Source organism: Empidonax traillii, unplaced genomic scaffold (assembly GCF_003031625.1).
Source record: "Empidonax traillii isolate 1590-97213 ecotype Southwest subspecies unplaced genomic scaffold, ASM303162v1 scaffold11:size2795301, whole genome shotgun sequence".
Classification (NCBI taxonomy): domain Eukaryota; kingdom Metazoa; phylum Chordata; class Aves; order Passeriformes; family Tyrannidae; genus Empidonax; species Empidonax traillii.
In genome coordinates, this window is record NW_020955204.1 from 2215256 (window position 1) to 2286400 (window position 71145).

The 71145-nt window shown below is 45.8% G+C and overlaps 2 protein-coding genes and 1 long non-coding RNA gene across 4 annotated transcripts; all 3 read left to right on the plus strand.

Annotated features, from left to right (window-relative positions):
- The first annotated feature begins 29611 nt into the window (after positions 1 to 29611).
- On the plus strand, positions 29612 to 40212 carry DLL4 (delta like canonical Notch ligand 4). 2 transcript variants are annotated; one of them, XM_027887623.1, is made up of 11 exons: positions 29615 to 30415; positions 30549 to 30812; positions 31261 to 31318; positions 32005 to 32274; positions 33002 to 33062; positions 33171 to 33301; positions 34756 to 34925; positions 36027 to 36246; positions 36702 to 37410; positions 38147 to 38255; positions 39702 to 40212. In XM_027887623.1, exons 1-11 carry the CDS (start codon positions 30362 to 30364, stop codon positions 39705 to 39707), a joined length of 2052 nt encoding a protein of 683 aa, XP_027743424.1. In that variant the 5' UTR covers positions 29615 to 30361; the 3' UTR covers positions 39708 to 40212. The 2 variants fall into 2 exon arrangements, with proteins under 2 accessions (XP_027743417.1, XP_027743424.1); XM_027887616.1 differs by lacking the exon at positions 39702 to 40212 and having other exon boundaries at positions 29612 to 30415; positions 38147 to 39478.
- Positions 40213 to 54817: 14605 nt separating this feature from the next.
- LOC114059468 lies at positions 54818 to 60308 on the plus strand. The gene is made up of 3 exons (XR_003571668.1): positions 54818 to 54828; positions 56527 to 56529; positions 60138 to 60308. It is a non-coding gene; the product is annotated as an uncharacterized LOC114059468 (long non-coding RNA).
- An 8273-nt stretch (positions 60309 to 68581) lies between these two features.
- Positions 68582 to 71058, plus strand: CHAC1 (ChaC glutathione specific gamma-glutamylcyclotransferase 1). The gene is made up of 3 exons (XM_027887638.1): positions 68582 to 68871; positions 68971 to 69006; positions 69270 to 71058. The coding sequence occupies exons 1-3, from the start codon at positions 68620 to 68622 to the stop codon at positions 69699 to 69701; spliced, it is 720 nt and encodes a 239-aa protein (XP_027743439.1). The 5' UTR covers positions 68582 to 68619; the 3' UTR covers positions 69702 to 71058.
- The last annotated feature ends 87 nt before the right edge of the window (positions 71059 to 71145 follow it).

Consider the following 71145-nt stretch of genomic DNA (forward strand, 5'->3'; position numbering starts at 1 on the left):
AGCATAAGCTCAACTAAGAAGACACTCATGTGGACCTCAGTGAGCCTGAATGATGCAGTCCTTCAAGTATTGGATGACAGTCAGGACAGTCAGAGTTTTTTCTGCACTGGTGCACTGCAACTTTTCCCATAACCTCCCCTCAGGAAAGCAGCACTCTGTGGAGGCAGTGGGAAGCAGGAGAGTCAGTGCTGGCAAGTACAAACATTGACGGGTGGGCAAATCAGGTCCTTCACTTACTTAAAGTAGGCTGGCCCACAGTTCAGTGCCTGACTGGGTAAGTGTCTCTCACAGCCAGTATTAATGGAGGGCAAGTCATGCTGCCTAATGCACTAGCCTAGTTGAGCCAAACTCCACGGTTTCATGAAGCAATCCCATCATTGAATGTGGAGAATTATCACCTTTAGGCAGAGAAAAAGGTTATAAGAATGGATATACAAGTGAAACATGGATACCAAAAATGGTGAAAATTTATGAGATCACCTTGTCCTTCCCCCACACTTAGTCAACACAGGATTGTTCCGTGCTGGACTCCGGAACAATGCCACTTAACCTAGATGCAGTCATGCTGCAGGAACTGCCAAACACAATGCAATGAAGACCAGAGAATGAGCTCATATGAGTTAATCCAATTCCTGCAATAAAAAAATTCGGGGCTCTCGTCTCCATCCTGCAACGTTCTCTTGTACAACCTTTTACATATGTGCTAACAGTCAAACACAAGCTGGAACCACTGGTGGGCTGGTGAAATAACATCAATCTGGGAAAATGCAGCACAACAGTACCCACAGATGTTCTTGCTACTAAAACTGTTGCTTAGTTTAGGTGGAATCCATAAACCTTGTTATTTAGAAACATTCAGAGAGCACAGCTTTATTTCCAAGAATGCTCACGGAAGGGAAATCCATTGTGTAGGCCAACATGAATAGACCCTCAGTGTGCATTTTGTATGGGAAGCATCCAGGTGGCCAGTGAGAAAATAACTTCTTATCAAGTAAAGTAATGCATCGAAGCTACCGATATTCCCAAGCAGTTAGAAGGCATCCCCATCTGTGAGGCATACGTCACCCCAAGAGGGGTCCGAAACAATGCTGCACAGCACACACACAGCAGGAACAGCCAGCCACACTGCGGCAAGTCCTCTCCGCAAAATCTACCACCAACCAGAGTGCTCACACTCTCTATTTGCAAGTCATGTCCAGAGTCACAAAAACACACTTAGAGCGTAGAAAGGAGCATCCCAAATAACTGTCGGACTGGTATCTTACAGTGCCTTATGTATAACAGACCTTGAAACAAAGGGTTAAAATCCATTGTAGAGTCCACTGAAACACTTTCCTGGAACTGGCATGAGCAGCAAGCCCATCTCCTCCTCCTTAAAATCATGCAGCTGATAGAAAGCAGAGTCTTTCATCACTATTTTGTATGCATAATTAGGTTTAATTTGCAGAGCAATGAGTCCTTAGCTTGTAAGTAAGTGCATATACACACAGACGCACACACAGAGTATGTTCATTTTTGTGACTGATAGTCAGAAACACAATTCCTCAGCCAGAGTTTGGGCAGCAAATACAAAAATACATTTTGATAATACAGGTCCTGGAATGCAAGAGCATGCACAAAAAGCTGTGCAGTGAGTGCAACACATTGTAAACAGGAGAATAAGTAAAATAAACAAATACATGTCATTTCATCTGGGTCACAAGTTGACTCAATGTGACATTTCCTTTTGTAGTGAAGAACATTGGAGAAAAGAGAGCCTATTTATACATACTGGAATATATTTGGGTAAGTTTTTTCCTAACTCTCTTGGCTATTTTTGCAGTTAGCCTGTCCAAGAGTTTAGAGGCTTTTCTCCATTTCAAGATCCAGATTTTCTTTCTACTTGAACTCACAGGATCATAATTCATAGTCCTGCATCCTTAAACATTACATTGCTGTATGGCTGTGAGCAATAATCTCACCATGTGATCTTGCCCCAAAATCACGAGAGGTTAGGCTGCAAACAGTAGCTCTAACTTCAATACTACCAGCTTTTTAAAACATATGAGACAACCTCCATGTTTCCCATGTTTGCTTTTTTGTCCTGAGTGATGCTTTGCAGCTGTGTCTCTTCCAGCAGCAAGGCAGCCAGGGTTCCCTGGGGAGCCCATTTACACTGTTGCTCTTGAATGGCTAAAGTGGGAACACGCGTCCTATGTCTCTGGACACACAGCGCTCACACACAGAGCTCTCTGAAGCCATGTGGGTGGTTTTCATGGAAGAGGAAATGTTAGCTAAAGCTCCTCTTGCTCTGTCTGCCTCATACAGAGCGAACATAGTCCTGATCTCAGACATGTCCCTCATAGAATCAACCCGGCTGGAAAAGACCTCTGAGATCATCAAGTCCAATCCTCAATCCAACACTGCCATGATTACTTGACCATGGCACTAAGTGCCACATGCAGTCTCATCTTAAAAACCTCCAGGGATGGTGAATCCACCACTTCTCTGGGAAGCCCATTCCAAAGCCTGATTACTCTCTCTATAAAAAATTTCTTCCTAATTTTCAACCTAAACCTCCCCTGGCACAGCTTAAGATTGTGCCCCTGAGCTGAGCTCCCTGAGCATGGGCATGGTGCTGTGGTCAGGACTGAATATACACATGGGGGGCACTGTGCTGGAGGTTACCTACACCAGAGCAGAAGGGAAACAGCGATAGCTGCTAAACTCCTTGTGCAGGTTTCCATCCAGAGCATTCAAAGTACCTTGCACAGCGAATAGGAATCACAGGGAGGGATAAGAGGGAAGAAAAGAGTCATCCAGCGAGACAGCAGACTGTAGAATACATGTTTGGAGGGCCACATCAGGCTAGAAGCATCACAGGATCTTACACAGAATCACTCATTTACCATGCACAGCAGCAGAGTATGGCAAGAACTAATAACATGTGAAATCCTACAGAGAAAGCCAAGCCTTGTTCTGGACTATGCACCCCTCTGTGGCCCTTTGGGAAGGTGGCAATGCAAAACCGAGACTCACTGTGAAATATAATGTATGTCTGTGTTGAGGGAGTTGGAGAAACCCAGAGATAGGCTTTTCTTCTAACAAGGAGTTGAGTGAACACTGGCCAAAACAAGCAAATGCCCAGAGCTCCCTGTCCAGAGAGTGAGGTCTGCAGTACTGATCAAATGAGATTATAGTCATCAACAGCTCATCAACCCTGTGGCAAGGCAAGAGTAATCACCTCTGCTTAGCACAGGACCTGAGACAGGCCAAGTGCAACTACATCGGTGCTGGGAGCAGCACAGCAAGCCTCTGCCCCGGGTCTCCAGGGTTCACACTAAACAGGGCCCAGTGTGGGCAAGGCCATCCATCTGAGCCGGGCAGGAACAGTCGCCCAGTAGAGAAGGAGACAGGAAGAGGATCTGCGCTTCAAGGCTGTTGGCTGTGCATCACCAACTTTGCTGCCGTCCACACGACTCCCCGCATCACCCTGGTGCTTCCCCTTGGGCCCCTGGCAAGGGGGTCCTTGGGCTCACAACTCACTGCGGCTGCAAGGTTGGCAGGAAAGGCTGACCTAACCCTGCACCAAGCAGGCCCTCAGACCTATTGTCTTGAAATCAGGGTAATGATGGATGCCTAGGATGTTTCATCATTTCCCAGCACTGTTACAAGGCCCACATTTAAACCTCATCAGAAACTTTTTGGTTTCCTTTCTGATTTTTATGTGCTTGGAGTGCTGGCCATACCTCCCCCAATCTTTGTTCTCCTGTTATTAAAAAGCAGTCCAATTTTCAGAGAATGAGTAGTGCTGTAGAACAAAACTGTTAATGAACTTCTTGCATTAGCAGCAAGATCCCAATGAGGTGTTTGCCACTTGGGTTATGTCCTTCACATCCTCTCCATCCCTCTTCCCCAACCACCCAGGCTCCATCGCTCCCATCTCAGCTTTTTCCCACACTTGCCATGAGGTCAAACAAATGAAAGGCTGGATGAGTCAGCAGTAGAAAACAGGGCACTTAGATGAAGAGATTAAGACAAGAAGGTTAAGAGGTGGAGAGGCTAAGGGCCCTAGACTGAGCTTAAATAGCACACTGGGCCCATGGGTGTGGGGAAGCCCCAAGTGAGGCTTGTTAGGGTCGTCACTGTTCTGTGGTGCCCTCGAGGCCTGGCACGGTCACTACATTCATGCAGAAATTAATACCCTAGGGTTCCAGGCTCAAACTGGGCTTTTATTTTATTGCCATAATAAGAGCTTATAGAAATAGTGGTAGCTATACCACTATCATTTGGAAAAGAGATTATGTGCAACAACTTGCGTGTTTCAGTGGCTAACATAATAATGTGGCAGTTGGCAAGCTGTTTCTCCAAGAGGTCTAAAGGTGCAGCTGTTCTCATCACCAGACCCAGATGCTTTCAGTTACTGTTGAAATTGTGCCACAAACCTGCTTATGGGTTTTTTATGATTTTTCTTCCTTGAAAGCACCTGCTTAAGACGCATGGCTGGTTTTGTTATTAGATAGTCAGGAAAGGCAAAAGTGGAATTCTGCTTTCAGGCATTTTGTGGAGTGAGGTGAGTTCTCATGTTGGAAGCACCTCTCTTGTAAGCTCTGCTAATAAATTCACCTATCTCTGCTCCCCAGACTTGCCCTCTACCTCCAGGACACTTGAAATAGGCAGTGTGAATTAACCTGCTTCTTGCAAGTAGGCTGGCTTAGGAAAATGCAGATCACTGTGGCAGTGAATACAATGTACGTATCTACAGAGCTTTAGCAAATAACTCAGATAAACCAGAGAGGGAGAGGATGTTCTCTCAGAAGATGAGATTTTCTCATCTTCTCTGTGATTTTGATCCTTAGTATGAGTTATTTATGAGCTGTTATTTGCACAGGTAGTTGAAAATGTGTGAAGAAGTTAGATATAGGTGACTCCTGCAGGGACAGGACCTATGCAATTTGGGAAGAATAATGCTGTCATTCAACTGAAAAAGACCCACATTCATATGATCCCAATGCCATCATTGGCATACAGGGGCAGCAGGGCCTCCCCTTTGGAGCAGGAGGAAACAATTTGCAGTCACTGGAAGAGGCAGCCTGCTGGAGGCAGGCAGCATGTGCAAGCCTGTTACACTGGAGGTCCCTGTGCTAAGAAAAATAACTTGGCCGTACTTCTTCTGTGCTGTTGGTAGGCAGGACAGCCCCAGTGGTTTCCTCAAACCAGTGAGCAAGTGGACAAACAGGGATGTGTGTTGTGCTTGGAGTCAACTGCCTGCCCATCTACACCCACCTGTTGGTGCAGGGATCTGTCATCTTTTGCTGAGCAGTGCCACTGGTGCCTGGCTTACCTAGGGCTGGCAGACCCCCATGCAAGTCCAGGCTGCTCTCAGCCCTTGCAGTCAGCCTGGCCTGAGGCCAGGGAAGGTGGTGCGTTCATGGCTGAAAAGACATCCTTATGGGGCTCCTCGGGCACCCGCTCACCAAGGGTGCTCAGAACATCCAGGGGTTTTACTCACAATATGTAATTAGGACTTTTCACCCCTTCTCCTATCCCCTTCTTAGTTTTGGCCTTTCTCCTTTAAAGTCTAGCAGCATGATTTCCTCTTGCCTTGCTTACGTCTTTGTCAATGTAAAATAGATCTCCAGCCTGAAGGTACTAAAGTATTACTGCTTTTGCAAAGCATGGAGTTGCAACCTAAGAAGCGAATGAGAAGGGGACAGGGTACCTGGGGTCCTCATTCCCAAAAATGAGCTTGGTTGACTGTAGCTCATCGGCCCTCTTGCAGACGTGCATCTCATTCACACAGCCCGTTTCCTTCTTATTCTTTCTTTAAAATAACTGAGATCACATCTAACAAGCCCCCTGATATTGGGGCTGGATGGACCTACCTTTTTACACTAATTAATTTAGAATAAACAGATTGCTTCCAAACCACCAAAGAAAGTCACCCCTCTTGCAAAGTGGTTGTTGTTGTCGGCGGACATCGATGTGCCGTGAAGAAAATTCTGTCACGTGGCTTGACTTCAGAAAAGCATGAGAAAACAGTAGCAGCCTTCCCTTAGATAAGAAGCCACAAACAAATCAGAAACAAGAAGCTAAAACTCAATTCAAGGTTTACTCCAGGATGGACGTCTTGGTACGATAAATTAAGGTGTTTTTCATTATTAAAAATAAACAAAGCAATGAAAGTGAACCATGTCACCATTCATATGCTTAAAAAACATCTTTAATCTGCTTGGGAAAATCTTTTTTCCCCCTAACAGGAAAAAATATTAGTTGTCCAGATAACAAGCAAAACAAAATCAACCAAAGGGCATCAAGAGACTTCCTGAAATTGAAAAAACAATGTTTTGTGTAACAAGTTTAAAAAAAAAAAAAAAACACAACAAAAACAACCACGCGCAGCAAGCAGAATGATTCCTCCAGCTTCTTCAGGTCGTCAGTGGTTTCAGGAACATGAGGAAGAGCTACACAAGCAGTCAGAGTTTTATTTAACCTTGCAGCATTTTACAACTGTCCTAAGCCTCTTCCCTTCTCCCTTCCCCCCTGTGCTTCCCCCCCCTCCCCCCGGAAACCATTTGTCTTTCTAGTGCCTTATTTTTAACAGCTCAGCTCGGCCCCAAAGGGACATGTGTAAAAACAACGAAAGAACTTAATCCAGCAACTTTGGAGTTCCCAGGACTGAAATAGCAAGCCTGATGCAAATCAGGATTGAGGCTGCTTTGGAAGAGGGAGCAATACCTCCTCCTCTTGCGGGAGAAGGAGGCACAGCTAAACTGACAGGCAGCCCAGACACTCACCTACCCTGAGACTGGGAGATGCCAACAATGTTGGGCTCAGCTTGTAGGGTGGCCAGGGGACCCCATTCATCCTGCAGTAAATAAGCCCCTGGAGATGCACAGGGAAGTTTGCACAATGTCTGCCCAAACTCAGTCTGGATCCTTGCCAGTGCTGGGAAACTTTCATTCTCATGAGTTCACAAATTTCACCTTCAAGAGCCTGATTTAAACAATACAGGAGGTGGTGTGGCATTCCTCCCCACATCCCTCTAGGCCACTGCACTGTGAAACCACAGGAAATATTAGCTGTGCCTGCTAAGAACTTTTAGATCCCAACAAATTACTCACATTTGATGTATTTGGAGATTTTTTTGTTTGTTTAAAGATTTTCACGGGTTCGTTTGTGATGCTGGTTTATGCAGTTTCTATTGTTTGGCCATGTAGTTTAAGCATAGCAATGTGGGGTTCAAAGGCCTCCTGTGTGGCAGTTACGCTGGTTTTAAGTAGCACTGTTGCTTACAATCGGGTAATTAAGCCATGAAATTATATCTGCTCCCTAATAAATACGCACAGTGGCAGGTCCAACCCTCACACATTTATGAGCTGGTTTCAGATATGGTCTCTGAGATGCTGAAAGACCCTTTCTGTGAATATTTACATCAGAAGTTAGTCCACTGAATGTTTGCAAAGACTAATCCCTAGGCAGGTGTAGTAGTAGTCAAAGCAAATTGGTTTAGAAATGTCAACATATATTCATGGATTATTTGCCCAGCTTAAGTACTTACAGTAAATGTCAATAGATCTAGGAATAAGGTTCAACTTGCTAGTAAGGAAACCCCCTAGCCTGGCAGCAAATGCACGCATCACAACAGGAAAGCAACACAAACCTGCTGACCAAAGGAAACCCACCAAGGAGGGTGATGGGAGAGAAAAGCACAGTCAAATCTGCATCCACATTTTCTAGGGCTATTCCACCACGGAAAGGTTGGTAATCTATGGTGCTTTCAGCATATCTGATCTTCCAAGCCAGCACAAGGTCCCTTTGTTCAGCAGCGTGGTTTCCAGCTGCCCAGAGCTGTTCTCCGAGGCAGCCACCGGGCGCCGGGTGAAAGGGGCACATTTCCCATGTGGGTGCACAGCACATAAGCATCTGGGTATGTTCCTAATGCTCACCTGCACCCTTTGGCAAGGTGACACTCGCACACCTTTCCTTTTCCACCAGACAAAGGACTTGCCTGTGTTCCACCAACAGACCGATTCATCACACCCCTCTGCTGGCTAGGAGCAAGAAACCTTTTAATTGATAAATCAAGTGATATATGGCATGTTTGTGCTGCATACAGTACACCAGGGCCTCCACTCGTGCAAATGGGAGGCTTTGCCACCACCACTTTTTACAAGAAGACAGAGCTCTCTCCCACGGCAGAGTATGGACAGCAACATGCAGCCCAGGGCAGCTCTGGGCTGGCTGTGCACCACTCCATCCCTTGCTAACCTTGCCCTTCCTAAGCAGCCTGTCCAGGGTAGGGAGCAGCCAGAATGGAGAGCTTGTGTGTGGGAAAAAGTCCCCATGCTCACTGCTTTAAGGAGTCATCTTTAATAACAATTGATAGAATATCTTTTTATTTTATTTTTATGTGATGGCTTTTGTAGACCTGTGACACTTGTCCTACCCATGGGCACCACTCCTGGAGCATAAAGCTGTCCCTGTGGGCAGTAGGCTGTCAGCTGCTCCCAGGTAAACCTGAACACCCAACAGACACTTCCCTCTTTGTCCACCTGAGTTTTGTTACAGGATAAGAAATGTGCCAGAGACCACAAACCTCTGCAGCAGCCACAGTCCTTCCTGCAGTACCACACTTGGCATAAATCAGCCTAGCGCCGATTGCAGCTCTTCCCTGGCTCTGTGGCTTGGCTGATACAGGAAGGCTGACTCTTAATCTTACTGACACCCTGTTTACACCAGGGAATCTGCTTTGATTGCAGCTGGCTGTCAGCTTCCCTTCACCAGACTTGCCTTGCACATGCCCATCCCTTGCAGGCACTGTGGGAAGCACAGCCCTGTGCCCCAGCCACAGTCCTTGGCTGCCCAAAGGGACAGGTCACCGCAGAGCCATGAAGTACCCATCAAGCAAGGGGAAAAACTGCACAGCTCTGCTGCCTCCATTTGCCCAGCATTCCTGATCAAGGGCTTCATCCTGCAAAGTCACCAGACCCATCTTGAGCCAAAGTGCACTCACTCAGCCACACCATATCCTGACAGGATGTCAGCAGTAAACAGTAGGTAAATACTCATGCTTTATCATTGGTTAGTATTTGTTGTTTTTAGAGACCTGGACTAAAATTCCCACTGAAAAAAAATGTGTACAACAAAAGTAGCTTCTATTTTCTGCCCACAAGAGAACCATGTGAAGAGAGCCATTTCCTTCATCATTATTCCCCACACAAAAAAGTTTGATGACGTTTGGATCACTTTTTTAGATCTGTTGCATCTGTCTACTTAGTTGTTGGGAAAAGACTTGATTTATTAACAAACATATTGTGGATCAATAAGGAGCTATCCCTGTTCCCCGCAAGTGTTTGCCCTTTGCAATATATACCTTCCCCGGGTCAGTAAAATGAGTCAGAAAGCCCTGCAACCATCCGTGAGGGGCAGAGCAAGCACTCCCAAAGGGTGACTGTTGTTCACACCACCCAAATTTGGTTTGGGCAAATTATTTGGGGTGGTATTTGGAAGTGAGCTCTCCGCAAAAAGCACATTCCTTCAAAAAAGAAGGAGTAAGCGAGTGCAGCAAGCAGAGCCTTATTTTGGCATGATTAAAACGTAAATAGATATTTGCTGGAAATCACTGGCAGCATTTGCTCAACAAAGGTTATTGTGAGAAGATATAATTGATATTAATGTCTAGGGTTATCTCATCTGATTGTATCAGCAAAATATGGGACCACTTGGTAATTACTTTTAACATGATTTTCGCAGGAGAACAGTCGATGCTGGAGAACAGAGTTGTCTTTTTAAATGCAGCAAAATACTGCCTAATTATGAATTAAACCCAAGGCTGAGCCAAGTTAGCAGCCTCTGGATTGATTTTGAGCAAGCAGTGCTTTCCCATTAAACTTCGGATGATTCTCATAGTCATTTCTCCATGGAAGTAACACTTTTCTGAAAAAAATAACATTGTTAGCCTGCAGAACACTGAAATTATACAATAGCTGCCTGCTTGGAGCTCACTCGCCACCTGCTTTTCCTTGTTTTGTTTTCTAGCCTCTAATTACTGAGCAGAGTCAATTCCTAATGAGGCAGTTTGATTTCCTGTTTTTCATACTTCTTGAGCTGCTTAAAGAGCCTGTCCAACATAAAAGGAACCCTTTTCTAAACAGATTTTAAATTAATTATAATAACCTTGGTGGTTGTTGTTTTTGTTGCTCTCTGTGTGTGCATGTGTGTATGTGTGTGCGCACATCTGAGTTTTCCATGGCTGCATTTCTCATTTAACATTTCCACACGAAACAACCTTTTTTTTCCCCTCCTGTTTCCCTCCCCCCCCCCCCAACAATGCAAACTGGAAACTCTTGTCCAGGAAATTGTAGCCACAGAAACACTGTGTCTGGGGCTGAGGAGGAAAAGGTGGTGATGTCATGAATAATTGGGCTGTGAGAAAAAAACGGAGCATGAATAAGGAGGGAAATATTCTGACGTCTGTCTTTAAAGCTGGAAGATAAACACTTGCTGTGAATGGTACATTGCTGCCTTCCAAAAGGGCTGGTAGGAAGAAGAGCGGTACTAAGTGACTGCTCAGAAATATATGAATGATGCTAATGAGGTCTCCCAGCCCTCTCCTAGCCCCACCAAACACATGTAACGCCTCTCAGCTTGTGTCTCAGTGCTTCCCCTGTGGATAACAGTGGCACTGGAGAGCTGCTGCATTCTTGGGATTTACGAAGTCTTAGTCCTCCTGCTGCCTTTTCTCCCTGCCCACTCTGTCCCTGCCTGCTCTCTGACCCTGTGGCACAGTAGGAGGCGGCTGCAAGCTCAGACTTCGCCAAGATGTTCCAGCAGATGCTACTTCTTGCTGGCTGGCCACAGGAATATTGCAGATGAGTTGCTTTGGTGCTTGGATGGTACAAAACACTGCCACTCAGAGCCTCCTGGCACAGCAGCAACTCCTGCCATCATATACCTACGTACCCTCAGCACATCAACACCCCTTGCCCCAGTTCCAGGATGGCATTTGCTGAGGCCACTCACAGAAGCACCTAAGAACTTTGCTACAGTGTCAGTTCCCCCGTCACCTTGCTCCTTCCATTCTCCAGCTGGAGGCTGCACAGAGGAATCTCCCGTAGGATCCTTCATCTGCAGCAGAGCCCGCTGTCAGGCACTGCAGCACTGAGAAGGTGGCTGAGGATTGCTGTGGGTTTGAACAACAGCAGCAAGAGTGTTGTGCTGGGCCGCTTGAAAAGCACATAGAAGAAAGGCACTCCCTGTCCCAGAAGGTTTGGAGAAAAAAGCAACAGGCTTGCCCTAGTCAGCCCCTGGACCGGCTACATTTATGAGTGAATGAAGTTTCTCTGTGGAAACTACATATGAAGCCCATTGAAAAAAACACAGTCTGCGGCTAGAAATTTAGGGAAAGGCAATCCATGCTATAGCTCTACAAATTCGAGTGAGCCTTGGCTGGGGAGGGCTGCATTCCAACCCCACCCAAATCATAAAGCTGAGAAAACTTCAATGGGCCCTAGCTTCTGGATTATTATTATTATTATTATGACAGGGTTTTCCTCTCGGGATTCAGACTCTCTGTAAATGGTGGGAAAAAGCATTTTATACAACCTCCAGTCTCCACATGACAAAGTGACTGCCTATTCCTACAGTCATCTGAACAGAATAGACGGAATAAGCTATTGTCTGTGCTCAGAAGTCAGCGACTGCACCAGCACTTGATTGGTCCAGGATGTAGAGGAACAAAAAGGTCATTGAATAAAAGAAGAACAATACTTTTCATGAAACAAATGAGCTTTTGCTAATTTATAACATGTTTGGATTGGGTATCATATACATCAAAATGATGTAATTAGTAAATGTCATTTTCTGCAGAGAGAGAGTTCAGCAAACCCTTAATGATGGGAATTTCCTGCCCTGGACTGGAGTCTCTGGACTACTAGGGCATCATAAAGATGCTGTATTTCACTAATAATTAGAATGGGCACGAAGTGGGACCTAGGTATGTGACAAGGGGAAAAAGGAAAAAGTTCACCCACTGTGAAGGTTAGTTGCACTGAAGGATTAATGATAGAAATACAATGGGCTGAGGGTGATTAAAAACTGTCTTTCACATTTCACACTCAGTGTTTGAAACCTGGAATCTGAATTGTTCCTACCTCCAAATATCAACATTCATCAAACCCGTTGCCACTCAGGTGATGATTTTTCTGCAATGGGCACACTCATGGGCTTAATCCCAAAGCATCTCAGTCAGAAGGGCAGAAGTTTTGCAGTTTGTACAGCACTCTGCTGAACACATTAAGTTGCAAGGGTGATTTTCAATGAGACCTTCATGTGCTCAACACCAGCTTCAGAGTGTGTTGCTCCTCCGCATACTCACAGACACGCACAGTCACAGTGCAAGGCAGGACCACACCAGGGGTTACACTTTCTAAGTCTGAGGGAAAAACTGCTCTCAAGATGCTCTTCACTCAAATGGGAGTCAGGAGTACTGGAGACTTTGTGTGGAAGACATTTCTCAAGTAGTGTCATTCCAGGTTGCGTTAGGCCGTGTCTCAAGACTCACGATGCTAGCAAAGCCAGACCCCCTGCAAGATATGAGGAACCTAGGAACGTACAGAATCTACTTATTAAGAAAAACAGTAAGTATTTTGCTCTTTCTTTGCAAGTTAGACTTGAAACTAAGCTGAGGGTAGACTTGGACAAGCCCATCAGAAAGAGCAGCTGGCTGCAGCAGTGAAAGCCAAAAGATCTAAAACCCCTCTTCAGATATGTGTCTACCATCTTCAGATAAACATATCAGCTACATTAGAATCTCCTTACATCTCTTCCTTCAGGTCCCAAAGCCAGTTTTAAACTGAATATTGCTATAATGACTGCAAAACATTGTTTCTGCTTGCAATATAAAATCACAGAATATCTTGTGTTCGAGGGGACCTTAAGGTCATGTAGTCCAACCACCCTGCAATGAGCAAGGACATCTTCAGCCAGATCAGGTCGCAAGGGATGAAGAGACAGCAAACAGCTAGGGGTCTACCAGACTCAAAGAGGCTATGCCCTGACCTAGCTGCTCAGACTTGGGAGATCATAGAAAACCACCAAGTTTTTGTTTTCATTTCATAAGCTTCTGACCCTTTGCCTCCAGAAATTTTGCATCGGTTTTTGGTTCCCAAAGCTCCTGCTGTAGCATGAAGATCCTCAGGATGCGTCAAGAGCAGAGCGGTGCACTCTGTTCCTCAGGGCTCACGAAGCTCAGCTGCTCTCAAAGTGACACCAATAGGGCAGGGCACTGAACTGAGTTGCCACCTAGAAAATTTCTTCCCTGTGGTGGAAAAATCCAATAGGCAAGTAGGTTTATGAACAGAATCTCCTCTGGCAATGGCCACAGCATTCTCTAAGCTATGCAATAAATACACTATATTTGTTCATGTTTCCTTCTTTGCAGGAATTGCTCAGGCACAAATAAAACAATAACACAATTTGGAAAAACTTCCTTAATCATTGGTACTGTAACTTTATTCTTTTTGGCAAATTAAATGTATGTGGAAACTAAACCAAAGACCCAAAGGGCCAGTAAACACTAATCACAGAACCTCTTCTGCCTGTAATGGGCATGTCTGAGCAGGAAATGTTTAACTGTTAAGGGATTTTCACCTCCCTATTAGCAAAGGAAGGACACCTCTAAATGTGACATTCTTGTCCCCAGGAAATACCCTTACATTCTCTTCTAGCTCAGAAAGGAAAACACTCTACTGCAAATAATTTACTTCACACCCGCTTCTTTCCCTAATTTTAGTTTGTTTTTTCAAAAATTCCTTCTGCTGCCAATTTTTCTATCTTCTATGAAGATTAACCCAGCAACTCCCATATTTGCGAGCATCTCCAGTGGAAATCTGCTAAATGAATAGTCTTCAGTCAACAAAACCATATTCTGATGGGCCCTGGCTTAGCCAGCTGCATTTCTGTGAATCTGAAAAAAAAAAAAAAAAAAAAAAAAAAAAAAAAAAAAAAAAAAAAAAAAAAAAAAAAAAAGCATGAATTTTTGAATTTTCTCCTTGGAGGGAGAGCCAAATGCAGAAAATGTTACCACACATTCACTGATCCCCTGTACACACCTACCACTTCTGTGCTCCCAGCAAAGCAAACATCATCGAGACCCTCTGTGTGTAGCTGATGTGCAATAGCTCATAACCCTCAAAAGCTCCACCATGGGTCTGGACTGCAGATGCATCAGGTAGCAGCACTCAGCCTTTCTGGCTGGGGGAATGCATTATCTGTCACCTGAGACTGGATAAAACTGTACACTTTTCTCTGGCTTTTCTCTGGCATGGGACCATGTTAGAGGGCACACAGTGTACAGTCCTGTTGATGCACTGGGCTATTTCACAAGGTTATTTTTAGGCAAGTGGCTCCAGGTTATCACTCCTGATCTCAGGTGAAACAGGAAAGCCCGAGACAACAAAGCACATGGACTCCAGTGGCCTCCAGACAGCGCCACAGAGAGTGGGGAGCAGCATGACACTCATCTAGCTCCTGCAACCTGTCCACATGCAGTCACATAGGTGAGGACAACAACCAAGTGAGGTACCTATTTCAGTACTACCCTCTCTGCCATTTTAATCATAAGAGGAACAAGATGCAGCCCTTCCTGCACAGTCTGGCAAATACCAGGGTATGACACATCAGGAAAGCAGGTAAAGGTGTTGACTCACAGACAATCCACCTTTCTTCAGCAAAGTTCTTATTTACAATAAATGAGTGCATACAGCCTACTTTCAGTTCTTCTAAGTTGCACTTCAGTTAAACTCTGACTTGCATTCACCCGATGATAAGATCAAGACAATAATCTCAAGGTAATAGCAGCTCTCTGCATTTACAACTATTATTAAAATAGTTGTATCAAGCCACAACTGGCATTCAAAGAAATCACTTTAATGTTAATCAGCTGAGTGACAGGGCTTGTAGGTGAGGAGTGAAAGAGAACTTGCTGTAAAGAGTAATAGCCCATGACTGTGTGTGGGTGGCAATGCACCAAGGAAATGGGTGGCTCTTATTTATTCCAGTGGTTTCCTATAATTTTGATTTCTGGATGGACAGAAGAAATAAAAATATAATGTCAGTTAAACAGTCATTTACTGTCTACTTAGCCACTGAACTAACCAATCAGTCTCTTCTCATTGTATCAGTCCAAGGTCATATATATTGCCACTAACTGCATTGTTCAAGTCTTGTCTTTGGACACTCCCTCACTCCACTGCTGGTAGATGTGGATGGAGCCATCACTCCATGTCCTCAAATGTCCTCCTTTTATGGACATTTCTTGTCCCTTTCCTACCATGGAAAGGCCAGAGCCCTCTGCAGAGCTCCAGTATTACAGATCAGAATTACGGGCGGTTGAGTTTTAACCCCAAGTCCTGTCCTAAGATCTGAGATGCTACCTGCCTGTTGCCAAAGGACGGTGTGAAAATGAAAGCAAGCATGAGACAGTTTGGTCTATTGAGAGCTTCACAGATTCAGTGGGCAGAAGTGATCACTTTCTGCATAACACAGGGCCATCAAATGTCACCTGGATTCAGGCCCTGCCTGTGCACAGAGCAAGAGAAGGGCTTTTATAACCATGCAGTATCCAGTAGTGTCTTGGTGAAGCAGGGAGTTTTCAGCCTGGATATATACATGGTGTTGATGTGGTGAGGTTCTCTGCATTCTTTTGAAGTGAAAGTTCATCAAAACAGACAGATACCCAGTGTTAGGTGTTACCAGCAAGCTCACAACCAAATTTCTCAGAATTCATCACATATCTATAAACCTCTGATAAATTATTTAAGCAACTCCCTAGTTCAGGGAGAGAGAAAGCAAATAGGTCCAGTAAGAAATCTCATTTGAATATTAGTATGCACACTCCCACATTTCCACACATCTGATTTCCAGGGAGATGGCCAGAGCAAAGCAGTCATTGCTCCTGGAGTTTTCATACTTTGGTTTACTCTGATTTGTGAGCTGGCTTAATGATAAAGTGCTGGCACAAATCATTAGCTGTTATCTCATCTCCACAGAAATAGCTTCCTTTGCCAGACTACCTTTCAGCACTTACAGCCACTGGAGACCCGAGTCTTTCAAAGAAAACCCTCTCTGATCAGTGCAAAACATTGGTCCTGATTTGCATGTTTGAATTAGGCTTACAGCTCTATTGGTGCTGCTCTGCTCCCTATTACCCAAATGCTCTCCCTCTGCAGATGTCCCAGCAGCAGGTAGTGGCAATCCAGAGCCACAAACACTGTAAGATCTCCCCCAGAAGGAGGAGAGGAAAGTAATAGTATCTAAATTCTGATGGATGACACTTCCCTGAGCTCAGCTAAAGGAAGTCTTCCCATTACTGTGGCACTACATTAAGACAGGAGAGAGACAACTCTGGAGAGCCAGGTACCTTCTGACCATTCCCACATAACTTTACCAAATATAGATACAAGCCTTGCACTTCAAATTTCAAGGACTTGAAATAGCAAAGGACTCATAGACAGCAATGACGTCTGTTACTTACTAACCTTTCGGTCAAGTGAATATAAATTCACTTCCATCTCTTAGCAACTGAGAGCTCCACATTTCATCCAACCTTGACACTTTTTGGAATACAACACCCAAACATAACCACTAACGAAAATCAGCAACTCAGCAGTCTCTGTCAAAATCACCAGCAGGACCTGCTGGCTCAGGAACTTGTGGCTTCCCTCCAAGTCATCACCCAACATGTTAGTGACCAAAAGACACTGTCACCTCTACACACTACGTGTCTTGCATACGATAAATTGGATGACTTCTGCTTTACTGCCAGTGGGTACCAATCCACATACAACACATACAAGCATCTTTTCTGATGGGTGTAGTACAAACTCTCTAATGCAACTGGCTATCCTTCCATGCTGGCATGAAGGAAAACTAGATGATCTGCTGGTTTGGGCTGGGATAAAGTTAATTTTCTTCATAGTAACCAGTATGGGGATGTTTTTATGGATTTGTGCTGAAAACAGTATTGATAACACAGGAATGTTTTAGCTATGGTTGAGAAGTGCTTATACAGTGTCAAGATCTTCTCTGCCTCTCACCTCACCCCACCCCACGAGCCAGTGGGCTGGGAGTACACAAGATGCTGGGATGAGACACAGCCGGAAGCTGAAGACAACTGCCCAAAGGGATATCCCATACCTTAGGGCATCATGCTCAGCATATAAAGTGGGGGAGGGGGGGAAGAAAGAAGAAAAGAGGACATTTGGAATTATGGCAGATGTCTTCCCAAGTCACTGTTATGAGTGATCGAACCCTGCATTCCTGGAGATGGCTGAACACCTGCCTGTCCATGGAAAGTAGTGGATTAATTCCTTGTTTTCTTTGCTTGCACTCTTGTTTTTTTCTTTGCCTGTTAAACTGTCTTTATCCCAACCCATCAGTTTTCTCTCATTTGCCCTTCTGATTCTCTCCCTCATCCCACTGCCGGGGAGTGAGCGAGTGGCTAGAGTTAAACCACAACAGATGAGCAGCACAGAGTATCTTGCATTTTTGCTGCTTGTGCTGTAGTGGATCCATTAGTAAGAGAGAGTATCAGCCTATAATGCTGCCTGTTCAAAATCTCCTAGAGGCACTGAATTCGAGAAAAATTGGTTTGGGGCAGCACAGGAACCTGGTCTGAACTGTGACCCACTGACACAGAATTTGGTGGCTGCTTTCATTGGTTTAACAGTGTCTGATAGGATTATGGGCAGCACATTTTCAGGCTATCTAAGCTCTACACAAAGCACTTCTACAAATATGGCAGTACTGAGTCTGTTGTTAGTGGTGCTTTGGCATCCACAGCAATACAAGGCTTTGACTCTCCATCAGATTTATGAACAATAATACTTGCCAATCTCTCTTATTTTAGAAGTGAACTGAAACCACTTTCATGTTGATACACCACAAAACTCAACCATACTGTGATCATTGCTGTGTTTTGCTAAGAAAAGTCATATTCCTTAAGTACTGTATTTGTACAGCAGCTTTTATTAGTATTTCCTCATCCAGGCTGTGTGGGGATTTCTGTGAATTTGCTAATCCGTCTTGCTGGGTGCCTCTGAATGACTGTACAGATAAAAGTAACATGAATGAAAGTAAAGTGAATAGCAATTTTAGAGTCAAGCTCGATTTCATCAATTTGCCAGGCTGATTAATAAGAGAATGAGTCCAGACTAAGAACCTGTTCTGAGAACTGATGCCAACCAATGCGCAGTAGAGGCATGCAGTTGTTGATTATTTTTTTCCCAAATGGTTGCCTTCAGAAGAGCAGATACACCCATGTCTAGGATATCATAGTGATATGCGAGCTAAAGCAGACTTCCAAGGTAACTCTTGAAATCCAGTCACCTGCCCTCTGTCCCACCTCCTTCTCCACATCATACGAAGAAGTTACCTCCATATGTTTTCTCCTTTAACTGTTTTCTTATGTCCTTTTTCAGCTTTCCTTCATTCTTTATGCAGAGATCTTTGCAGGCAACATCACCTTACCTATCCAGTGCTTATTCTCTCTTTAAACATTCAGAACATCTCATAATCTCTGGCCTCAGCTGCAAACTCCTAGCAAAACTCTACCAGCAACAGACCAAGGATAAGTGTCTTTCCTGTCACACAGCCTGTCTCTCTCCAATTCACCACTATTATCCTGCTGTAGTACTGGCTAACAACAGAGTTCAGGTCAGTGTGTGTTTTCCACTACATGGAACATCTGCCTCTGGGTTAAGCAAGAGCTTCCTGGCAGGGCTGCCTTGCCTCAGGTAAGAATTGTGAAAGCCCCTTTCATTAAGAGCCTCATGAGAACCACAGAAGTATATTAGCTGGCAAATATATTTCCTATCTTTAACCATTTTTCCACTCTACGAAGGAAGAAGAGATACTTTGAAACAGGTCCATCACAGAGGATATTTTCTGGGATTATATGGCTCCTGTGCCACCCACCCTAAGTGTACAGTGAACTGGCTTCCCCCAGGCAAGAAGAGCAAGCAGGAGGGAACAAGCAGAATTTGGACTAGCAGTCGTATCCCTGCCAGATTTTATCTTCAGCATCTTCTGTCGTTGCTTCCCTGCTAGATCTCCACTGGCGGCAGTCACTGCTGGAGAGCTAACGTAAGGGAAGCTGTTTGTCCCTGGTGACTTTTCTGCCCTGTCATATAGACTTGGTCTGAGAAAAAACAGATATCATGGTGGTTAAAATTCAAGGCAATCGGACATAGACTATCCTCCTGTTCCAGATACCATTTTTGATGGAAGAAGAAGTAGGAAATGACCAGGAAAAAGACTCATAAATAAAAAAGCTACATTTAGGAATACTTTGAGGCTGGAATTAGTCCTTACAAATGAATTCTTGCTGTTGCCATCAATTTGAAGAGTTAGCAGAAATTAATCAGTTGTGAATTGTTTCTAAAATGAGACAAGAAGCAGCACTCATCCACAGGGGGTCTGCAGCAAGAATGAAATGAAGCAAACATGAAAATGTGGCCAAAACTCTTAAATGGGAAAACAAGCAGCCACCAAAATAAGCAATATACTGTGTACAGTGCCTTCACTGCGCAATTCATTATGAAGAGAATAAAATGTTTCCCAATATACAAGCTAAAGAAGTCCAGTTTGGTGATATTATCCAAAGACATGAGCTGACTTTCAGTGATCGAAGACTGAAGGCTAAAGCCTCTGCTAGATACTAGATAATAAACACACTGGAAATCTAAATTGTTATGTATCTTGGCATTTGACCAGGAAAACATCCGTGTAAAACCGTATGCCAGTAAATCTGCCTTCTGCTTTTAAGCTGATTATTCAAGGGTTAACTATGAGATCCCCTAATGAAGTAATAAACCCAGATATATTTTAAAAGCTATTGATTCATTGTGCTATCTGTTTTGGAGCACTCCCAGTGTATAAACAATTAGATGGACATGCTTTGCAACCTACAAAGAGTTAATTAGTTGTAGTCTATGTAATTTTAGTCATTCCTTCCTCCACTTTTACTGCAGTGCTCCAGATTTTGTTAGGAATGGGTCTAAAACAGAATCCTGCATTAGACTCCTCTGATCCCAAACTTGAAAGGGTACTCTAAATCTAATCCACAATGCACAACCTGATTTTACCAATTAATCCATTCAGCATCATGATTGTGGTATAGATCCTTTGCTTAATCCAGATATCCCAGCTTGCGCCCTTTCCAGGTTACAGTGCCTTTTACTCAGGTGTCCTACTGTCACATAAGGCAAGTTTCAATGGAAGTGGTGCCACCATGCAAGCAGTCCATGAAACTTTATTTATCTACACCTTTATTTATCTACACCTGCAAGTTTTATTGTAAGGATTGTGCTCTTGCCAGAGCTTCGACAACTCTGATCCTTATCTCAGCCAGACATTCCAATCACCGGCCAGTGGCTGATTTCAGATGCCACCTGAGCTGTTGTGCATCAGGGCAGATGGCATCTACTCATGCACTAAGGAAGGGATCAATCTCACCTTTCTTTTACTTTCTAAAAACGAGGGGTCTCACCTGATCAAGTCATGCAGGTTCCTCTGGAGTCAGTGGAGTCAGTTTCTGCAGAGGATGATTCATCCTGTCCAGCTCAGAGTCTCCTCCCAGTGAGTGATATGATCCCATCTCTCAGTGTTGAGTCGGGAGGAAATGTGGATAATTACGTAGCCTATATACCTATTAAAAGGCTAAAGTAAGATGAGACAAATTCCATCCTGAGTTCTGAGAAGAAGGGTTTTCCTCACAGCATTTCTGTGTGTACAACAAGAAGAACCACACAGAATGGACCCATGCCTCACCCCAGGCTTTTAAACAAAACAGTGTGTCAGTCTTACCCAACTGTTTAATTGCTCCATCGTGACAGCTTCATTCCCTCAGCACGGGATGGATGCTGCTGTCTGCCTTCTCACAGATGATCTTATCACCTAGAGAGACTTCACTGATTGCCACCCTTAAGCAGCCTCTGACAAAGGGTACCAGGTGACAGAAGACTTCTTGATCCCTCCCAGCTGGCTAAGGGTGGCAGCATAGCCCTATATAAGAGCACTAAATAGCCTCACGGGAAGTCCTCATAGTTGCTCATCTGAAGAAAGGTTCATGTATAGGCTGCAAAGGAGCATCTCTGACCATCCATTACACAGAGCAGGAGGAAGGAGTTGGTACCAGTGCACTCAGTGTGCCACTGGTTTACATCATTTAACACACACAAATGAAGTGTTTATTGCTCGTCCATTTGGGGCTCACTATGTGGTCAAGTACCAGCTTTTTTCAGTTTGCTAAATTACCTGATGAAACTTTTGGTTTAAAGAATACATCTGGGATCCCGAGCAAGCTGGGCTCTTATCAGCCAACTAGACCTGCTGTCAAATATGACTGACAAGATATTTATGCTGATGGGTCAACAGACAAACAGAGAGATTCATTAATTTTCTTCTCCCTTGTCCCATTATCTAAGCCCCTGTGCCATCCACAGCCACTGGAGTGAATGTTCATTTCTATTCCATTGTCATACTAACTACTGCTCTGGCTTAAGTATTCTTTTGAACCCCAAGAACAATGTGCGCAAGGCGCAAATCCATCCCACTCCTCCATGGCTAAGTAGGGCCATTAGACAGGAGAAACAATAGAAACTCAGCGGGTGCTCTGTGTTTGCTCCCTGCATGGCCGCACACAAAGACAAAGAGCGAGGAGGGCTGGATGGTCCAGGGATGGGTATTGGATACCCTGATGCACTCATTTTCCCAGCATCCCCAGATCACAAAGGAATAGAGGTTTTGCATGGGCCTGCAGAGGCTACATCAGTCACTGGGCACAGGACCTCATTGTCTGGTTTGTTTTGTTTCCCTGAACAATATGTCACATATTTACTTTCCTCTTGGAGGGCTGATGCTAACATAAAATCATCACCACCTTATGCCAAAATGTCAGCATGCCACATCGCCACATCTCCACATGAGGCTGCCTCATGGGCTCCCACTAGGATTTCTGCACCCAATCATTTTCCATAAGCAGTGTTTGCAGGATGTGAGATCTTCTTAAAATAGGACAAACCCAGAAATCCTGGAGCCGGTGGCAGCCCTTGTTCATGTCTCTGTCTTGAGTGACTCCATCTGGACAATCTAGGATTGCTTTTGGTTGGCTGTGGAAGCAGCTGGTCCTGTTTAAAATCTTTCTTTACTAGAAATAAATATAAATGCTATGTATAAGAAGTCAGAGTGGTCTTTCTCTCCAGTCATTAGCAAGTTTTACCTTCAGTGAAGGGATTTTAAAGCAGATTTTCTGATGTAAGTGGCCAGCTGCATTTTAAATACCTTTAACCTTTACCAGTGTGCAGCTCTGAGAAGCTTACTGCTGCTGCTGCCGCCTTGCTGCAGCTTATCCTGGTGCATAAGCAGGTGCAATTCCACTGAGTCCCACAGACCCTCACCTGCCAGTGCTGGCCTCCACATCTCTCCAGAAATTCAGTACAGGTTATTTAACAGATTCTGCCCAATGCCAGACTACCAAAAGAGTGAGGAAAGCAGAAGAGCTCAGCAAGAACCCGGTGCAGCCACCATGCCTGATGGCAGGACAAGCCTGCTAGGACGGACCAGCCCCAGTCAGGTAGATACCACTGGGGTGATGGCATGCTATCAACCTCTGTTGGGTGCAGGGTTGGATGCCATGCACCTCTGGCCACTCCAGAAGTGCCTCCCAACTCCGCTCCACTCTCCTCTCTGTCCTCTGGTACAAGATGCACAGTGACTGCACTGAGACTGTACTCTGGGATTTGCTCTGCCAACTCTCACATGCCAGAGGTCTGAGGCTTTTTCCTCTGCCTGTCTAAAGCTTGTGCCACAATGCTGGGCCCCGACCAAACATCCCGTGGGCTCAGTATGGGGGACGGGAGAGGAGGGACTGCTAACACAGGCGGAGTGTGAATCCACTCCCCAGGGGAAGGGTTAAAACTGCCTTTTATGGTTTTTCTGTGACAGATCTCTTTACTCAGTGCTACATAATATAGACCCAAACATATTCTAAGTAGCCAAGAGCTGCCTAGCCATCTGTTAGAAGACACAGACCTTCTGATGCAGGAGTTCCCAAAGCCTGGCCCATGGGACACTTACTACGAAGCCTGCAAAGGGAATTTTTCCCCTTTAAGAAGCCAGCCTGTACTTGTATTGTTATGTTGCTTCAGGACAGTGTCCCATTCGTGAATGTTGATCCATACGTGACTTGTATATGAAACAAAATGTGGGAACCTCTACTCCAAGTGAGAAATCTCCATCCCCTCCAACTCTCCTCTGCCAATCACACCGACAACTCTCAGACTTAAAGATTCAGTTATCTCCCAGGTAACTACTCTCAGTTCCAACCATAGCTTCCAGGGGTGCTTTTTATGTGAAATCCCATTTTTATCCAGCTATCTCAGGTAAAAGTGCCAAATGACTACATGACTTTCTCTCTGACTTTCAAAGCAAATTAAGCTTTTACAGTCCAGTGCATTTACAAATGGTTTCCATGGCCTGCACTGAACAAACTAAGAGAGAAACAGACCCAGGTAGCTAAAATATGTGCATCCCTATAACTATTTTTGTATTACATATCATTTTATGTATTTATTCAAATTTAAAGCAAAGGCACCTTTCAAAGGCTCTAGGCAAAATAAATTATACAACAAATGCAGTCAAACAAAATCCCAGCAGTACTGAAATTGCCCCTTCTGGAGGAACTCAGCCAGCCCAGAGCTGCTCCATGAGGAGACAGCCCCATAACTTCCCCGTGCATTATATCACTTTCTCGTATCCCCAGTGATGCTGTTCTCCCTTCCCTGAGAACTGAGGTGACATCTAGAGAGATCTACCTTTGCTCAGCTTAGCACAGAGCATGTTTTGGGGCAGCCAAAGGGAAAACCAATATTTGCCATGGCATGGGGCAGAGCAGCACACAAGTGAGCACTCAACTCCCCTTGCGCTCCCTGCAGGGGACTGCAGCATTGCTGCAGCTCAGAGACCGGGGGGGCTCAGCCCGTCGAAGTGGCCTCTCAAAGATGGTTGCCACGCTGAAACAAGTGGAATGTTGGGGCCTCCCATCCCACAAGTCCCTGTAAGGTAGCTCACCCCATTCCATGGGGTGATAAACTGCAGGCAAAATGTCTTTGCGTCCTTAAAACACGAAATCCCCTAACACATGTGAAGTGTCTGTTGGTGAGTAAAATAAAAGGGAGCCAAAAATGTCACAAACCGCCCCAATGCCTGTGAACCACATGAGTTGTAGCACCACCTGTACACCTGCCACTGGCAGCCGGAGCCAGACACCACTTCCCAGGCGTACAGAAGCCAGAACATTAAAAAAGAAGGTGAAATCGGTGGAGTTAGTGTTAAAAATATTTCTCTTAAAACAAGGCACTTTTTAATGTTTTCTTTACTTTTCAGCTCTACTCCACACCCCGGCAGCAGGTTTCTGCCAAGGCGCAGCCCCGGGCTGGGCGGCTGTGCTGGTGGGGCGCTGGGCTAGGGTAGAGGTTTGGAGCTGCTGTGGCATCTGGCATGAAAAAATGTCCCGGGAAGCTGTTACATTAAATGGCCAAATCGATTTATTGAATGGCAGGTGTTAGCTACAAACAGATGGAGAACATAAAGGCATAAGCAGGCATTTGTATGGAAAAGAAGCCATCGATTTGTAGCGAGAGACTCAATAGTGATCGTTACAGCCTTTAACAGAAATGTGTGCTTTTTTTTTTTTTTTTTTTTTTTTTTTTTTTTTCCCACGCGCTGAGCTCGGGGCGGCTCGGGGTGAGCGGGCCGAGGGGAGCGCAGCCCGGCCCGGGTCCGGCCGCGGCGGCTGCCCCGGCCCCCCCGGCCCCGGCCCCGGTCCCGGCCCCGGCCCCGGCCCCGCGCGGTGCGGGCGCTGCGTGGCGGTGCCGCCCGCCCCAGTGGCGGCGCGGCGTGTCCGGGCGGCCCGTGGCAGCGCCCCGCGGCAGATGAGGCACGCGCCGGCCTCATTACAATGAGAATGGGCAGGCTGGAGGGGCCATGTGGCAGCAACAGTTTGCAAATCCCCCCTCCTTCTGTGCGAATCGGGAAACATTTCCAAACATTTGTACCCCAAATCGACCACATTAACACCCCTCGGAGCGGCGCTCCCTGGAGGGATGCTCCACGCTACGGGCATTTAGGCAGAAACAAAACAAGCAAGGGAGATTTTTTTTTTTCCTCTTCTTTTCTCTCTTTTTTTCTCTTTCTCTTTTTTCTTAGAGGCTCTCGGTGTGTGCCAGCGCTGAATCGATGCGCAACTTTCTAGCTAAGGGGTTTTAAAGCCATCGGGGAATGCGACTTAAAAAGTGGGGCTGTGCACATGGAAGGGCGAGTCTCTGACTGAGGGATCAAAAAGGCGAGCAGCGAGGCCAGCCCCGAAACAAACGGCAGACCCAGAAAACAGGAACGCTCCCAGGAAAGGTGCACGAGCTGCATAATAAAATACCGCACTCTTACAGGCGCTGAGGATGCTGCACTGACCGACAAAAGCGCTACGATAAATCTGACCAAGCGCGGGGCAGCCCGCAGGGCTCTAGAATTTCGACGGGTTTCTGGGTGCCCTGCAGCCTACGGCCCTGGGGGGAAAAGGATTCGGCTCCTGGGGAAAGGCGACTGCAGGGCTCGAAGGCGCTAGTGCGCTGCTCCCCCCTCTCCGAGCCCCGCGATCCGCTTCCAAATCAGTGCGAAGAAGGGGAGGCAGGTGAACAGCGGCTGGGGGAGGGGCGTGAGCAGCCGTGCACCCCGGGCATCTGCATCGCTCCTGGGCACAGGGAATGTCCAGGGGTTCGTCCCCCAGATTAGGGGGAAGGGGAAGATGCAGGGTGCCCCCAGCCAAGCTTGGCCCGGCCGAGAATCCCGGCCAGCCTGGTTGAGGCTTCATGCTGTCTTAAGGGACAGCCTGGGACACCTGGGACACAGGAAAGGCTGTGCCCAGCTTGTAGCGCTGCAGGGGGTTGTTGTGGCCAAAGTGCAGGACCCGGCACTTGGCCTTGTTGAACTTCATCCCATTGGAGTCAGCCCATCTCTCCAGTCTATCCAGATCCCTCTGCAGAGCCCTCCTGCCTTCCGGCAGGTCGACACTCCCTCCCAACTTGGTGTCATCTGCAAATTTGCTGATGATGGACTCAATCCCCTCATCTAAATCATCGATAAAGATGTTAAACAGGACTGGTCCCAGCACTGATCCCTGGGGAACACCACTGGTGACCGGCCGCCAGCTGGATGCAGCCCCGTTCACCAGCACTCTCTGGGCCTGGCCCTCCAGCCAGTTCCTGACCCAGCACAGAGTGCCCCTTCCAAAAACCCCGGGCGGCATGACGGTGCAGCCGTAGCATCAGACAGGTCCTGCCCCAGCGGCAGGTACCGGTGCTCCATAACTGCAGGACCTCAAAAGCAGCCCAGCAGAAGCCATGTAGAAAGCTCACGGTGGCTGCGACATTACCGGGAGCTGCTTAAGGCCGCGGGTCGGGCGGGCAGATTCTTAAAAGGACAGAGCCTTCAGAAAGAGGAAAAAGTGGGACTGATGGCGGGAGGCGCGATGCAGTCGCTCCTGGCTGCGACTGTGTGGGAGATACTGAGCCCTTCGCAGCCCCTTTTCCTGGGGTCTGGCAACCTGAAAGCAACAGGGCACGGGTGGCCGTCGAGGTGCTCGGGCACATCCCAGGAACGGAGGAGGGCAGCCTGGCACGAGGGCTCGGGGTGGGGGGAGGGATGATTTGGGCAGGCTAGCAACTTTCACCCGCCCGGAATTAATTAACGTTGTCTCGTTAGCGAGATGCGTTTGGCCCGGCCACGCGTATGCTGAGCTGGGCCAGCCTGGAGATAAACCGGCAGCAAATGAGGCGCGAAAGAGAGGGGGAACGCGCCCTGACCTCGAGGAAGTGAGCTGGAGAGATAGGGAGCAGGGTGGAAAGGACGGGGAGACGGCGACCACTGGGCAGGTCCAGTCCGATCAGTGCCCAGCATCCCGACAGGGACTGCGGGCAACCCGCTGCCGTCCCTTGGCAAAGCCGGGGGCTCCGCGGGCTCCCCCCCCGTCCCGAGGACAAGAGCCTCTCAAACTGAGCCGAGGATCTCGGGCAAGGTGGATGCGCTGTGCCTCTCCAAGAGACCCAGGACGGCGTGTTGGCCATAGGAAAGAGTTTGCGGGACTTGCACTTCTAGTCTGCTCTCGGTCGACTTTCAGACTCAGCTGTTTGATACTATTAATGCAACTTTTTTTCTTTGTCTGAACTCCCTGTGCGTGTATGTGAACATGCAGCAGGTGGTTTATTATATTCCCTGGTTATTATTTTATTATTTTATTATGGACTCTTTTTATAGCTGTAATCAAAATAATGGTCTGGACTATCGAGGAGGATTTTATGTCTGTTTCGCCCCACTCTCTCGAGCTTCTGAAAATATTTGTTTTGCGGGAGGGCAGCACGTGGGGAGCTGGAGCAACTTCTGCTCCTGCCGGGAACAAGCAAAGCTGGTGCAAAGCTTGACTCAGAAAACACTGGCCACCCAAGGGCAGCTGAACGGGCTGGGGAGTGCTTGGGGGGCTTACACCCCTCTTGTCAGGTTTGAGGGAATGCAGAGGAGGGAGCTCTTCTCCAGCTGCCAAGGTGCACACCGCAAGGATAGCAGAGAGGTTTGGCAGAGCTGTGAAAAGCAGAGATCAGCTTGTCTTGCTTTAACCTACATTAGCTCCGGGTCCATATGGTAGATGCTGCCTGTGGATCCTCAGCACCAAAGCAAGGCCCTATTCTTGCACGCCGCCCTGCTTGTGCCAGATGGTGCCTGGACCAAGTGGCCATGCGTGGGGTGGCTCTGGTTAGCCTAATAAACGTCCAATACAAGTCAAAAATCAAAACACACACATACTAACATCTGCTAGAGCCTGCAGTACCCAGCTAGCCTTTCAATACTGAATTAAAGAGCCCCACAGCCCTTCTGTTCCCCTAGGTTAGACACTCATTACCATTTATCAAGCACTGATGTTATCTGGCCTCTCATTTTATTTAGTACCGAAGCTATTAGCATCAGATTTGATTTTGACAGTTGACGCTGCTGCTGGTAAAGCCGGGATCTGGCCGGGTGGATCGCTGCAAAATTCCGAGTTCATCAGCGACGACACATTCCTCCTTCCCACTTGTTTACGAGGCCGAGACAAAAGAGCTCCTCGCCTGTGTCTCTGCCTTGTGGTTTATCTTCACCACGGACACGGCTCCCGTCCGCACAAACATGTACCCGAGGCGACAGCCCTGCTACTCCGGACGGAGCCAAGCCAATGGTGCCCGGCCTCGAGTGCAGCCCCCCGACATTGCCAGAGTTCGTGCCCCCCGGCTCTGGCTTTTACAGGCGCAGTGGGGACCGGGAGAAGTTTTAATCCCCTTTTGGCGGCGACCCCAATTCCTAGCCTGGTCCCAAACCAGTCCACGGCGGTGGTGCCCGTGCCCTTCCCCTGCAGAAAGCTTGGCTATTTTCCACGAAGCCGTGTCGTGCCCTCCTGGTGATACCCCGGGCGTTTGGGCCCTGACCACATCCCGGGGCGAAGCAGGTTTCCAGAGAGAGCGGACGCTTTAAATTCACCCAGGAGCAGGATGGCCTGGGAAATTTGGCTGGGGTGTGCTCTCCCCATGATGCCTCCCCTCCAAACGAGCCAGATCCCTGGATTTCTTAATCCCCCACCAAAAGAGCTCGAAGTGGGGAGGTAACGCTGCGAGAACAGACCCTTTGGGAGAGCAGAGGGGCGGAAGGGGAGCGGCAGCGCGCTGCGCCCCGCGTTGCTCCCCAGGTGACCCACGCCGCGGAGGCCCGCAGCCTGGCGCGCCGGGCGCTGGCAGAAAGGTGGCAAGACCTCATTACCATACAGCTGAGGGTTTATCTCTCCCTCCCCCCTCCGGCCTCCCATCCATTTAACAAGCTGAAATAAAAAGCCACATGAAAGGCCTTCTCTGTGCTTGGCTTTAATGAGGGACACGCGACCCAACAATAAGCGCACGCTGCAATCAGGCCAAGGGCTTTATGGCACACGCCAGACCGCAACCCGGCCGCGACCAGGCGGCCAGACACAGCCCGCGGCCCCGCTCCCGCCCCGCTTGCCTGCAGGCTCCCGAGTCTTCCCCTTGCCCATGTTTTTGAAAGCCGGGGCAGCCCCGGGAAAACTCAGCTCGGTCTCTGCTGTCAACCCCGGCCACCTCGCTGGAGCGCTCGTTCGCCACCGATTTCGGAAGAGCGACCGAGCGCCCGCCGATCCCCGCCGTGCCCGCCTCCCTACCGTCACTCGCCCCGCTCGCCCCCTTCCTCGGTGGGCTCCGTTATCCGGGGACGGGAATGGGGTCGGGCCGGCCTGCGGCACGGGCGCCCCCGAAGACGGGGGCTGCGCCCCGGGGGCGGCGGCGAGGCCGTGCCGGTGCCCGCCTGCCTGGCAAACACCGTTTTACTTTTGCTTTCTACCCGGGGCCAACCCTCGGCGGGCAGGGCAGCTCCTGCCCCTCGGCCCGGCCGCGGCTGCAGGGCGCCGCGCCGCCCCGTCCCGGGGAACGGCCGGGGGAGGGGGACACGCGTGGAGACGGGGGCAACAAACAAACAAACAAACTAACTAACTAACTAACAAGCGTGCGTTTAAAACATTTCATTCTCTATTGTTCGGCCGCCGTAGAGAGCTGCCCTGTGGAGAGGCGTCTGATTTTCGAGGGAACTCTTTCTCCCAGTGTGAGCGCCGTAAATATCTCAACAGATGCTCGGCTTGTTCGTAATCAGCTCGGCTCCTCGGCGGGCAGCGCGGCAGCGGCGGCGGCGGCGGCGGCGGCGGCAGCAGCAGGGTATTAATTCGGGATATGAGGGCTCTCCGCAACATTTGGTTCTTTTTTCCAGAAAGGAAAGATGGAAAAGGGGAGGGATCGCCCGTGAGTCTGACTGACAGTTTACATAATGAGCTTGTGAGGATGCGAGGCAACTATATAAACAGCTCAAAGCCAACCAAGTTTTCCATTTACTGAGCGCGCTGTTAGCACCGGTTAAAGGAGGAGCGGTTCCACACTAAGCACTCCCCTCCGCGTCTCTCACCAAACCCACCCGGCTCTGGAGTTTATAAAGGCGACGACAGCGATCAGAGGTCGGCGGCTGCCTGCAGGATTAATTCCCAGAAGGGGACGGATCGACACCTGGATTTTACTTTCCAATTTCTACCCGTGCTCGGGGAATATCTGGAAGAGCAGGTTGCTCTAGGAGAATCGCCGTGACGCCTCTCTTTTCTCCCTCGACCGAGAAGCGCTTGCTTGGACCATTTGAGGAATACAGAAGGGAAAACTAAACCCACTAAGAACTGAAACCTCGAATAACAAGGATGACAGCCTTGCGCATCTTTGGCTTGACGTTTCTGTTAACGATTTTGCAGCAGGTAATCGCACATCAAAAAAAAAAAAAAAAAAAAAAGGGTTCGCGAAATGTAAAGTGGGTGATGGAAGCAAGTTTGCATGGCAAAGCCGGGTAAGGTCTGATTTGGCTATTTTGTGTGTCTCCCCTTTGTGCAGAGGGTGTCCGGCTCTGGCGTCTTCCAGCTGGAGCTGCACGAATTCGTGAATAGCCACGGGTCTCTGGCCAGCGGGAAGCCCTGCTCCCCCCACTGCAGGACCTTCTTTCGCGTTTGTTTGAAGCATTTTCAGGCAGTGGTCTCCCCGGGCTCTTGCACTTTCGGCAGCATCATCACCCCAGTTCTGGGAATAAACTCCTTCAGCATCAAGGATACAGAGAGATTTGACAGCCCCATTAAGCTGCCCTTTAACTTCACGTGGCCGGTGAGATTCTGCTTTAAACCTGATTGCGATGGTGGGGCAGGAGGGTGGCAAGAGCAGGCTAACCGCGGCGCGCTCATAACCTGTAATGTAAACAAACTACTTTCGCCTTTAGACTTACTTCCAGAACTTCCTTACCAAAAAAAAAAAAAAAAAAAAAGGGGGGGGGGAAGTGAGCGATGAAAAAACTCATCCAGACCAGAAACACTTGGGATAATCAATGTTCTTAAGTGAAATAAAGCAAGGGGCTGGGGGGGGGGGGGGGGGGGGGGGGGGGTTGAAAGTGGAGGTGTGCATCTGTGGTCTGTAGGAGGGAAGCGTGTAGCCGCGGGGAGGGAGCACAAATGAGGGACTCCACAAATGCGGGGCAGGGCAGGGTTGGGGTGCGGTGCGGTTCGGCTCGGCTGTGGTGCGGTGGGGTGCGGGGCTGACGCTGGTTTCTTTCCCGCAGGGAACCTTCTCCCTGATCATCCAGGCCTGGCACGCGCCTGCCAACTACCTGCCGGAAGGTGAATATTGCCGCGCGCCGCCGGCAGGGGGAGCTCGCGCGGCGGGAGCGCCCCCGGGCCCCGTCCCGAGTGCCCGTCCCCCCCACCCCCCATCCCAAAACGGCCCCCCCGCCTCAGCTGTTTATACTATAACTCCACGGCCGGCTTTATCCCACCATCAGGAGCCAGTTCCCCCAACGATATCCATCAGGGGCCGCTTTGATTCTGCCCCAGCCTAATCTCCAACACAATTGCGTTTCCTCCGGTTTATTTTTGGCGTGGGAAAGCGAGGCGGGCTGCGGTGAGAAAGCCGGGAGCTTGCCAGCGAGCCCCGGCCGCCTTTTCCTGTATTTTACACCTTGCTCGAATTCCGCCCTTTGGAAAGGAATAATGGCTTTGGGATGTTTTTCTGAGCGGAGAGGAAAAGGATATTTCACAGCAGCCCTCGCTTTCACAGGCCCCACGGCCGAGCCCCCTCGGCTGGGGTTTGCACACCCCGGTACCCACCTTTTCGTACCCTTCCATACATTCATATCCACGTGCGTGCCTTCGTAATATGTATGTATGAATATATATATATATATATATATATACACACATATATATGTGTGCGTGCGACCGGCGTACCCCGCTCCGCTCGCCCCGGCGGGGTGGTTCGAGGCACTGAGGGTGGCCGCAGCCACTGACCCGCACCCGCTCTCCCGCAGGCTCCCGGCCGCCCCCGGAGGAGTGGCTCATCAGCCAGGTGTCGATCCAGCGGTCGCTGTCGGTGGGCGAGGACTGGTCGCAGGACGTGCACCAGGGCCCACTGACCCAGCTGCGCTACTCCTACCGCGTGGTGTGCAGCGAGAACTACTACGGCGAGAGCTGCTCCCGCCTCTGCAAGCGCCGCGACGACCGGTTCGGGCACTACGTGTGCGCTGCGGACGGCAGCCTGGCCTGCCTGCCCGGCTGGGCCGGCGAGTACTGCACCGACCGTGAGTACCCGCCGCGGCCGCGGGCAGCGGGGCGGGGCGGGACGGGACGGGCAGCACCGCGGGTGTCCGGCGGGGCTGGAAGGCTCACAGAGACCTCCCGTCTCCCGGGTCGTGTTTTCACGCCGATCTCTCCATTCCCTGCCTGGAGAGACAAAGTTGTGCGCTGCGGACTTTGCCCTCTTTGGCTGCAGCCACCAAGTCTGTGCTGCACCTCTGTGAGCCTTAGCAGCAAAGAGCGAGGTAGCAGGAAAGGCAGTCTTGGCTGATAGCTCTAATAGCAATAGCTGTTCCAAGGTAAAAGGCTAGCAGCTTGCTCACGCAAATGCTTCCACCATTCCTGCTGCCAGAGTATATGAGGCAGGTGTTGTGGTGTAGTAGTGGGAATCTTTAATCTGAGCTCAGGGTCTTATTTGGTTTACTCAGTCTTTCATTGGCACTAGCCAAAGCCACCTTCTCTTGCTCCTTTTCTTGCAAGAGTTGCAAGAGTTCATGTTTGTTGCATAAACAGAAAAACTAAAGGACAATTTGTCAAGTGTTGGCTCTCCTTGTTCACTTCCTCCTGCTCCAGAACTCCCTGTACTAAGAAGTTTTAAAACAAAGCTTTGAAAGTGCAAAACTGTTTTTTCAAAGTGTTGCTTTAAAGCTGGCATTTTTCCTTTAGAAGTGTGTTCTGTAGTGCCATGTGTATTTACCTAAACATTTATGCTTTTTTATGTTCTCTTTACAGCCATCTGTCTGGCCGGATGTACTGAACAGAATGGGTATTGCAACAAGCCTGGAGAGTGCATGTGAGTAGATGGCAATTGCAATGTGAACATCAGTTAAAATGTCACCTTGCAATAGAAACTTAAACTCTTCTCCATGTCATTAATGTTTTAATTTGACTTTTCTTTTAGCTGCCGTCCTGGTTGGCAAGGCCGCTACTGTGATGAATGCATACCCCATATAGGCTGCCGTCACGGGACTTGTAAAACACAATGGCAGTGCATATGTGATGAAGGATGGGGTGGCCTCTTCTGCGATCAAGGTTAGTTCTGAAGGTTGCACTTACATCTCTGGACTGGGTCTCCTCAGTACTGTACTAAGGAATCTGACCCACTGGATCTAGAATTAAATTTCTACAAGGTACACGTTCACAGGCATCATTTTATGCCACTGCTGCCTCAGATACAATTCTTGTAGTTGTAGTAATTTTGTTTGAAAACAAGGAAACCTTTTTTGGTAGGTGCAGTTTTTCTCATGCAGAAGAAGTCTTTGTCTTAGAAAAATACCTAACAATCTGGATGAGTATTGAACAGTCGAGTTTTCTGCCTGCTTAAGCTAAGTTTAACTTATTCCCTGCACAACTGTAAAAATTTACTAAACAGTTTCCAGCAGCAGTAAACACCGTCCTTTGGGCCTTCCTTATTTTGCATACAAGGAAGTTAACTCATGTGATAAGTCTGGAGCATGAGAGAAAAATCATGTAAGCAAGAATGAAAAGTACAGGTTCCATTTTAAGGTACACCAGACCACTTCCACCTATTCAACCCACTGAATCACTGAACCATAGCCAGCTGAGCAGTCATGTCCTCAAGGCCATATATGCACTGCTGGCACTGAGATCATTAAGTGCTCAAAGCAGGCCAAGTGTTTTCAGGACAGTTATCGGATTAATATGGCAAAGTCTGAATTAAGCAGGAAAAGTAAAGTTGCAGATTTTTTTTCTGCTTGTAGTTATCTATTAACCAGTTGTCTTCCAATTACTCTATGGTATTTATAGAGATAATAAAGTTTTTCTACTTATGTCCTATGAACTTGTGTGCTTAACCTCTGTCTCAAATTTAAAGGGACAAAAAAAAAAACCAAAAAAACAAACAAAGAAAACCGTCGAGCTTGGCAGGGCATTTGACAGTTTAATCTACTAACATCCATAAAAGGAGAATATGGTAAATAAACAATAAAAGTTTTCTAGTGTTTGTTTAAATCTCCAAGCCAAAACATCTTTTTTTTTCGTCTATGCCTCTCCAGAATGTGCATCAGCGCACACACCTTTTAAAGGTGGGGCTCACTGTTTTAGTGTGTGACATGTTCTACACAAAGTATCTATAGTGCTGTGGCATATCTTCCAGAGAACACACACTAACGAAGTAACTTTTCCAATTTGGCATCTAAATCCCATTGCAGATAATGGTTTTAAGTCCACAAAAGAGAGAGGGTATAGCAAAGCACTAGGAAAGTTAAATTTTTGCCAGCTCTCTCAGAATTCAGAGCTCATGTATTATGGTGATGGATATGGAGAAATATCTAAAATCACTGATAATCTGAGACATCTGATTATTACTGATAATAACCTGGATAATAATCTCCAGTATTCCCGTTGATAGCAAAATGATATGCTTTATTGGAAATTGTGTCTTTTTTATTGACTGCAGTGGGTTTTTTTGCGTATCTTTTCCCATCTGTCAAAGCTGCATTCTCTAACTCCTGGTATCTTTGCAGATCTGAACTACTGCACTCACCACAGACCATGCAAAAACGGAGCAACTTGCATGAACACCGGCCAGGGCAGCTACACGTGTGCGTGCAAACCCGGCTTCACTGGTGTCGACTGCGAACATGAGATCAGCGAGTGTGACAGCAATCCCTGTAGGAATGGCGGTAGTTGCACGGTAGGGGCATTTTAAATGTAAAGTCTTTGTGTGAGGCAAACCCCAGTATACCTTTTCAGAAATGGTTCTGTAACAACATAATGGGAATTTGATAGGACACAGGTTCATTACTGACGCTCACAACTATCATACTGAACCCTTTCCGAGAGGTGTCACGGGAGGAAGTCTGTTACAGGAGGAGATGTATCATCTAGATTAGAACTAGTCAACTGATCCTTAGGTTTCTGTGGCAGCCGTTATGAGAACTTGGCAAGTTCCAAGGTTGGTGAGAGAGCAGATCTGTTAAAAATAAGCTTCTCAAACCACAGTTCATAGAGAGATGCACTAACACTGTATTTTAGTAGCAAATAAAAGAAAACTTCTGCTTTCTGCTGTGGGAGGGTAGTGTCAGACAATATGGGGGCAAGCACCTGAAACTTTCTGTGAAATAGGATCCTGCACTTTTAGATTCCTGAAGTTTAGTATTTCAGCATGTTTTCGGACCCAGTCAATGATAGATTCTTTACCAATGATGGAATGGTAAAGACTGATCGATTATAGATATCAAATGTAATCTGATGCATGTTTAGATTAAAGCTAATGGCACAAGACCCCACCTCCCTTCTCCCAATGCCTTGGACATACGGTACTTGGAAAGAAGAAACAGTTTAGTTATGACCTAAGCGGTGGGACTTACCCAAGCCAAAGCAACTTAAACCCTTGTAAAATAAAGAAGGGCTCTCATGGTGAGAATAAATAGCCTGATCACAGCTGCGTAGGTCAACAACACACACCATTCTGCTCTGGGAGGACCTCAGGGATCCCATTAGACAGCAGTAGTGTTAGCAGTGTTTTTGTCTAGCTGCCTGTAGGCTCCCTACAACTACATCTGCTCTGTGTGTGTAGCTGCATGATTACTCCTGTATGCTGAGTACGGATGATTCACAGCTCCAGCCCTCACAGTCCAGCCTGCAGTTGTTTACTTTCCAAATGTTACTTTTGCCACATCAGGCCGTGCATGAGAAGGGACTGAACAGCACTTGCAGCCAGCCAAAAACGAGCATGCAAGCAGCTATCGTTTGGTGTCATTAAATAACAGTGGCGTAATGTTGTGTTTTGCAGGACATGGAGAATGGTTATCGCTGCCTGTGCCCCCCTGGCTACTATGGCACTCACTGTGAGCACAGCGCTTTGACGTGCATAGATTCTCCGTGCTTTAATGGTGGCACATGTTTGGAAAAAGAACAAGGGGCCAGCTACAGTTGCGTTTGCCCTTTTGGCTTCACGGGGTCAAATTGTGAAAAAAAAGTAGACAGGTGCACAAGCAACCCCTGCGCAAATGGTGAGTCTTTCTATCAAAAAATCTCATGTCCCTGACTCATTTGTGCTTTTCAGTGCAGAAGTGATAGAAATCCAATCTGACCTCTACTCTTCCTCTAGTACATTAGTCCCTCTCCCCCACTGTATTCCACATCTACCCTAATTTTAGTCTCTTGCTGGTTGCAGGGGCGGGGGGGGGGGGCTTTCACTGGCGTTTTCTGTGCAACAAAACAATGCACAAGGTTTATCGTGTGATAGGGAAGATGGCAGAATTAAATGATTACATATGTAGAAGGGGCATAATTTTAAGGCATCGTGATACAATTAGAGAACATAGAATGGACTTTTAGATGTGCAGTTGTTTTGTAAAATAACTTTGCTCTTCTTGAGGTAGTATAAAATGCTGACCAGGAAGAGGATAAGATTTCCAAATGAAGTCCATGCAGACTAATTTTTATTTTACTGTTTTTTCCTCAGATGGTAGTTGCTTTTACCTTGGGCAGATTCGTGTGTGTCGTTGTCGGGCTGGTTTCTCTGGTCAGAAATGTGAGATAAACATCAATGATTGTGCCAGAAACCCGTGTTCCAATGGGGGGACTTGTCATGACCTAATCAACGATTACACCTGCACATGTTTGCCAGGCTACAGTGGCAGGAACTGTGACATCAAAACCCGAGATGAATGTGCTTCTGGGCCATGTGAGAATGGAGGCACATGCTACAGTGGACTTTACAGTGCCAACTTTGTCTGCTACTGTCCTTCTGGCTTCATGGGTAACCGCTGCGAATTGCCAGTTTATTCAGTGCCCGTTACACTTCCTCCTAAACCAGTCCCCTGGATTGCTATATCCATGGGGGTGGGTCTGGTGGCTTTGCTCATACTGTTCTGCATGATAGCAATGGTCATCAGGCAGATGAGGATGCACCCAGAGCAGGAGTTGGAGACAATGAACAACCTTTCTGACTTCCAGAAGGACAATCTCATTCCAGCTTCCCAGCTCAAAAACACCAATAAAAATAAAGACCTTGAAGTGGACTGTGGGCTGGAGAAATCAAACTACAAACCCAAGAATCATAAACTGGACTACAATCTGGTAAAAGACCTGACGAGTAGAGGGACACCAGAAGATAAATATTACAAAAGTGAAAAGTGTTTAGGAGAGAAGTCTCCTCTCCGACTACACAGGTGAGAATATGGTCTTCCTTCTATTCTTTCCTAAAGCCACTCATCTTCATACCAGTGTAGGAGCAGATGAGAATAGGTGGAAAGATAAACCTCAAGCAGATCATACACAACACAAAACAGAGTAAAACTAGGAATCTTCAAACTGGCCTATGTGTGCCACAGCCAAGTGGTGTCCTTAGCTAAGTCAGTTAAATGGAGTGTTTGTGCAAGGTGCTGCTAGTGTGCGTACTGTAAATGGACTGGGAGTGGCTAGGTCACTGGTGAAATTAAGAAGTGTCTTTTCTTCCTCAATAGATCTTGGAAGAACAACAGTTAAGGCATACAGTGATTAAAAATGGAAGGCAAGGTGATCTGCTTACTAAGAAGAATGGTAGAATTAAAATAATTACTCCTTTTTGAAAAGAGAAAAGGGCTGGTATTCACTGGCTTATCAGTCTTTTGATTCATGTACTGAAGGTCTTACCTAGTATCTGCATGTGGCTGTTACCCTGAGGGCTCTGAGGAGCTCTGTTAGGTTGGACATGGCAGAAGCAGAGGAAGGCAGTAACTATTCCTTACTTCCACTTCTCTACTATAATCTCCTGACAGCATACAGAAAGCGTGAAACTTGATCCTCTGCACTTCCCTCCCACACCTTCATGGCTATCTCATTCCACCACTCCATATTCATGGTAGATTTTGAGAGTCAGGCTTGTTACTAGTCAACTAATGTTCTTTCCTCTCTGCCCTGCCTTAGTGAAAAACCGGAATGCAGGATATCGGCGATATGCTCTCCGAGGGACTCAATGTACCAATCTGTCTTTGTGATAACAGAAGAAAGAAATGAGTGCATCATAGCCACAGAGGTAAGTAAGTGCAGAGGTGGATAGGCATAAATTTACAAAGTAAAGGGGTAAATTATTCTCTAGTATTGTATCTGAGAAAGTTACTCTATTTCCCAGGATCATGATGTTCCCAGCATTCCCATCTCATCTTCTGTGGCCCACACAGAGCATACATAAGGGAAAATAAAGAAATTAGCATCTCTGATTTTACTGAACCAGAGATTTTGATCTTAGATTGGTCAGTGGTAGATGAAAACACAGAACATCAGCCCATAAAAATTCAGCACATTGTAGGATTGTTTCCTCTTAAATAAGTGGTCAGAAAAAATGAAAATAATAATTGTTCTTAGGCTCACTGATGTAAAGCCATGCTTTTCCCTGTAACTAGAATGGATAATCTGTGGTCTGTGGAAACAGTCAAAGGTATAGATTTCCATCAGAAAATTGAAGGTAGCTGAATGTATTAGTGGATAGGCATAACAGCCATTTAGGAAGTCTGTAATGAGGTAATTTCAATCTCTCAGCGTTTAAGCTCCAGCTAAATACTCTCTAACAGAAGTTAAGGCTGTTATTGATAAACACATCTAGATCTTTATGTTTTATTAAGAAGTTGGATGCACAAAAAAAGGAAGGGCCTACCACTGAACTTTAAAGACTTTAAAAAGCTACTGAGGAACCAACTAGTTCCTTAACAATTACAGACCCTTTGGAAAAAGTCTCAGTGGAAGTTAACGACAATGTGACGTTTACCAATACCTGCTTTCTTTGGTGTAGCCTTCTTTAGAACTAGTTTCAGACCACAGGAAAGAGAAGCTTGCTGTGCCATACAGCAGTGATCTGTGAAGTCAGATCTGCAGGATTCTGTCTCCCTTTCCAGGGTGGATATCAGATTTCCCCTTGAAAGCAAGCTGGAACACAAGTCAACCAACAATATTAAAAGTTTAAGACTAAGTGAAAGGATTTTCAAAGATACAAATGACAGCTAGACGCTTCATTCCCATTAACTGACCTAAATACTATATCTTCCTTTAAAGATCTTTCTGACTGAAGCTAGGCTCCTAAATTTACATCAGGCATCTCCAGAAAGTGTTTTTATTTTCCGAATGACAGCCTCTGAAACCTCTCTCCACATCTTTCAGGCTTAATGCTTCCAAATACAAGCTGTTTAACTATACCATGTACTTTTTACAGAGCCCTAATATCAAGCACCTATATTTGTAAGCATTCTTCCCCTCGGTCCAGGTAGAGAGATCACTCTCAGACAGATGATTATTTTTTTTTTGCGCTGCTGATTCTTTGTCTCTGGACCCAGCTGAAAACATTGACCACTGAAGGTTAAACTTCAGTAACGTCTGATTTAAATTGCTTTGGTTTGCCGTACTTGAATTACAGTTTGTTAGCTCTTTACTACTCTGTATACTGTGATTCCTTCTCATTCATTCCTGGTGTTATTTTGTATCCTGACAGGTATAAGACTGAAGATCGGTCCATTTGCACCTCAGATTTGGTAATGCCAGTAGATGGATGTTCCTGCTGCATTGTTTACAATTCAGAACTGGATTGGACTGTTTTTAATTACATGCAACTTGCTGCTCTCAGGCGGAGGATGGAACTGGGTGAACTGGACAGACTGTGAATTTCCTGAAAGATGCAATACACCTTTTTGTTCTTACTGCCCTTGTTTGAAGTTTGATACCAGAAATCTCATTGGCTTTAGAAAAGGGGAGGCAGAGGGAAGAGAGAGGTTAAAAAAGTTGGTGTTTTAAAAGATGCTGAGGCCAGTTCCTCATGGACAGACCCCTGGCTTTCCAGAACTCTGATTATGGGAGGTGCTGGTAGAGAGGAGGCACATAACAGTCACAGATGTTGCCATGGAAGGTGCGAAGCAAGACACATTGCTATGCAGATAATGGATACAATATAAACGAGGTCTCCATTTTTTTCTGGGTTTAAAAGTGCCTAAAATGTGTCAAGAGAATCTAACAAACCCAAACAGACACTTGACTGCTGTTTCTGCAGTTACCTGGAGAGTACTGGGCAGGGGTGGCTGATACTTCCTGCTACACATCTATTTGCATCCCCTCACTCCTGCTGCATGTACTGGAGACTGTGTAAGGAGCAAGAGGAGGAAGGAAAGAAGAATACTAAATTTACATGTCATCTCATTTGGTGATGCTTTGGAGAACTGTTTGACTCAAGCCACCCTGTGGGACATGATTTTTGTGACGTTGTGATAAGGAATGTGTACTGCCTCTTCCCCAGTGATGAGGAGGAGACATGATCCCAGCTCTATAAAAAGCCTTACAAATGCGTTTAAAATCAATCAGCTCCTAGAACCTTTATGTGCTGAGCTGTCTCAGCTGTTTTCATGCCCTTTGCACTACCAGTGATTGTGAATAGACATTACTTCTCTTCTTCTCCTTCCTCGTTCTCTCCCCCTCTGCCTTATTTTGACACAAATTTGGGGGTTTATGTTGCGTTTCTGAATTAGGTGCCACATTTTACTGCAAATAGTCTCGAAATCGCAGCTGTTACTTTCTGAAGAAGCAGCAGCAGTGTGACACAACCCACCTCCCCCCCNGTTCTAGGCTCATCCTGTTTCTCTCATACCCGCCCACAGCTACATGGAAAAGGGGAAGCCTGTCCCTGGAAACCAGAGGTGTGCCGAAGCTTTTTTCTTATATACATATTTACAGCAATATTACCAGACACTCCAGTGGAAAGTGCTGTGACTTTAGTGAACGAGACCATGGCATGGGGCAGAATGAGGAGGGAGAAAAACCATCTCTTCAAAGAAACCTGGACTGTGCTATCTCTCGGACAGTGACATTCCTGCCCTTGTAAAGCCTGTTGTTGGACTAGCCCATCTACTCCCTTGAACTGTGCAGACAAGACCCCTTCATATTGTCCACTACTGACCTTCTGCTCTGACCACGTAGGACCACTTTGAAGATGACCTTCAGAAATCAATAATATGGGTTTTAGTTTGTCTGTTTGTAGTTTATTTTGAAGACTAGTATTTCAGTAATTTAAAGAAAATCAGAAGCACTGAACTTTCTACGTTTTATAACATTATTTTGTATATAATGTATATTTATAATCAAAACAGAAGTGTAAATATGTTTATTACTTCTCATGTAATGTTTTGAATGTGATGACAAAGTTTGAATTTTATTTTTTTTTCAAGCAATGAAAATACTTTCCTGCTACTACAAAGTTTATTGTGGTTTGTCCTTTTACACCTGTTGTTCTGTGACGGCCAAAGTTAGTGATGCCCCCCCTAGAAGTAAGCTCGCTTGCCTGCTCCCTGCACTCGGGCCTACATTTACATCTTGCACAGCAGCTGATGTCAGCTGCTTTTTATAAAATGGTTATACTGTTAACTGATGTCAGCGAAGTTGTTCATCTGAGTGGCATTCATCTGACATTTTGAAATGTTATACATATTTATATTGTGATAGATCATATTTAAATTACATATATCCATATATATATTCTCTTGCTATAGCGTGGGACTGAACTGTCAGGAAAGCTATTTTTATTAATGCTTCACTCTTCCTATCCCGTGACAACTCATGGCATGGAAGATACAGATTTAATACCATTTCGAAGTGGCTTAATAAATGTGCTGGCTTGGGGTTTTACAGAACAAAATACAATTACATCTTTTCCAATCTCATTTCTTTCAATACTTTCAGTAAGATCCAAACCTTGTCCTTAGGTTACTCTAGCACAGCATCTACGTCTACACTTGTAAGATTTTTTCCTTGTTTGTTTGATTGCAAGGGGTAAGATTTGTCTTTCACTTGTGGGATTAGGAGGAATTTCAAGCTTTCTCCTCCTGAGTTCCCCGTGCTACGCCAGCAGCTGTGTCCTCCCAGGGCATCACAAAGTCATTACCTGCCACCGCCCTTTTGGAGGGCATTTCCACCAAAAAAAAGTGCAAAAAGCACACTTGTATAAACACTCCTAGCAGGTTTAGTAGCCTTTGAAGTGTACACATTTATAGACAATTAAATCTTTCCCTAGGTTAGCTAGGTGCAATACAGCCAACATCTGAGTGCAAAACTATAAGAACAGGAAACTACTGCTGCTCTATTTTAAAACCAGACTTTTTGTTGTAGTTGACAAAATGCCAAAAAAGCCTCTGAATATTGGATGCCTTTTCTATCTTTCCCCAGAATAAAATCTAATCAAAATTTGCTAGGTTTTTTTTAATACATAATTAAAAATCCATTGGCACTAAAAAAGCACCATAACAAATTATTTTCACTTTGTCATTAAAATATTGCACATAATGATTCGTAAGGGTCCTTCTACGCATATTATTAAGGTTACTATTAAATACTATTTACTTTGGATGGCTTTGTTTCTACCTCTTTAGTCCTTTTCATAACGAAATTAATATCCCAGCCAATATCCCCAGCTACCATAAAAAATAAATTTAAGATGAAACTCAGAAATAAGAAGCCACCTCCCCCTCCCAAAACATTCACCCTGTAGAGCAAATTATGAAAAACAAGCCATTGACAAAAAGCCGAGCAGATGCTCCCTGCTTGCAGTCCTTCCTCGGCAATGTGAAATAAACCCAACAGATGCCTCTCTTAATTGAGCACATGGATTACATACACACATGCACTCTGTCCTGCTTAAAACAAAACACACACAAAAATCAAACAGGAAAATAGACAGAGAACTCTTCCCAAAGCCTAGGCAAGCAGGAATGCAAAGACCAAAAAAGACTCGGCTTTTCCTGCTCAAAACATGACAGGAAACTGTATCCATAGACAGAAGGGAGTTGAAATCCATTAAAACCTGTGGACCTGATTATGTAGATCCCATGGGGTAAAGCAGGTACAACATATGCCTTTGTGTATCCACACAGGAGAGAGGAAAAAAAAAAAAAAGCATCATCTTACAAGGAAATCTGTGAATATTTACTGGAGGCAGTACTGTGAGATGCAGCTACTGGAATAGATCACAGATACTACACAGGAAAAACAGGAGCAGTGCCTACTTCCGCACAGGAGGAGATGGAAAGCATATGTGAATCTGTGCACGTGAGCACATCCCCAAGTCCTTGCCAAAGAAACTACAAGCAAATTAGTTGAACATATAATATGACCTGGATTCAACCTACATCTTTGGCCAGAAACTTCCTTACTAAGGGCCACTGTACACTGACTGCTCACCAGCCTGGCTCTCCCCAGCTAAGCACATCCCTGAGCCACAATGTATGAATCACTAGGAGGAGCTGAGGTCCTTCTGACTTCAAAGACTCAGCCTGAATTTCAGAGATTTCTCTTGAGGACCACAGATTATGTCAGGACCGTAAACATACTAACAAACAGTGCCTTTTCTATTCACAAGCTTATAGAGTTCTCAGACCTGACTGTACCATTCATTTCTTTCAGCAAAGTTTGCGGTAACTATGGCAAGATTATGGATTTGGCTCAACGACTGCACCGAAACTTGGCTTTCAGTTTTAAAAGAGTGCACAAATTCACTTAAAAGCCATGTGACAAAACAACTGCCAAACATGACAAACTCCTGCCTCCGAGCAGGAGTTCATGTTTCCTTGTGTTAATCCTGATACAAACCATTCCAAAGCCATGCAGAGCCCCTCAGTCTAAGTGATTTCAAAGCTGGAGTGAGTGAGAAGGGTGCTGCTTCGTGCAGTGCTTCGCCTGAGCTGTTCCATGTTTGGCTCCAGCCCTATATCACTTAGCCCTTTAAAGACTCTGCTGATGAGGGGAGACAAATGCCGGGAATAAACCCGTAGCTATAGCACCCACTGCTGCTTAGACAACGTGCAGCAAGACACGGCACAGGGCACAGAGTTCACATACGTTAGTGTAGCGAGAGATGCTTCTAGAACTTAAGGTTGATACAGAATGTGTCTAAAATGGGCTAAAATGCAGAATGCATTTATTATGCACAGTATTTGTCCAGCAACAGCTTTCAGCCTTGAAAGAGCTGCTGAGAAAGCCTAAGTTAGTTTTGTGCAATTGCAACCACCTCGTCCAACAGATGAAACCATCTCTGTAAAACCACATATCAAATATTTTTGTTGCTCCTCAGTTTTTTTTCATTAATTCATGCTAAAATGAGAAAGGTACAGTAGGTCACTAAAAAACCTGCACTACAGAGGCTTAAAGTGACAGTTACTTATCTATGTTTGCCTGTCATTCCCTTATCTCACACACCTGACCCATAAATACACATCGGTTTTACGCAGCAAGTATGACACTCCCAGCACATTTTGCTCTCCCTCCAAACTCCGGTAATGGAGAATTGACATAACTCAGTGGCCTTCTGCCACGCTTCACTATTTTCACAACTTCAATTTTATGGCCTCACTAATCAGCTTCCCTGTCCCCACTGTGCCTTCCCCTCCTCGCTCTGCCTTCTCCTCTGAAGTTTTGCCAGCTCAGTTCCCAGAGCTTGAAGGTAAAGACCCTGCTGGCTGTTGACATCCAAAGCAGTGAGATTTGTTCTTGATCACTCCTGCACCTTCTCTAATCCATCCTGTTCTGCTCTCAGACCTTCTCTGGGCAACAGTGTGACTCAGCACCATAAAATTACCCCTTCTCTTTCTCCTCCCTCTGCCTGTCATCACCATCACCATCCCTGTTCCTCTTCCCCTGTGCAGTTTTGGGGCATATTTCTGCACAGTGGTCTATCATGTTGCAGGGTTAGTTAGGATGGAATTCTCTGATTCATCAGGATTGTGTACAGAGCAATAATTTCAGGTGCCACAGCAACTGTCCCCTGCCCAGCATTTGATTCTGGGGACCAGCATGTACCTTTGCCTCCTCCCTTTCATATCCTGATGGCAGACCATCACCTTCCTGCTCCTTTCTCCCGAATCTGCTGCATCCTCCAACAAGCTGTTCAGCCCCTGGGAGATACATGGGGAAGGTAACACAACACTGATCTGCTTACAGAGCTCATCCAGCAGTCAATTCCACTCAGAGGTCTTCACTGCCTTGCAGCAACACTCCACACATGTCTCCAAGGGAGCACGTCACTCAGTAGTGCAGTTCCCCACTCTGCAGGATTGCACCCCTGGGCAAGAAGAGCAGGTGAAGTTTAAAAGTGCAGGGCACGGATTTGACTGGAAAAAAACTCCTGCTGCCCAAGTCTCCATCTCATTGTCCTCCCCTCTGACTGGGTCACTCAGGGATTCTGACTGACATATCATGTGAGAGGGGAGACTTAACAGCTAAGGCAAGTAGAGTGATCTACATCTGAAGATAACATAGCCCTGGATGTTATATGACCTGCATAACACAGAGGATCTCATAATTACTTCGTCTCTTCCATATGCTGTAGAATAGTGATGGACTTGCCTGTCACATAGGTAGCAGTGTAATACATAACTACCACTGAAGGGCTTAGTCTTTGATTTCCTCTCCAAACATTACGTCTTTCCTCTTGCCAACCAAGTTGGAAACAGTGTTCAGACTCCATCTATCCCTGCAGCCAACCCACCCTGTAGGCTGCTCTGTGTGAAGGCCAGGTCAACCCCAGGGAAAGTCCCAAGGTGCAAAACAGCATCTTGTTTATAGTCATGTTTTGCAAATACACAGTTAAACAAGGAAAACATGCAGTTTCAGGAGAAGTTGTTTGGTGATGACATCTTTTAGCTGTGCTTTATGGCTTATTTGTTGAGTTGTTGCTGGCTACAGAGTAATTTTATTGATTACATTTTTAACTAACTACACTAACTAACTAACTGCCTAGGAGGTCACAGAGGCACCATGTTTGTTTTTATAAATTAAATTGAACCCACTCATATTTAACATCTAAACAGATCTGCTGAGAGTTAGGTTTATTGCTGGAGAGGCCATCACCAGTCAGAACAGGATTTGGGCATTCCTGGCACCATGCAAGAGCTCTGATGATCCCTGTACTGGGGCACATGGCTCCCATGATGGTTTGTAAGCAGGATTGAAAATCCTGGTACAAATACGAATCACTGTGCATTTGAAATTCTTTTTCTATTAACACTGTTTAATAGTTGCCTTACATTTTCTGCCTTGGCAGAAAACACCAAAGCATTGCCAAAGCATTTTGTTCCTGATTATAAACTCATTTGTTCTCTGGAAGACTGTCAGCAAAGAAACACAAGACAATCTGAACAAAATGTATCTGGGGGGTAAAAAACCCACACAAGATAAAAGTGTGGTAATTGAAAAAGAAATAGTCCTGTTCTAATCCTCTCTTTTGCTTCAGCCCACCAGGTCCCGGTGTTAGCTTCTTCATCAATATCTTCCCATCCTCTCACATCTCCTTATAGCACAGAGGCTCTTTTCTTCCTCCAGACTCATCCCTTCACAAAGATTACATTGATTCCACTCTATTAATGGTATCTATGTTTGTCATAATGTAGCTTAGGAAGAGGTTTTTTAATTTCTTCAAAACTCTAGATACAACCATGGCCAGGTTTCTGGAGACAGAGTTCACTTACATCCCAGGAAAAGGTTGAAATGCCTGTGTGCTTATAATTACGAAAATCTCCTTTTTCCCAGAGACAGCAGCGTTAAGGAACCTGTACATCAGATACACATTTTTCAAACGTGAGGAGGAAGAATTTCCTTGCCGTTTTGGCAGTTGCTCCACAATCTGCTCTCAGTCATCTTCAGCAGATGCCGATTCATCTCATCTCACCACAGCCATCCAAGCATGAAGCGTCTAGTTTAAGCCAACCGTGTGGCTTAGCTAGGGTTCATGGAGAAAGGTAGACCCTTCCAGCGTTTGCCTCTGGAGAGGCATCTGAAATAACTGAGAGCAAAGGGTGATGCTTGGAAGGGTCGATGCCATTAACTGAAACCTGACGACTACCTCTGAGATAGTTTGGGCTGCGCAAGAGGCATCCTTAGGCATGAATTTGAGGAGCAAGCAGTGTTTCTCTGAAGGGAGTGGGATGAAGACACTTAACCCCTACATGTCCCTGAGGAAGTCTCCCTTTTGATGGCTGCCTGTTCCTCTATCCTGACATGCGAGGTGGAATTCTTAATGCTAACATGACTCACAAGGATTTTGTGAGGACTCATTCATATCCTTCAGACTCCTCGTGGCTGTGGAAGTGCAAATAAGCCTTTTCTAGTTTCATCTTATTGTTTAATTAGCCACTCAGTGTAAACAGTATCTGGGCAAACCAAACAGCGCTACGTGAGTGCGTGGAGGCAGACATTGCTCCCATCGCCTCCCCTCACTGCGGAGGAGCATTTTCCTTTTAGTTTGAGCTCAAACCAGGCCGTGCTGTACTGCCATCATCGCTTCCTGTTTGTTACCTCACAACACCATTTCCTGTTTCCTGCCCAATTATGACCATGCCAACTGTTTTTCCCAAGCCTGAACCAGCTTCCCAGCACCCCCTTTCTGACTCACACAAAAACATCACAGTGGACACTGTCCTGGAGGTGGGGGGTGCTGCTGGCTGCCATGTGAAACACAGCCCTATCCCCAGGCTGTCAGCTTCCATCTCCCTGCCCACTTGGGTGCCCAGTCCTGAGCTAAAGAAGGGAGTCACACACATCCCATAAACTGAGACAGAACAAAATGAGGTGCTGGTGACTCCTGGGGTTTTATTGTAAACAAGCAGAAGGCAGCAAATCATCTGAGTTAGCTGGAAGGGTGATGTGAAGGACTCATGGGGTCCAACTCTTCAGACACCCTGGATGCCATTGGGCTTTCTTCTTACTCAGTAAGCTGGCACTGAGTTGCCTAAAGAAAACACCATGGGAAATCACATTAAGGCATCAAAGTACAGGGGATTAATGTGGTCTCCAATAGTTAGTCCCAGTGCCTCATTGCCCCTATTGTAGAAATGTTCCATTTTTGTAGCTTATTTTGCTTTCAATATCCAGCCACTTTTAGTTATGCCTTTATCCACTCTATTTAGGGCTTATTAGCCCTATATGTGGTATTTTCTCTTTAGGTATAATAAAGTGATGTCCCCAGTCTTGTTTTGGTACCTAAGGCAGCTAGACCCTTTCAGTCTGTTCCTGAATGTCTCAGCCTGTAATGCTGAGGTGAGGTCTATGTCTCAGGTGGGAAGACCACCTTTCTCCTACTACTCTCTACACCCTTATTTAAGCACTCAAGGACCTCATGGCCTCCAGAAAGTGTCCTTTTCCCAACCCCCTGGAGCACTGCTGTCTTCTCACCAGTTGCCTGATGGTGTATCAGAAGTCCTTACAGGATCCTGGAGATCTCTCAGAGACAGGGAGCAGGCTATAGGCCAGTAGAAAGCAAACACTCCACAGTTCTGATTTCTAAGGGATTTGGGGGCAGGGAAACATGTGAGAACAACCTGCATTTATTAACAGCGAACACTAAAACACACAGGAGCCTCTTAGGAGCTTTTACATAGCTCAGGTGTGTGTCTACCTGCTGTCCTGCATTCAGACCAGCAATGACTTGCCACAGTTAGATTAAGGGAACTCTCTTTAGCATCCAGCACCCAATTCAGGGTTTGACCTAGCTAATACATATTGCCAGCTACTTACTGAGTTGTGTCACCACCTTTCAAATATGAAGAAAAATAAATAGCCTTTGCAGACATATGCCAGAGGCACATGCCCATTTAAGCTTAGCAGAATGCCAGTGAAACCACGAGCTGGTACTTTTATTTCTGCACATCTCACCTGGGTAGGCAATAAAACAAAACCAAAATCACCTGTTCCTTCACCTTTTGCTTACCCTGTCTATTTAAACTGTAAAGTATTTGAGGAAGGAACTGTCCTTTGCTGCAGCTTTCATAATATTCAGGTGCTTCAAAGATGCAACACAGGAATGCAACCCTGGGCATTCTAAACTGCAGAATGAAGACATGAAAGTGGCAATAACCGACCTATGACATAAAAACCAAAAGCTGGTTTCCCTAGCTGACCCTGAACAAACACAACATGCATACTCTGAACTAGGTGTTTTCTTACTAAAACACCTGGCAATAAGACTGTACCACTATGAGTACCACTATCCCTTGCAGTATAAAGCTTTATGGCTATTCCGTTTGATTGCGCTTATAAGAAACCTGAGTGGGCAATGGCAGCAGGGCATTTTCTGTACATTACATTTATGACAGTGTCCCACCATGAGTAACTGTGGGGCATGCTGCTGGGAACAGGCTGGAGAGGAACAGATCATACCCTGTGAATCCAAACTGGCAGCATGTGGGAGTGGTGAGAATGCTGGTGTGGAAGGAGCTCTTCACCATGTACTAGCTATTGCACTCATATTTTGCCTTTGGAAAGCCAAGTATGTTCATCTCTACCAGAGAGGAGGGAGAGCAGCAGGAAAAGGCAGTAAGTCTTTGTACTTACTTTGCACTGTTCCTAAAGCCTCACACGTGTGTGTGTGCAGGCAGTCTCACAGCCCCTCAGGAGGCAGCAGTACAGCATCTCTGACCAGAGCTGTTCAGCCAGTAGAGGTCTGCAGAGTCGTCACAGCCTGAGGCTGCAGCTCTGAGTCTGTGAAGGCTCAGGGTAGGTGGCAGACTACGTCTGCTTGTTATAAGGCACCTTAACTGAGCAGAGCTGTGGGGGTCTCTTGGAATTGAAGACAGAGCACTGCTCTGTCCCTGCACACTCTGGTTAATGGGGAATAGAGTAGTGGGGCTAACAGAGCATAAAATGCCCTGTGCTGCACCCATGAATATAGTGTTACTGTGAGCAAGATTTGTGGCTTCAGGGATCGCTTACTAATACTGGGAGTACAGAGCATCATTGCATGATCAGAGTTTGCAGACACCTGACCAAAGTGGGTTTTTTAATGTAGTTAGAAGGGTTTGCACAGCTCTGGGACAACAATGGCAAGGGGAAAAACTGACCCTGTAATAAATAAGGAGTCCATATTACCATGGGAAGTGCACTGAGGTCTTACAAAATGCTGCCTTCAAAGGTCAGGTTGAAGTCATGGGAAGAGGGTGTGTGGCACCAAAAACCTGCATTACAGTACAGACAAGGTATCAGAATGGACCCCAGCAGCCAAGGGAAGGCAACTTGGGCATTTTCAAAGGTAACACTTTTCTTCCTAAGCTATAAGAGACAAAACAAACTCTACCCTTTGAGAAACCCACAGGATTGGGGAATTTATATCCTGGCCTTTGTTTCTGCGTGGCACATGATGCAGCACATCAGGTAAGACACATTAATTTAGTGCCAGAGTGCAAACCAAGGAAGGGCATCTCTCTGACAGTCACTGCTCATGTTTCAGCTTCAGACTGCTGCTCCACACAAGGAGCATTACTGCAGAGCAGCAGGCATGGGGAGAAAACAAACAGCATCGTTTCCCCTCAGTATCAGATTCCTACCCCAAGACCCTTCTCTAGTATGCTCCCTGGCCATGAGCAGGATTGGTGGGCTACAGCTGTAGCACCAGAAGGTGTTCTTCAGTAACAACAGACAAGCTAACATTGTGTGGGAGACAGCAAGTTGCATCTCTCACCAACCTACTATCACAAAACTGTCTGAAAATAGCTGAACTAGAAGGCTGCAGAGCAGCCACACTCCAGTCTGCACTTTAAAGGTGCAGAAAGCTTTCTGGTCTTCTCAGTTGCCTCTTTGCTTTAGGGGACAGCTGTACACCTGGTTCAGCAGCAGCTGCAGGGTCCCTGGTGCCACTAGATCCCTCAGGGAGACAGGGATCAGATCCAGCCCCCTGAACAGCAGCCTGTGCATGCTGCATTGTGTTTCTTGTCAGAGGCTCATTAACATATTGATATTTAATCACTGCCACTAGGCCAAAAATAAAAAGGGGACGTGGACCACAGGCCTTCCAAAAGTTTGGAGGAGAGGCAGCACACCTGTCAGTGGGACTGCAGGCTCAAAAATTCTGACTCCCATGGCAGCCTGAAGGCAGGTGGGGAGAGTGGACCATGTGCTTCCTTAGGTGTGGTTAAAGACGTGACCATGGCCCCTCAGGGACCAGCACAGTTAGTCACTTCTTCAGCACTGATGTTTTGGAGTATAGCCGGTTGGCTTTTAATTTCGTTTTCTCAGGCTCACACACATATGGAAATTATAGTATTGAAGGGGCAGCTAGAGCAGTTTAAGGGGTATTTGTAAGCCTACACCGGAAGTAGATAACAATACCTGATGGGTAATGTTAGAGACAGAGAAAGAGGGTGAATTCTGCAGATGGCAGCTGCAGAGCCTGGAAGTGTTCAAGGCCAGGCTGGATGGGACTTTGAACAACCTGGGCTAGTAGCAGATGTGCCTGTCCATGGCAGAAGGGCTGGAAATAGATGGTCTTTAAGACCCCTTCCAACCCAAACCATTCTAAGATTCTATAAAAAGGCATGTCATGGAAAGCAGCTGCACTGTGTACACTTACTTTGAAAAGGATTCCTCACTGCCCACCTCTGCTTCTATTTCACTTCCATTTTATTTCTTCAGGCCCTGTTACCACCTTCCAGAGAATAACTAACTGCAGCTCTCAAACCTTTTTAAGCCACTTTCCAGAGAGGCAAAGGCATTCAAGACACTGCTGGGCATCCACACAAGATACCACAGGAGAAGACACCACCGGAGACCTGCAGAGGTCAGCCATTTCCCAGGAGGGTGGATGCCATTCTTTACATCTTTCTAAATTTAATTGTTTACTTCCATAAACACCACCTTTGTTTTAATGCTGTTAGTCCAGCCATCCCGCTGTGTCCGATGGCAGTCAATGCCACAGGGTTGCAGTTGCCACATGAAAGGGAACGCCTCTCCATGCAGGCACACGGCTGCCTTGAGGGTGCTGAATAGCCCCGGCTGTAACTGCCCAGAGCTCAGTGCTTAGGTCTAAAATGCCTTTGCATTAACCTGTGCAGTATTTGTTGCACTAATCTTGTTTTCTCCTCTTGTTCTCTGCTTATTTATATGCAAAAAGCGTTGCTGAAGAGTTACAGCATGCAATTTCCTGTAACCTGGATGGAGTGTGTTCTGTAGCATGAAGAAAGCTTGTGCTAGTAGTACAAACAACAACTGCTGAACAGACATGGAGCCAGTTTTTTTATTTCTCAGCTAGCTTTCCTACTAATATAATTGCACTGCCTCCAACAGAGTTACATGGGTGTAAATCAGGATCACAGGAGTTCAGAGTGAGGGATCTATTCCCTCTCCTCTCTCCCAACTCCTACCTTTCAGGCTCTGCAGCTGCCTTCTGCAGAATTCACCTTCTTTCCCTGTCCATCATGTTCTCCATCAGGTATTGTTATCCACTGTAGGTTACAGCAGGTGGAGGCTGTGTTATCATTAAAGACAAACACCTCTCTTCAGTCCTGCCCTCCACCTTGCTGTCATTAGCACCCTGCAGGATGTGCCCAAATGAATGGCACAGTTCCTACACTGACACAAACTGAAGGCAATACTGAAGAGGCTCCCTTTGGCTGCAAAACCAGAACTGCTGGAGCCAACTGCTTGTCCAAACAGAGGTGTTACCACACCATGGCGCTGTGGGTCCTATGGGAAGGGTCTGTGTGAACTTCAGTTCCTGCACTCTGAGCTGGACAACATTTATACTGAGGAGATAGAAGAATTAAAAGAAAATAAGAAGGGTTGGTCTTCACCTGGTGTTTCACTGGGTTCAAAAGCTTTTAGTGTGAGTTCATTCTTTGCCCCTTCATCCCTCTTTCAACAAAAGGACTCAAGATCCTCACACTGATATTTTCACATGTAACACAAACATCTTCCTAAAAAGGAGACACAGCTGTGCCACAAAGGACTGTTTCAGTGCACAGCCTTTTATGCCTGCCTGGCATGTGAGACACACACATTTCCCATTCTCAACTACCTCCTTTAGGGAACAGTAATGTATGCTTTCTGTGACATTCTCCTCTGGGACCATGAAGACAGCTCAGGGGACGAGAAAATGTACACCCTAGTGTTGTTAAACAGTAACATGAGTCTTTAGAACAAGCCTGTAAGGAATTCACCCTTCAGGCCATAATTAAGTGCATTATATTTTATTATTGGTGTACTGAAGGGTTTCCAGCGGACCACTGTCACTGACACAGGACTCACTCTCCAAATCATTATGATTGCTATACAGAGGTCTGCATGGCCTCTACTGGAATTCTCCAAGCATAAGTAACAGCGCAGTACATAATCAGCTCTCCATTGCTGATGTTCAGTTAAAAAGTCATCTGCCATAGAGGATGTTCACAAAGTAAAGGGAGACATGATCTTTCTCAGTTCTTATTTACCATATACACAGTGCAATGAACAGGTACTTCTTGGCATGCACACCAAGGCTGCAGCAAGAAAAGTAGATGAGATATGCAGCAGAAGGGATGGGGGTTTTGGCTTTGTTTTGGTTGGTTGGTTTGGGATATTTTGTTGTTTGTGGGTTTTTTGTATTTTTTGTTTTTAATGAATACCTCATTACTTTGTCTTCATATTCTTGGTCAGCAGCTTATAGTGAAGTTTGAGAACAACCATGAAGGATGAACCTTTATGTTCTTTGGACCACAGAGGAGCTCACTTCTGATCTCTTTAAACCTACTCGCTCACACTTTCTTGCAGAAAAATTCCTACTAGCTCCAGGATGACATTCCTGCCAGACTCTGAATGTCATCATATGGAGATCTGCTCCCACACAGAAGGGTGCAGAAAAGATGATGTGCTAATGAGCTACCTTCTTATCCCTGCTGTCAATTCAGTGACTCTCCCTCCTCCTCTTCCCTTCCCCTGAACTGCAAATGTAATTGCTTTCCAGCAGCACTGTGAAGAGCCCAGTCCATCTGCAACCCTGGAATCCCTCCAGAGGGCAAAGTCTTGGCTTTTTGCTTCAAATTATCTTGTCTCTTCTCTATGGGAGAAGGAAAGAAATACCAACCAGGGTACTGGTGCAGCCAGACTGAGCAGCTGAAATGAGGCCAGTATCCCTTTTGCCATCAGACTACCCCAGGCTGTCCTGCCAGTGCTCAGCAGGCCAGTGCAAGCCTGTTGCTACCATGTCACTAGTACTGTTACTCTGCTTGGCAATGCAGTTTGTGCCTGTGAGCCTCCTCTTCTCATGCCTTTCTCAACATATTACCTAGCACCCAGCAACCAATATAATATCTAACACAGTATGGGTAGCCCAAACACTTAACTCCTCTCCCATGTTCCATAAGGAACTTCAAAATCTCTGCATGCACAGGGCTCAGGTACAGGCAAGCAGGGTACTCTGACACTGTTCACACTGGTTGCCACTTAAACTTGGGTCAAGCCACTTTCCCCTCTCACTCTTCCTAGGTGTAAAGTGAGGCTAATACTTACTCATCTGCCTCCAAGAGGAATAGTTAGACTCAATTAGCTAGTGTAAAAAGAGTTCTGCACATTACTAGAGGACACTGATGCAATGTCTGAGCCTGCTCAAGCTAGAGGCAGCGAATACAGCAAGGTCAACACAAGGTTTAATGGTACTTGTCGTCTACTAAAGGCATAAAATAATTTCAGGTATCATGATTATCAGCATCTTTCTTTCACATCATCTCTCCATATGCAGATTAGAGCTTGCTAAGAGGCACACGATGCGATTCTTGGGCCTGTCCTGTGCAGGGCCAGGAGCTGGACTTCGATGATCCTAGGGGGTTCCTTCCAATTCAGAATATTCTGTGATTCTGTGAGTAATTCTGCTTAGGGCCCTTGGAAATGAGGAGAATGAGAGACCAGCCAAAGATAAAAAACCTGACAAGCAAGAACCCTGCTCAGTTTTCTTAGAGGATCCATAGGTACAATATTTGTCAGCATCTAAGCTGTTGCTTTAGTTTCTCTCATACAGAGGCAACATAACAGGAAAAAGATGAGTCAATAAAGATTTGACAAAAAACAATTACGCTTTTAAACTGTGTTTTTCCCCAGCTCCCTTTTTAATGAAATCTATGCCAGCCTTTTATAACTTCTTCAATTTAAAGGGTCACATTGAGAGCTCAACGCAGTTTCCTGCCCTGCCTTTGTTTCTCAGTTTCCCATTTGTAGCTGCTTTTTGACTAGCCTAGTCACAGAGCATGAAAACAATTGTTTTCAAATCCAGTGCACTATGTTCTCAACAAACACACAGAAAAACTGGAGGATTCAGCATGTAAGTATTTTTATCTGACGTCTTCTGGGAAAAAACACATGTAGCCATCAGCTGGCCTTCCCACATGGATTTCTTCCACTTAAGGATTCTTTAGATATTCTTTAATGTTAACACTCAACCATATGATGCAATCTTTGCTACATATATCACCAATGCTGTAACATGCCACAATGACCCTTCCACTCAGGTACTGAGTCCTCTCGTGGCACGTTCCGCCATGAGCAATATGTAAAAGATGAAGCTATTGCACAACCCATGACACGGTTCTTCCACTACCTCCAGCACAGCATCTTGCAATTCCTCTTTAATTGCTCTCATTATCTTCCTCTACCATATATATATCTAAAGAACAGACCAAAATAGCTCATAGAAAACAGGCCAAGTATCCTACAGGAGAGTGGTTGAAATTTGATGGAGGGGTTACCTCTCAGGCTGAAGATGTCACAGAGGATGCTGCGGAGTCTAGCTTTGACTTTTCTTCGGTGCATAACTCAATGACATGACGGAACTAAAAGACTTCACACCTGCTGATGTTTGAAAGAAGACCCATGGCAAGACTATATTTCTGTTCAACACACACTAAGTCACGCTGGCTTACAAGGAGGAAGATAAGAGAGTTCTTGGCTTAGATTTGCTCTCTCATTTGTACTACTTGACTGCAAAGAAGTGCAGTACATAGCTTTGATAGGTGAATGGAGCCCTCTTCAACTACACCCGTCACTGCTTTATTGCCACTCTAACACCTTGCAGCAAAATTTAAATTCTTTCTGCTGTCGCATTTAACCTACCTGAGCATGTATCCATCCACAATTACTCTTTCACAGCCAAGGCCTCTACAAGCAACAGCTGTCTGCTGCCCTCCACTCTGTCTGCTTACCCATGGAAGTCCAAGGGCTAAGAAATCTGAGGGCTCCACTGTGCTACTTTGCAGTACAAGGCAGGGAAAATTTGGAAAGCCAGTTTAAGAAGGCAGCTAAGGGAAAAGAGGAATGCTTGGAGGTGGGTGTGCACTCTAAGCTACTGTTCCAGCAAATATTACCTTAACCTGTTGAACAGCAGTTTGTTTGTCCTGTTCATTTTGGCTAAAGCATATACACACAACCCTGCCAGCAGGGCTAGAGAAGCAGCAAGAAAAAGCTGGGACTTTCCCACCAGCCAGATCTAGAAGAGAAAAGCTATCCACAGCCTTTGTTGCAGAAAATTCATATTACAGTCTCCCACATCAGGAGAGAAAGTAACAGAGTGGGGGATAGGAGAGGAATAGGTGGCCAATGATTCAACTAAAGATGCAGCATGAAACAGTCCCTGGACAATAGTTTGATCACCACAGCCATCTTAAGGATTGGAGAGAAGAGGCATTGGCAGATTCGGAGGGATTCTTCATACCTCTGACTTTGGAGACATCTGTTATGCATAGACTCAGACTCAAAGGAATCACTAACGGGTTCATCTTCAGCACATGAATAAGCTTAGCATCGAGTGATTTAAACACATCCTTATCAGTCTTCACCTAGGAACCTCTGATCCTTATTTTCTTGTTTAAGCTTTAAAACAATAACAGGATCTGATCATAACATTATACATGCAGACAGTCTGTGAGAAGGCAGCACTGTGACTGCACATTCCAGTTTGAGGCAGTGTAATACAGAATAAAGCTAAAGGCTTTGGTCTTAGCCTGCAGTGACAGACTTTAGGAATAAGCTTCTGCCAAATGAGATCCTAGAGAGAAAAACACTACTGTCCTTTTATCTTGCATCCACCTTTGCATTAAGCCTCTCTCTTCCAGACAGTGCCCAAGTGCTCCAGCTGACACTGCAAGCTACCTGTTGCTAGAGGCTGGGACCTTGGCAGGTTGTAGCAAAGCGCTGTGGGATTGGAGGCTGTGAGATTCGAGGGTGGTTTTAAAAAGAGAAAATTATTATCCTAAATAATCATTAGCCCCTTAAAGGGCCATAACACAACAGCTTTCCTATCTTAGCTGGCACCAGTTGTCTAAAATAGGACTTCTACTAGAGAAGATTGAATATATTGGAAACCCTGCATTGTTCCACAATGTGACATCTATGTATAAACCACAAAATTAAGAATGGGCTGTACATGTCCCAGCACTGCTGATAGTAATTTCACATTCCTCAGAAACTGGAATGCAAGCAGCTGTACAACCACTTTGTTATAATTGTCTGGAGGCTCTGGGTTAAGAGCTTATTTATTTTCTTACAGAAAAGATGAACTCAAGGAACTGGTTTCTTTCCAATACACACCAATAACAGGACAGAGTGTCTTTCCTCGAGAGTGCAATCTGTACCAAGGTGGGGTTCACACATCTTGAGGATTTGAAATAGTGGAGAGTCGTGAAATTTTATACCAAGTACAACATCAAGAGAACGTTTTGAGGTTTTTCCTTGAAATGAAAGGAGGGAAATACCAACCAAAAAAAGCTGACGCTGTCAGCTGTTCTTCTGGCACCAGCCTAGTGTTCCTACCTCATGAGAATCTGGCTGTGTGCTCTTTCACCTGATGTAACCTCAGGCTATGTGTAACATCAGACTTAGTAAACAGGTGGTGACGATGCCTCTGCTTGTGTACAGCATTCCAGTCCAATCATTACATAACCAGTCACCCAGGTTCTGAGTTTGATATTCCACTGACACATCAGTCATCAGCCTCCAGCATCCATGCAACCAGAGTGTCTGCAGATTTGGTCTGCCTCAGAAGATTTCCCATAGTCAGCACTGTACAGCTCACAGCTAGATTTCACACTGGCCATTAAACAGGGAGGATGCCCTGGTAAAATCTGGATCCAGATTCAACCAAAATACCTCACCCTTCACTCTGTGTTGTTATGACTGACTTTGGAGGAATGAGTGCTATAAATGTTGTACAGGGATGCAGGTAGAATTCAGATTGGATTAAATTAAGTAGATTACTTTTAAAAAGCACATTGACCACATCAATCTCACTTCTCCCTCTTTTCCACCTCCCCTCAAAAAAGTTCTACTGTTTTTCAAGAGCCAAATATGTTCAGATGCATGTAGCCCTGCACCTACACTATCCTTTACTCCAGACAAGGCAGATAAACTGCACTTACATTCTGCTTTGGTGACATTGTCACTGTCACCATATACAGACAGACATAACTAGGTGAGATATCTGGCACTGGGAAGATACCACAGTACCTCAAACTATCAAAGAGCTGCTGAGAGCTGACATTAGAAAGGGAAGAGTGACAAGGAAATCTCTGGCCTTGGCATAAATAGATGAAGTTACTGAACTCAGTACGGCTCAAACGAGCTTCTGCTCTTACATCAGTTTCAAAAACACTCAGAATGTAGCAGGGTTTCAGATAAGACAAGGTTAGGAACACGAGAACTAAAATCTGCAATGGAGGTGTGTCATGGCAGAGTTGGAAAAGGTTAGTGCCAGAACAGGATCAATAGCAGAATCAGAGCAGATGGAGAAAAGCAATCTCATAGGGAATATTGATAGGTCAAAGTCAGCCAAGAGAGGAGCAGTATCAGGACATGGCGAGTGCAGAAAAAAGTTCAAGCTGACACGGCAGTTACATGCATGCAGGAGTTACGCAAGCAGAAACGAGAACACGTTAACAGTAAATACCTTGTTCTGTCAACACTGGATGCTGTTTTCGGCCACAGGAACTAAAACACTGGCAACTCATGACAGCTCTTGATGGAGCAGAACTGTATTTGCTGGTGCCCACAGGTCACTGATAGCTGAGGAACTCCTCTTAGGAGCTCATACGCCTTCAGTAGTGATCTTAACCAGCCAAGAGCTTGGTCACTGCCAGCCTATATAATTTTGCTGTCAATCTCACAGCTACTGTGCACTCCGGTGCCTTGTTCTTCAAGTCACCATGTTCCCTGCACAGAAGACGATGCAATGTCTCATGAGTCACTTTCCTGTTGCCTCCCAATTAGGAGCACGGATCACAGAACTGCACTGTCAACACTTCCTACACGCTGCTTACACGGCAAGAAGGTGCAGCAGAAACATCTCTGCACCTAGAAAAGCTGTTGAGTTACTCTTCCTCGCTGTGCATTCCATCAAAAGACTGGCAGAAGCCTTCTCACACATGCACTGGGAGCAGGGAAGTTATAACTGATTAATGGACAGGCTGCTCAGGACTGCAGCAGCCCTGCTTGCTTGGGCATTCTGGCACAGCGTGGCAGCAAAGCTACCATTTCACAAAGTGCACCTGTGACTTTTGCCCAGGGAACAAAAGCAAAAATACAGCCTCTGGGTAATGACTTGTTTGTGCCTGGAGAAGGGAGGTGAAGTCAGTGCCTTCAGGCATAGGCATGTCTAGATGACACAAAGCCAGGGCAGAAACACCAGCGGTCACAGTAAGCCCAGCTGGTGCAGCCATGCAATCTGAGGCTCTCTCCACTGACAGTGCCATGCGTCACAAGTAGTAGAGGTGAACCAGCCCAGTGACTCTCAGCGTTCCTACGTGCCTGGAGTCAGCTTCCCCAAAACACACCCCCTTACACAGTGCTGCCCCAGGGAATTCACTCCAATTTATGCTAATGCTCTGACTCACCCTGTTGATCACCTCTCTCTTTGCAGCCACTACAACAGCAGTCTTGGCTGGGCAGTCAAGTGCCTGAAGCCTGGCCACTGGTGTTTCTCCTACCTACCTTCTGTCATCACCACAGCCTGTGACTTGACGCAATATGTCCCCACAAGTCTTATGTTTCTATCTTATTACGGGACCGCATAACCATTCTGCCACATGGCCCTGGTGTTTCATTCAGTGCAGAAAGGAAACTTTCCTTCCTCAAAAAGAGCACAATAAAGTACGATAGAATCATGAAATATCCTGAGTTGGAAGGGACCCACAAGGATCATTAAGTCCAACCCCTGGCCCTGCCCAGGACATCCCAGCAATCCCACCATGTGTCTGACAGTGTTGTCCAAATGCTCCTTGAGCTCTGTCAGGTTTGGGGCTGTGACCACTGCCCTGGGGAGCCTGTTCCAGTGCCCAACCAGCCTCTGGGGGAAAAAACCTTTTCCTGATATCCAGCCCAACCCTCCCCTGACACAGGTTCAGCTGTTCCCTCAGTTACTAAGGAACTGTTCTGTGTAAGAACATCACCAGGTCATGTTCATCAAGGGAAGTTACTGGTGACTATAACAAAAAGGCAAAAGAAAAAAGGAAAAACAGTGTGTAATTAACACTCTCCAGAGTCATCAATACCCAAAATACACAGTTTGGCTTTTTGATTTAAGAACATGCACCTACTCAGTTTGACTCCAAATTTTTGTTAATTTACACAGTTATTGCCTTAAATATATATTGCCATACAAGCTCTGAACAAAAACCACTTTGAAGCTGGACAGTGGGAAGACGTAGATGAGAACACTGTGTTTCTTGTTTTCATGAGGACCAGCTATCCCACCTGGAATGCTGCTTGGTTTACTAACTTCATTTACTACACAATACTCTCTGGTAATCCATGTAAGTGTGACTGGATTTTTTGTAAAGCCAAATCAGACTTCAAAGAGGCAATGACCAGAGCCATTGCCAGTCTGGTAACAGACCACAAAATTATGACTTTTCCTAGAAACAGGATCCCTTTTATTTCACTAGAAAAATTCTGTTCCTACATGGGCTACAGCTGCGCTTTCTGACTTCTCATTCCACAGTTCTTGAAAGCATCATATCTTCTAAACTGAACTGAAAGAGGTTTAATGTTGAAACTATTTTATCTTCATATTTGATAATAGTTTTAAAGCATTTGAGAGTCATGATATCCCCGTGGTGGAAATGATAACACCGAGCTTTCAAATGCTGCTATAGTGAATTGCCACAAAGGTTATGAAGCATGGAATGCACCAGGACAACCCAGGATTGGCCACAACCACCAGCACAACAGCTCTATCCAGGCAGATTCTTTTCCTGTTTTGATCGTGGATGTGATTAAGCATAGGAGGACAATGCCTATCACTGGCCATACAAAAAAAAAAAAAAAAATCTAACTGCTACTGATTACTTTTGAGTATTCTCAGCTGTCCAGTCATGCAAGTTCTTGCTGTCCCTACAGGCAAGAAGGTACTTGACTTCACAGAGCAGCATGACTGACACTGAGGTTACAGGCAGGATTCTATCCAGCTCTGGAGAGATGTTCAAGAACTGACCGCTGTCCCATAACATGGGAAGGATGGTCTGGACCAGCCGCTGGGCAGCATATGTTACTTATGCATTTGTGCTCCAGGCTGAATGAGAATTGATTCTGTGGAACCTGCGTGCAGTCATACAAGTCCTTGTGCCTGTTATGCTGGCACTCATCTTTGTCTTCTGGGGCAGAAAGCCCAATCTGATACACAGATGCTCTCTCTGAATTAAAGAGCTGGCAGATCTTGCTTACCATATTTGTCGGGGCACCACAAGGAAGACAGGCAACGCTTAACAGGTGTGAGTCATTTCTTGGCTTATTAAGTGGCTTTTCCCCCTAACATTGTGCTCTAAATAAATAGCATTAGGCTTTAAGGAAGGTGATGATCACTGGCACGTTCTGCTCCTTATCTTTGGGAAGAGCACCTGTGATTACTAAGGAAAGGTCTTTGGATCTGCTGGGCTAATTGCAAAAAGATTCAGCAAAGGAAACTGCAGACTAGATTACCAAACGAAAGGGGGAAGAAAGCAGGGTTTGATTTTGAGACAGCTGAGAATTAAGGGCCCAAAATCTAAGTGGACATGATTTAGGAAATCACAAAAGTAGAGTTACTGTTGAGACAAAATATGTCCTATTAATACTACAAAAGCAAACATGTTAGCTCACATACAACACACAGCAATCTTTCAAATCACAAACAGTTTTCAATGCATGTGCCAGAGGTACTAAAATAGAGATATTTTTAGCAGGACTGCAAATTTCCTTCAGACACAGACACAGTCTTAACATCAGAATACAAAATTCTGCCCAGTGTGGCCATGTTTAAAGCAAAGTCTTTCAGTATTCGTCACTAACAATAAACAGCTCGATATGAGCCATAATCTCAGGACTATTTAGGTTTTTTGTCACAACAGTGAGACTTTTAGTCATTCTAAAAATAAACAAATCTCATTTGCTGATACAACAGCATCACATTAGGTAGGTCATTTGCTTGCAGCAACCCTCTGATGCTCAAAAGTGAAATACAAGGTAAGTGAGGCATACTTACACATTAAAAACTGTAAAGAAGAAGCAATGCAGTGAAGGAGCAACTTCTTATTGAAGTAGCTACTTATCAGTCTTTCTCCACACTGATCCGTAAGTCCCACACATTGAGTGGTTGGTTTATTGCTTTGACTGGACAGTCAACATCTTCCTGCCCTGGAGCAGAGTCTAAACAGAAGCACTGGTACTACTCTCCTTTTTGCCTTGATAAGGATTTGGATGAATGGGTAGCGCATGGGTTTTCTTTCTCTCTCAAAGACTATTAGTGACTATTGCAGGTGCAAATCCTTCTCTCCAGCCAAGGCAAAGAGGCTGAGGCTGCTAGGAGGCTGGCTGCTCTCCTTATGGTGGGGCATGCTGGGCTCTACTGAATGGCTGGTAGAAGGAGAACTTTGTTTCTCTTCGCGTTGATTAGTCTCATTGCAGACTCTGCTCTTACTCTCTCTTTATAGGCCTTTCTCACATATCTTTAGCTGCGTGGTTTGTGGGCTTTGTTTCTAAGGAGAAATCTCTTGTGCTTTTATTGCACTTGGCAACTTGGTGTCTAGCTGGTTCTTGCTTAAAGCTTTGTGACAGACCTTGTAGCTCACTTCTCTGTTGGTAAGTAGAACATGAATTTCAGCTTCCTTCCACCTTCAAAATTCCAGATGATACTGTAATGTCACTTTGTCTAAGGTTTCTCAGTAGTCAAAGGATGAGATGGTGATTCAGGGTTTGCCTTTGTTCTGCAGTTCTTGTTTTGCCATTGGTATATCAATTAGATACTTCAGAACTCTCAGCTTTTCCCTGTTTGGGGCTTTGTGGTCATCCTCTAGCTAGTTGTATCATAGAAAATGAATCCAGAACATCCAGACTACAGAGAAGCAACACTTGTTATGAAGACACTGTGAAAATGTGGGCAAGAACAGCTACATGCATGTCAGGACAAAAGCTTATCACTGCAAACTGATGAAGCCTTTCCAGCACCACAAATCTTTGGAAACAACTGAGACTATGCTCCAGCTGTTTCCTGTGATACTCATGAAATGGGAACTTTTTGCTCTTCAAACAAAAGCACGGAGTATAAAGGCGTTGTAGGTAATACATATAATAACATCACATAATCTCTGTTGCAGTTAAATCTACATAAAGTAGTTATTTTTCTGTTATTGGCTCTTCATATGGAGGAGTGCAGGGTGCAATTTTAAAAACCTGCTGCTCTGCATCTTAGGATATTCTTTTCAGTCTCTAGGCTAAGACACTCATGTCCACCTAATGCTCACATCCCTTTGTATGAATTCAGTTTGCTACATTGCAGTTTATTTCTCGTGTCTCAAATACAGGCATTGTTTGTTATTTCCCAGTCATGTGGTACCTGTCCCACTTACATATTTACACTCTTTGCTAATAAGCTCTTGGTTTGTGTCTGTTTTTTCACCTCCCTTGACGCCAGCACCAGGAGTTCTTGGAATGGTGGTTTTGCTTTAGACGTGGTAATTTTTTTAAAGGCCTCATAACAATTGCCATCCTGTCTTTTATTGGTTTGCATCTAAGATATCTTAGGTCTTGATAGTTATACCTCTGCCTGTAATCTCACTTCTTTCTTGATCCTCTTTTTATTTGGCTAAAAAATCTTCTTACTGAGTTTTTAACTCTTTGCAATGTGCAAATTGCCCCTAACTGCTGCAGCTGTTGCTTCATTGCATAGCAAAGTGTCAAACTATAAATTTCTTTGTTGGCTTTTTCCTTTTCCATTCTGTATGAGTTCCCTATTATTTCTTAAACTCTGTTTGAAAAAAGCTGATTACTTCCCTAAACACTTATCCTTCCCTGCTTAGGAGGCAAATCATAGACTTGTTTTCTACCTTTGAATTAAAATTCTATGTCTCTTCCACATTTCTGTCTTTGGCCAGTGCGGGGAGGGATCTTGTATCAGTCAGCAACTTGGAATATGACAGAGGGACAGGGTGACCAAAGCAATTGAGGCCAGCTTCTGCCAGATGTGTTAAAACTGCCCACCAGCTTGAAGGGAGAACAAGAAGAGAAGTCAGCAAAAAGCATTGTGCAGCAAATCATGTTGTACATGGTGTACAAGACTCAAAAGCCAAAATGTTAATGCTGGGTTTTCTTCAGAGGACCCCTCAGCCAACAGCCAGGCTACTGGGAGGGTATTGATGTCATTTGGACCTATGGATTCCACTTCCTCCCATATAACCAAATACAAACCAAGTTTGTCATTGCTCCATCAATTTTTGTCATTCCCATCTGTGAACTGGGCACATGGCAAAAACTACCAACGCAGCTGACAACAGTCAGAGCCGTGGCAATCATAAGGGCAAACAGACTGAATGTGAAGCAGGTCAGTGTCAGTTTAAGATCTGTCCTGCAGAAGAATCCCCCAAACTAACCCCTTGTCCTAGATATGAGGACTTGCTTTTTAGTCTGGTGTACTTTATTCCCTGGAGTTTAGGGGGGGATAAACATACTAGTATGTCCTTTGCCATTTTCAGTTCTCTTTGCTCAGGACTGTATTTAACCCCATGAGTTAAAGCATTTAACAATAGAAGTGTGTTCCCTTCAGATGTGGCAAACAAATCTAAATACACCCATTTCCTGCTGTTCTCTACCTCATTCCTGATCCTCAAGCTATGGAAGCTTTGATGACGCTGTTTCTGTATTTCCATGTTTGAAACAAAGCTGACTGCGTGTTTCTGTGGTAAGTGTTCACATCTGGAGAGGATTTGTAAATGCCATAAGAATAGGCTTCATCAAACAGAAGTGAGTAAGACCCCTGGTAATGTACATGTATGTGACATTGTGATATCAGGTGAATAGTACTGATTTACATTGCTTTAAAAAGTCTGTGGCATTGTTTGAACCTCACCTCCAATTGCAATAACTGTAATCTTTGCTGAAGCCTTCAGGAAAAAAAGGAGAATGTAGTCTTCAGATTCTCCTGTCTGCTCATTGTAGAGAGAGGAAAGCAGTGCCAAGCTGTTGGAGGAAGTTGTGGTACCTTAAAATAATCTGGCAATCCTCCTGTCCCCAGCTGATATTTTCTGAACAGAACAACTTTTGGTAAAATCCATTGTGTGCTTCAGCTTACTGAAGCAAATAAGAGGCTGAAACACAAGTCACTGCTATGTGTCATGCCAGTCTTGTTGTTGGTTTTTCTGGCTCTAGGGTGATTCACTACTATCCTGAAAAACAGGCAGCCCTGGCACTGCTAGTCACCCAGCCACCAACATGGGAATGCTCACTCTAGGGAGGCACAGCATATGCTGCTAAAGGGAAGCTACCTTCGCCTTTTCCTGAAATCTGGAAAAACTACTTTCAGGATGTAACAAATAAAGCTACGATTGCCTTTTTCATAAGGTTTCCAGGCCAAAATAAACATTCTTACTGCTGTCAAGCTATTATTATTATTATTATTATTATTATTATTATTATTATTATTATTATTATTATTATTATTGTAATTAAGAGAGTATGACCATTATATTCCTTTTTTTAGCCCTTTAATCACTTTTAAACTGTTGAAATCCTGTTTTTTTCATCTCCTTTTGTTATACTCCCAAATCTACACCATGTTCCTCAACGTTTAACTCTACTGCTGTTCCGCTTCCTCTCTCACATCGAGCATTCCTATGGTTCAGTTTGACAGGCTGTTCTCCTTGCCTTGTGAACACAAGCTCCGACAACATGGGCAGACATTAAACCCTCTCCTCAGTATCCACCTGCTTCACTTACGTAGCTGCAGCTATGCTGTCTGTAAGACACCTTTTCTGCTCATGCCCTTGGTTCATTTAACCAAAGTACAGTGAAGGTACAGTCAATATAAGGAATGAATGTATGAAAGCTTAAAACAAACAAAAACCAATTCTTAACCTCTTGCTGTATATGCCACAACTTCAGTAACAGTCTTCCCCCAGGCTGTGCTCCTAATGATGGAGCAATATCCCAATGTCTTTACACAAGAAAATCAGAGACTTGACTTCAAAAGGAGTTTCTAACCTCATACCTAATTGACCTGGTTGTACAGCACTGCAGGGAGCAGACAACCGTGGTGTTTAACTGGTGTGGGATCTGAAGCTAGTCCTCCAAGGCTTTTGCTTTAGGCATTGGTTGTCCATTGTAAATCCAGCCTAGCTCTGCAGCAGAGCCTTTTGGCAAAGGCAGACATACAAATGAGACAGCTCTGCCCTGGAAAACAGTAATTTTTCTCCCTTGTCAGCAAGTATGCAGTCACTTCCCAATGGTATATTTTTTATTTCTGGGTCCAATTTTCCCTAGCTTCTATCAGCAGATAAGACATCTAGTGTTTTGTTTGTGAGGTGTGTGTAATCCAGCATTTCTCAGATGGATAAAATTCAAGTCCTAGGGAATCCGAAGAAAGGGGCTAGATTTTTTTTTTTTTTTAATAGCTAGGGCAAGAGCTTCTTCAGCTTATCTTTTAGATATTGGTGTCTGTCACCGTTTGTGCTCTTGATAATGATGATGCAACTACATTTTAATGTTTTTGTTAACTATATATTGGAGTTTTACTCAAATTTCCTTGATTTTAGCAGGAAAAAACATAACTAAATATGAAAAATATACACTTTCTACAATGGGACACAGAGGACTGGTTTAATTTCCAGATGAAACTGATTTCATTTGATTGAAAGGCCACATCATTTTAGCACTGACACACTGCATCACTAAGGCAGGAGTCTTTGTATCTTAGGTGGCGGGATCCACAAGACTGAAAATATAAGACTAGAGATTTATTTCTTGTTTTGCCAAGCAGAGCTTTGATACAGGTAAGTGATAAGTATGCTTTCTGGAGCACTTTCTGGTCTGTGACTAAGGCCTCCAAGTACGGCAGCTGTACAAACAGGTGACAGTCACACTCTGCCTATGGAAAGGGACAATTGAAGAAAGAGTAGGAGGCTGCCAGCCTGTAGCAGCATGGGTGTGTGGTGCGAAGCGCTGGGAGGATGCCATGCCAACCCCATACCTATGAGCCTGAGTAAGACAGAGAAGGTGACTGCAAAAAGCGCAAGTGGAGAGGAAAATTAAGAAGCTTTGGGCTCTGCTAAGGCTGACCTTGTGAAGGGTCATCCAAGGTGACAACTCAGAGTCAATCATACAGAGCAGGAGAGAAGGGCGTTCTGTGTAAGGCACGGAGCAGTGGGGTAGATGTGAGAGCTGTGCAGGCTGTTGTCACCCACGGTGAATGTACCAAGGCAGAGGGAGCACTCACCAGAGTCTATGTGTGTTGTAGCTGCAACGCCCTGTTAAATGGAATGGAAAGGTGGGTGCTGGTTAGATGGGAACCAACAGGAAACTAAATAAAAGACTGTAAATAGACTGTTTGGAATGATTAAATACAAAGGACAAGAAAAATAATGAAGAATACTTCCATAAAACATCTCAGTGGTTTTGCTTCTCATTCTTTCTCCCTCCTCTCTCTCCTGCTACAAAAACGAACAACTGTCGCAACCTGCCTAAAGCTGGTTTACAGCTTGGTCTCCATTCCATCCACATAACAAATATTATGTATTACAAGTCGACGGTGCAGCCTGGATTTAGTACAAGAGAAAATGCACTCAACTGGCCGGATTCTGTACCACGTTCTTGCAATTGTGTGGATGTTACTGTTCTGTTTCGCCCATGTGCCGTTCGCCTCGGCCTTGCTGACGTCAGGAGCTGCCGCTTTACCCGGTTAAATATTAACTGCTCGGTTTTCCAACGCAGGACCTCACGTTCTGGGATGAAGCCAAGGCCGGGAGCGTGGGGCAGGCTCCTGAGGAGGGCTTGCCCGCTCATTCCACCCCAGTTTCTCCCTTTTGGGCACGCTCGGTCCGCTCCGCCGGCCTCTGGGGTCTGGCAGCGGGTCGGACCTGGCATCAGCCGGCGGGAATCTCGCAGGCGACACAGTGTTCCCCAGACAGCTTTCCTGGAGCGCTGCCCACACATACCGATCCCCCCGTCTCCGAGCGGCCCCGCCCGAGCCCCGCCTGATGCAACCCGTGCCCCGCTTTGCCCCACGCGCGGCGCCGCGAAACCTCCCGCCCTCGTTGCATCACCCGGGGCGGGGCGGGGCGGGCGGCCCGGGCCGCCTTTAAAGCGCCGCGGCGGGGTGTGCGGCCCCACGAGTGCCCACCCGCACCGCCAGCCCGGACATGAAGCTCGACCCGCAGCGTCCCGAGGAGCGGCCGGAGCCGCCGGCGCGGCCGCCCCTGTCCTCCTGCTCCTCCTCGCCTTCGGGGCAGGCGGAGGGCTCGGCGCTGACGGCGCCCGTGTGGATCTTCGGGTACGGCTCGCTGGTGTGGAGGCCGGGCTTCGAGTTCACGTCGCGCAAGGTGGGCTTCATCCGCGGGTACAGCCGCCGCTTCTGGCAGGGCGACACCTTCCACCGCGGCAGCGAGAAGATGGTAAGGGCATGGGGCGGCCGCGGGGCGGGGGGGGGAACCGCGGGACGCCGGTGTCGCGGGCTCGGCTTCTAATGGCGCTGTCCTTGTCTGTCCCCACAGCCTGGCCGGGTGGTGACGCTGATGGAGGACTGCGGGGTGAGTACCGGGGCGGTGGGGACTGGCCTGGGCCGGGGGTGTGCCCACATCAGCAGTGGGAAATTGGTGTCTGCAGCCTAGTGCCCTTGAGACCCCCCAGGATCGTGGGGGGGGTTGTGGGGTGTGTTATCCTTCTCTGCCCTGTTATCAGTTGTGCAGAGACCTCCAAAGTAAGGGGGAGCCTTGATTTGAAGCATTAGTGGACAGTGGACAGGCCACTGCAGTTGCAGCATCCCATAACCACCTTGCTCTTTCACTTTTAGGCATGCACCTGGGGTGTAGCCTATGAAGTCCGTGGGGAACAAGTTGCTGCATCGCTTCAGTATCTCAACGTGCGAGAAGCTGTCCTGGGAGGCTACGACACTAAGTTTGTGGAGTTCTACCCTCAGGAGAAAGATGTGGAGGAACCCATTCTGGCTCTTGTTTACATTGCAACACCCCAGAACCCTTCTTACCTTGGCCCAGCATCTGAAGAGGACATTGCAGCTCAAATCATTGTCTCAAGTGGTTGTGCTGGTCATAACATTGAGTACTTGCTGAGACTGGCAGACTTTATGCGTTACTTTTGTCCTCAAGCAGAGGATAAACATCTCTTCTCCATTGAAGAGGCTCTTACTTCCATCCTTCCATGTCTATACTACACAGAGGAGTCTCTAGAAGAAACTGCAAGTGTCCCTCAGAAGTCTAAGGGTTGAAATAGGAATTTTTTTTTGCAGGTTTCCAGTAGAAGGGATACAAGGGAGAAAGCAGTGGGTACAGTCTTGACTCTTAAAATATAGTGGACTGAGTGAATAAAGGGAGAATTAGCAAGTAGTAGGGGAGGGAGGAAGTGAAGAGTAAAACACACTTACTGTAAGACTTGCAGTTATTACCTGTTATACTCCTTATCTGCAGCATCACGCAGCCATCACTGCTTTCCAGGTGGAGAGAAGGGATCTTCCCTGGAACTTTGCTCTATAAGACTTGCTTACAGGAGTCAAGGCTGAAGCACTCACTTTCTTTAGAGAAGAAAGAGGCTCATCTGTTCTGTGCACTTTTTCTTTTTTCTTGGAAGACTAGTTGAGCAGGACTTGACTGGGTTTAAGCAGTATATATGTAATTCTACCTCAGATTGGCAGAAAGCTGCTTGTGTGGTGGTGGAGACTTTGGGAGGTTCTGCCAAATACAACGGTTTTTTTCCTTGCCATGTCCCACCTCCAGTACAATGACCTGACACTAAATTTTAGGATTTCTGTGCAATATTGAGTGAACAGGGCTCTTCAGGCTCCTGTGCATCCTACTTACTTATGTTGTGAAGGATCACAGTAATGCACTTATTTTCTAAAATGTCAAACTGTATTTATTATGTGTTATATTTCCCCTTAGGAGGGGTATCTAAACTGCTCACATGCCACAGTGGTATGCAGCCCGTGTTCAGCCTTGCCTTTGTGCCTTCTAGTTTTAAATCCATTTTCTGAGGAGCTAAGCCTGCTTTAATGACAAGCTTTTTTCCAAGCTTCACTGACCTTGTGCTGCTACAGACTTAACTGACTCTGTAAGAAATGGTCCTGCCTGTGCTGCCTGCAGGAAGGCTGTCAGGATGCAGGAGTGTTTTAACTAGCCCTGTACTGGACAAACCTCTGGTGCTTCAGGATAATGTGGGTTTCTGTAGAAGCATTGGAGGGTTCTAGTTCCATACAGGGGTGTCTGGCACACTTTCATTTGACTGCAGAGGACAGTGACTGAGCACACTTGTAAGCCTGTGAGCTGCTGAAAAGCCTGCCTTGATCATGTTAAGCAGAGGCACTGCTGCAAGCTCAGACTTTTCAGCTTCGTGTATTAACACCATGAGAACCCATAGTATTTTGTGAGAAGAACTGCTGCTACTGCAACTGCAGCAGAATAGCTCTTGAGAGCTGACCCCTGGGACAGTTGACTCCTCTGAAATACCATGTGTTTTTTTAATTATAAAAAAGGCTAGGGACTGTTTGTATTACTGTGGCTTGTATGTAAATGAAGTGGTATGGTGCTGTGCCCAGTAATAAAACAAACTGACAAAGTCAGTCTCATGTACTTTGGTGTTGGTCTTTTTCATTACTGACTTAGTTCAAACTAATAACTCTTTTTTTTTTTTCCCTTTGTTTTGTTTTTTTTTTTTTA

What these genes read in the sequence shown, in the direction of transcription:
- CHAC1 (XM_027887638.1), top strand. Translation starts at nt 68,620, where the DNA reads ATGAAGCTCGACCCGCAGCGTCCCGAGGAGCGGCCGGAGCCGCCGGCG. An exon ending in ACCGCGGCAGCGAGAAGATG is followed by an intron (nt 68,872 to 68,970) that starts GTAAGGGCATGG and finishes CTGTCCCCACAG; the next exon opens with CCTGGCCGGGTGGTGACGCT. An exon ending in CGCTGATGGAGGACTGCGGG is followed by an intron (nt 69,007 to 69,269) that starts GTGAGTACCGGG and finishes TTTCACTTTTAG; the next exon opens with GCATGCACCTGGGGTGTAGC.
- DLL4 (XM_027887616.1), top strand. Translation starts at nt 30,362, where the DNA reads ATGACAGCCTTGCGCATCTTTGGCTTGACGTTTCTGTTAACGATTTTG. An exon ending in TGCCAACTACCTGCCGGAAG is followed by an intron (nt 31,319 to 32,004) that starts GTGAATATTGCC and finishes GCTCTCCCGCAG; the next exon opens with GCTCCCGGCCGCCCCCGGAG. An exon ending in CGGCGAGTACTGCACCGACC is followed by an intron (nt 32,275 to 33,001) that starts GTGAGTACCCGC and finishes TTCTCTTTACAG; the next exon opens with CCATCTGTCTGGCCGGATGT.